At 36.8% G+C, this 68,945-nt stretch overlaps 3 protein-coding genes across 3 annotated transcripts; 1 reads left to right on the top strand and 2 right to left on the bottom strand.

Annotated features, from left to right (window-relative positions):
* Positions 1-15,742: 15,742 nt before the first annotated feature.
* Positions 15,743-20,186, top strand: LOC133323424 (uncharacterized). Its single transcript, XM_061532349.1, has 3 exons — positions 15,743-15,844; positions 19,878-20,001; positions 20,075-20,186. Exons 1-3 carry the CDS (start codon positions 15,757-15,759, stop codon positions 20,184-20,186), a joined length of 324 nt encoding a protein of 107 aa, XP_061388333.1. The 5' UTR covers positions 15,743-15,756.
* A 714-nt stretch (positions 20,187-20,900) lies between these two features.
* On the bottom strand, positions 20,901-29,515 carry LOC133323423 (putative GPI-anchor transamidase). The gene is made up of 7 exons (XM_061532348.1): positions 29,467-29,515; positions 27,393-27,478; positions 26,823-27,331; positions 26,464-26,581; positions 25,723-25,833; positions 25,500-25,660; positions 20,901-21,006 (listed from the first exon to the last, which is right to left on the bottom strand). The coding sequence occupies exons 1-7, from the start codon at positions 29,513-29,515 to the stop codon at positions 20,904-20,906; spliced, it is 1,137 nt and encodes a 378-aa protein (XP_061388332.1). The 3' UTR covers positions 20,901-20,903.
* A 2,356-nt stretch (positions 29,516-31,871) lies between these two features.
* On the bottom strand, positions 31,872-37,155 carry LOC133323421 (neuronal membrane glycoprotein M6-a). Its single transcript, XM_061532347.1, has 5 exons — positions 36,948-37,155; positions 36,540-36,699; positions 36,307-36,466; positions 32,237-32,381; positions 31,872-32,149 (listed from the first exon to the last, which is right to left on the bottom strand). Exons 1-5 carry the CDS (start codon positions 37,153-37,155, stop codon positions 31,872-31,874), a joined length of 951 nt encoding a protein of 316 aa, XP_061388331.1.
* Positions 37,156-68,945: the final 31,790 nt, after the last annotated feature.

Genomic DNA, 68,945 nt, shown 5'->3' with positions numbered 1-68,945 from the left:
AAAAAAATAATTCCCAAAAGGATATATAGATGGTGCTCGTTATAATATAAAATGTCGAATATTCTCCTGCAATTTTTGAAACCATCGATGAAAAATCTTCACTAAAATTTTATCACATCAAGTGTGTATAATAATACTCATTGGGCATCACGGAGGTTCTGATTATTTGGTCACATTTTTAAGATCTCTATTCCAATTACAGTTCCAGTATATCTTTTATTTGTTATCGAGGAATTATCCTGGCGAAGTATAGGTGGCGTTGGTATACAGTGATTAAATTCTACTGACGAAGTAGAGATGTGGAAAAGTACGTCAAAGAATTTATATACCTCGATACCGTCATAAATAAAACTAATGACATCTGTTTTGAAATCCGGAGATGAATAGTGTTGGTCAACAGATGCTACTATGATCTGAGAAAAAAAATTCAAAAACAAGGCCACCTCTCAGCCAGACCAAACTCATACTCTACAAGACGCTGATACTACCCGTGCTGGTATATGGATCTAAAGCATGGGTACTTGCGCAAGCTCTTGGAGTGTTTGAGAGAAAAATTATCCGAAAGACCTACGGACCGATCTGCGTCGACATTGAATATCGACGTCGATTGAACCACCATCTATTCTCGGACATCGAGCTGCAGCGCCTATGGTGGCTAAAACATGTTATGAGAATGGATAGGAACCTATAGTTAGTTCCTATAGTTCATTTTTGAATCTCGTTCCTTTATTCCAATGTTCTTCATTCGTCCTCGTTCGTTTTCGTGCTGTCACATTGTTAAAAATATATAAAAAGATGTGCTCCTTTATTTATTATTGCGTAAAAAATATGAAAAATATTCGTACTTATTGTCCTGCAGTGGAATTCTGTAGCTTCTGAATATTTTACTAAACAGAAATTAATTAAAATCAAATCAATGAAAATAATAACGACTGCACACCCTCTCTTTAGCTTTAGAACGCCAGTAGAGTTATTTGTTCCGCCTGGTTGGCGCGTTTGACGGCCACATGTTTTGTGATGTCTAAGCAAAGTTCTTGATAGTGTCGATGATGCTGATCATCATCAGAGTAATAATAATTATTATGCTGGTGTTGGTGTGCTCCCCCAATTCTTTCTCCCTCGTTCACTGTCTCCGTGGGCATTACGAAATTGATCAATCCTTAGGAATCTTTTCCCAGTTAATCTTGGATTTGTTTAGGAAGAAAATATGTTTAGGCGGTGGCCGTAAGATTTAATATCTAATATATTTAAGACCAGAGAAGGTGTAATATTGTGAGACTCTCCGTTCTGGAATCTCGTCTATTAAGTTTGCTGAACATATAGTAATATCTAATAACTCCTCTTCATTTCTATTAACGAAAATTGGTTTATTGCCTATGTTGAGGGTTATTAAATCGTTAGTATTAATGAAGTCTAAAAGGGTCTGGCCATTTTTCTTAGTATTAATACTACCCGACAAATTGTTCGTTTCCTGTTTCCTTTGCTTTTAACTGTCCAAGGTTCCTGTATTAACCCGATGTGTATATTACCTTTAATTATTCCTTCCATCAGAGCCATTGTTGCCGTCAATTGCACTCCATAAACGGTCCACTTGAGAGTCGGTTATCTTCTCCTCACCTTCATGGCTGTTTGTGTATGATACGATGGCCTGTGTTTTTTTCCATAAATTACTTACTTAGCTGGTTCGAAATCGAGCATTTTTTCTATAAGCCGAACTTAAATAAATATTTCCAGGCGCGTCGATCTTGTGCGCAATATTTCCAATTTAAAAGGCCGTTCTATAATATGTCATTCTCCACTTGATCTTTCCATCGAATTCGTGGCTTTCCCCTTCTGCGTGAACCATCAGTAGACTCGCTTTTATATGACTTTCGAGCTGGGGTATCCGTCATCCATTCGCACAACATAGCCTAGCTACCGTATTCGCTGCAGTTAGATACGTATAGCTCTTGGTTCATTCAACCTCCATATTTACCATAAACGTAGATCCGCCCGTAGATCTTTCGGTCAATTTTTCTCTCAAACACTCCAAGTGCTGCCTCATATACTTGCACAAGTACCCATGCTTCAGATCCATGCACCAGTACAGGTAGTATCAGCGTCTTGTATAATGCGAGTTTGGTGTGACGAGAGGTGGCCTTGTTTCTAAATTGCGTACTTAGACCATAGTAGCATCTGTTGCTTCTCCGAATTTCAAAAGTTTATTTATGGTGGTACCAAGGTATATTCAATTTCCACAGTTTATCTGGGTCTACTGGACGTCTTGCGCGTTGTTACCATAAACTTGATCTTGTCTCCATTTACAGCTAGACCCACTTTGGCAGACTCCTTCTGATAGCTGTTACTGCTCGCAATGTTCGACCCATTATGTCGATGTCTTCGGCACAGGGGAGTAACATGTGTTGTTTGGTTAAAGAGTACCATTTCTGTTCACCTTTGCCTCTCATATGACCTTTTCCAGCAGAATGTTAAAAAGGTCACACGACAAAAGGGCTCCGAGAGGTCCTTTCTGACTTTAACTGCCAGTCAATGTTTTTCGTGGGTCTTTTCCAGGATCTAGTCTATGGTGAATTTGTCAGGTCTGAAGCCGCATTGATAAGATCCAATAATCTCATTGACCATTGGCTTCAGTCGTTCACACAGCACGCTGGACACCACTTTATATGCAATGGGAAGGAGAATTATTCCTCAATAGTTGCCACATATCGTCTTGTCTCCTTTTTTGTGCACGGGACACAGGATGCTGAGTTTCCAATCATTGGTCATGCATTCCTCTAGCCAAATTGAACTAATCAGCTGGTGCATGCTCCTGACAAGCATCTGACCATAAATGGTTCGGCTGGTAATCCATCTGCACCTGTTACTTTATTTTTCTTCAGCCGATTAATTGCTACTCTGACCACATCTTGGCTAGGTAGTATACACTTTATACCGTTATATTGGTTCTTCACTGCCACTTTTTGATACCAGAAGCTTTCCAAAATGCTCCTTTCAGATCCCCACAACGTTATCTGTATTTGTCACTAGGTTTCCATGTTAATTGCGTTGATATTTACAGGAGGATGTGCAGCTTTCCAAAGGTAGCTGATACTACTCGCCATGTTCGACCTTTCGGACTTGAACTGCTGACCTTGTGCCAGTTAAAGTTATCCTGCATAGTCGTAATAATTTTGCAGGAATGCCGAACACAGACATGGTTTTAAATACCTCTTAGCGCATAGGAGTGGCGAATGCAGGTTTATAGTCGACGAATAGGTGAAATATGTCGATGTGTTTTTTTTTAGTTTTCTTCTCTAGTGTATGATTGGTAGGGGCTAAGGTATGTAGTATTAAGAAAGGGTAGATGTTTCTTTTCCATTAAATCGATATTCTTCATATTAATAAAAATAATATAAAACAAAATATTTGTAATAAACAAACGCGTCCTAACCTGCTTAGCTGTCACTTGAATCGCTAGAACTACTATCGCTTGAGCTGGACGAGGAGGAATCGCTCGAACTAGAGCTGGATGATGGGCGATTTGCAGGTTGAACAGCTTCCACTTTATTCGATGATTCGTCTTTTTTGGCTGTCTTCTTGCTGGTACCTAATTGACCGGTGACATCTTGTAAACGTTTCTCCAATTCCTGTTTCTTTTCGGCCATTTGTTCATCTTTTGATTTACCAGAGGGTTTTTTATGGGTTTTTTTGCGTAGACAAGACGCGACATAGCTCTCCAGCTCTCGCAATGTAGAGGGCTTCAACGTCTCAAAATCGATTTCTATTTCATCTGGATTTGAGTCGCGCAGCGATGGTTCTCGGTTCTGGATTATGTGCACAACACGTCCTAGTTTATCACCCGGCAGTTTATTAATATCCAAGGACAGTTGACTTTTCTCGTCGTATGACATAGGTTTGGCGGTATCTTCTTCCTCCGAATCGAATACCATTGCCTGAGTAGTTGGTTTCTTTTTATTTGGACCTCTCGCTCCAGTTCCAGAGCCAGCACCACCACCTGCCGCAGCCGCTGCACTTCCTTTGGTACGTTTGGAAGCACCTCCGGCCGCAACGCTGGAACTTCCGGCTCCTGCATTTGCCGCCTTAGGACCACGTTGCCCTTTACTCTTAGCACCTTTTCCTGTGGATGCTGCAACTGACCCCGCCATCCCCGGTGTCATAGCGGATCCCTTACCGCCTGTAGCCATTTGACCCATAGCCATCGCGGTGGACATGTCGTGGCCGTGTATGGCACCAGTTACACCAGAGGCGGCGCCGGCGCCGCCAGTTGCTAATGCACCAGCACCCGTCGCCGGCACCATGGGTCTATGGTAGTTCTGCCAGGTCCAATAATGTCATTGACCAGTCGTTCACACAGCACGCTAGATACCACTTTATATGCGATAGGAAGGAGACTAATTCCTCTATAGTTGGTACACATCGTCTTGTCTCCGTTTTTGTGCACGGGACACAGATAAATCTCGAACTCCATTTCTAATATTTCTATAACAAACAAAACAAAAACAACATGTGTCAAATTTTATGGTGTCATAGCCCTAATTTCAATTAAATATCTCAACATTTCATATTTTTGTTTCAATCGAAAATAAATACGTTATTATTATTGATTCTTTAAATTAAAAAAAAAATCAAAACAAGATCATAGATTAATGACATTCCAATAAGCGCATCGACTTGGCGCCTCAATAATTTTTATTCTCACCTGAATCACGCACCGAACAAAAAACCAAACTCACATTTTATTTCGGTTATTTTTCGTGCAACCGGTTATTTTTTATTGTTAAGAATTCTGTCTTCGTTATTCGTTATTATGAATTGCAATTCTTATTAAAATGGAAATTTTGTGGACTATGTGAGGCGACGACACGCGTCATCATTCCGCCAATAGTCGTAAATTATACACGGGTCAGAGTCAGTGTAAATAATATCGTTAATAACAAATTACAGCAGATCTTTTACATTGCATCCTTTTTTCTTGGCTGAATGAAGAGAACAAAGGAAGGGAAAGTGAAAAGTGTTACAAGATCCGGCTGAGGATAACAATGGAAATAAATAAATCGGAATTCCGACTGGAGAATTTATGTATGTTTAAGCTGTCACATACTGAAATAATTAATTTTATTTCAGATAGCTATGTGAATGCATGCACGAAATTTTATTTTTTCATTTAGTTAAATATTTATTTTATTTTCCAAAACAATATTGAATTATATTCAAATCAATGAGCCAAAATATTCAAATAATGTCGAACTTTGTGGAATATATTGTAAGTTTTTTTAATTTGCATTGTTTCCAAGCGGTAAAAGTTGATTGAACACACATCTGCCTGTCGCCACCTACATACATGCATTCATTAATATAATTAAATTAACAACAATTGGTGTTGTTAAAATTTTTCAAACAGGAAATAAATTTTGAATAAAATTCCAGAAAATACCTCCAAGTGGTTGTGAAATAATTTATTGATTTATTAATTAAACAGAAGCATTTTTATCGATGAAGAAAACAGTAAGAATTTTAATTAAGTATAATTTTTCATTGGACATTCTTAAGAAAATTTCGGAAACAATGAATATTTTCAAATATAGCGATTCTCCAATCACGTGAATTGGAATTACAAGTAGGGGAGACTGGGGCACCTTCGGCATCGGGGCACCTTCGGCAATCGCGTTTTCGATATGAAGTTTTCGATATGAATATCGAAGTAAATAACTGACTCAAAGTTTGAAATTTCTAGCTAATAAGCTTATTTAGATACATGGGTTTTTGTATTTATACCCTACACAACTATGTTGTCAGGGTATTATAGCTTTGTGCAGCCCCAAAAGTTTGTAACGCCGCGAAATATTGGTCCTAGACCCACCTTTAAGTATACCGATCGTCATATCTCGTCTAGCTGAGTCGATCTAGATATGTGTGTTCGTCCGTCCGTCTGTCTGTCCATTATAATTTGTAAACACGATACAGGCCACAGTTATGGGCCAATCTTCACTAAATTTTGCATGTAGGATGGGTTCTGGCCAATGAAGACCCCTATTGTTTTTGGAAAAGATCAGTTAATATTTAGGGGATGAAATGGACCAAAAGCTTTATTTTTGTCTGATTTTCTGGTCGCTCCAGAGACCGCAAATATGGTCCAAACATCGCAAATTTTTGCATGGAGAAGGGGATCAGGCCAAAGAACAAGCATGCCTGCTTCGATAAAGGTCGGCCAATATTTAGCGGGTCAAATGGACCCATACTTTTGTGTGAAAAATGACAAAATTTGTACTCTATAGCGTATATATTTACCTCTGAAGGACATAGACCCGAGAAATTGATAGTATATCCAAGAGGAGTTTTTGGCCTTTAAATTGATACCAACTATTTTGTCGTATGTGCTCGGATATGAGAGTTACACTTAAATATTTACAGGCGCTTAGCTATTAAGATATTATTTAGTAACCCATTACCACACTGTGGGGTGGATCGATTTTGATCGATTCTGATCGATTTTAAAAGTTCCAGGAGGTTCCGGTTATGGTCAAGGACAACGCCTATAATTTGCGGTGAAGATCTGATAATAATTTTGGGATGAAGTGGATCGAAACATATTTTTATTGTGTTTTTTTTTTCAAGTCGATCTATATGCCACAATTATAAGCCGAATATTATACTGAATCTGGCCAATTAATTTGATGGGTTGTTATAGTGATCTCTCACTATTCAGCGGGTCAAGTCAACCAAGACCTTTCTGTGTAAAATGAAAAATATTTAATATTATGATATAAAACATAATTGTCATGGCAAGAAGTAGGAGTTATTGACCTCTAATCGGTTAAGAGGGTACAAATATCGCGAAATATTGTCCATTCTTGGATTATAGATCTGCAGAAAGTTAGAGTTCCCTGGTAGTTGTGTAGGGTATCGTATGGTCGGCCCCGTCCGACTATACTGCTCCGCTCACTGGTTTTATAGATGTTTTTTGTAATATTTAAATTCCATTTCGTAAGTATTTCGTGTATAAAACTTTTTAAATTTTTAAATTTTTAAGACAATATTATTAAAAAGTGGTTAACTACGATGTGTATTATTATAGAAATATTTAAAAATATAATTTTTTTACAAAACTGATCGAAACAATTCAAAAAAAAAAAAAAAACTATAAAAAGTACATTCGTGGTACATTCGGCATTTTAAAGTGGGGCACATTCGGCCATACACAGATTGTGCAATATTATTTCCTTAAAATGTTTTTGAGTTTGTCTTTAAAACTAATCCTTTAATATGATTCGAAATTGCATATATAAGATCAAACGTTCTTATATTGACGAAAATGCGATAGAAAACCTCTATTTCTGATGTTGTGTGCGACCTTGAGATGTAAACGTCCGCCGCTAGAAAACATAGCCCTAAAATTCAAAGCCTTTAGAGGATCTGAATTTCAACCAGACTGATAGCGATGATAATTACCAGGCTATGACTATGGTGCCGAATGTGCCCCATCAAATGCCGAAGCTACCCCGGGTTGGGGCACATTCGGCGAATTTGACTTTTTTTACAAAAATGTAAATTTTTTTAACTAATACTATTTATACCCTACACAACTATGTTGTCAGCTTTGTGCAGCCCCAAATGTTTGTAACGCCGCGAAATATTGGTCCTAGACCCACCTTTAAGTATACCGATCGTCATATCTCGACTAGCTGAGTCGATCTAGACATGTGTGTCCGTCCGTTCGTCCGTCCGTTCGTCCGTCCGTCTGTCCATTATAATTTGTAAACACGATACAGACCACAGTTATGGACCAATCTTCACGAAATTTTGCATGTAGGATGGGTTCTGGTCAATGAAGACCCCTATTGTTTTTGGAAAAGATCGGTTAATATTTAGGGGATGAAATGGACCAAATACTAAATTTTTGTCGGTTTTTCTGGTCGCTCCAGAGGCCGCAATTATGGCCCAAACACCGCGAATTTTTGCATGGAGAAGGAGATCGGGCCAGAGAATAAGCATGCATGTTTTGATAAAGATCGGTCAATATTTAGCGGGTCAAATGGACCCTGACTTTTGTGTGAAAAATTACAAAATTTGTATTCTATGGCATATATATTTACTCCTGGAGGATGTTGACCCCAGGAGTTGATAGCATATCCAAGAGGAGTGGTTGGCCTTTAAATTGATACCAAATATAGTGATGTATCTACTCAGATGTGGGAGTTACAGTCAAATATTTACAGGTGCTTACGTATTCAGATATTATTTTGTAACCCATTACCACATTAGAGGGAGAAATATCGCGCTGATGGTTTTGAAGTTTTTCATGAAGTTCCAGTTATAGTCAAGAACAACGCCTACAATTTTCGGTGATGATCAGGATAAAATTTTGGGATGAAATGGACGGAAAACATAATTTTTTTGTGTGTTTTCGAGTAGAGTATAATCCGAAAATCACAACACAACCCACCGTGAAGGTAATCTGGACAAGTAATTAGAAGGACTGTACTGAATATTCGAAAAAAGTAAGAAAGAGGTGTTGTTGACCTCTAATCGGACAAGAGGGGGCAAATATCACGAAATACTACTCAGACTCGGAATAAATATCCTCAGAAAGTTAGAGTTCGTGGTAGTTGTGTAGGGTATCGTATGGTCGGCCCCGTCCGACTATACTTCTCCGCTCACTGGTTTTTATATCTTTTTGGTACTATTTTTTATAATTAAGTGTCAGAGGACAATAATCAGCCATAAAGTTGTTATATATGTTGAATAAGTACTGAGATATAGAGCTCTAAAAAAAAGTGCTGAAGGTGCCCCAGTCTCCCCTACTAATCGCCATAAATTATAAAAAATGCAACTTAGTGGCCACAGATTAAGGATCCGTTACGTATTTCTAAGAAATTTATTTACTTTTTAATGGGCCGATTATGGAAAGCAACCAAACTCCAGTTGCGAGTTAAACTGGCAACGCAATTGAAATAAAACTTAACATTATGAATATCAACTTTTCTCAGTTGCTGTCGATAATACTGTTTTGACATTTCTACGACTAGAAATATTGTAAACAAACAATGAATAAAATATTTCAGAAAAACTAATTATCGGGTATGTTCTGGAACTCACGGTGTGTTCTTTTCTCTTTACACATACACTTCACCTCAGAAGCTACCTCCTGTTCTGCTTCTCATGTGAATTGAAATTTTGAACTGCGGCAAAAATAAACGTCGACATGGTACTTTGCAGAAATAATGTTGCCATACAATACAAACTGTATTCGTTTTTAACATTGTTTCCGTAATTTTTTAGTAATTTCGTTAATTCTATCGACAATTATATTATAATTTTTTTATATTTTATTATTCGCAACATAAAATATATGTATGAAACCTCTGTAATATCATTAATTTGTTGATTGATTTAAGGGAAACATTTGGTAACCCTATCTTTTTCGGCCTTACTTCAAATCAGCTGTTTGTGTCAAGCAAGAATTTCAGTTGAAGAAAATTCAAGACAAACCTTAGTATTTATTTAAAATTTGTTTTTAATGGTGTTTCATGTCCTTTTTGTGACTTTAAACAATATATTCGCAATAATAACATATCAATCTATCATCATGTGCGTTTTTTATTTCAAAAAAGATTTTCTTTTATACGAAAAAACATGAATACACTCTCACTATGGAAATGTAAGTGTAAAGAATACACCTCAAATGTGTGTAAAGTGTGTTACAGAACACCTCGGCGTGTGTTCGATACACTTCTGCCATTAAAGTGAATGCCAGAACATGCCCGTATATGTGATGATAAGCTCAGTGGAATTATTTTTTGATGATGAAAATTATGTTCATAGTGTGTCATTTATAAAAAGGCATTTAAGAGATAAATCTATTAGAACTACATATCATGGACCCAAAAGAAGATGTTCGTCACTTTCTGCCATTCATTTGGAATGCGTGTTGGTGGGCCATTGCAGTTAAGGTCTTCTGAAATGGCCTTCCACACATCATCGATAGTGGATTTGGTTTGACCAAAAGTCCGCACGCCGCGTGCTACATTTGGGTGAGCTTCCATCCGGGCAATAAGGACCTCAAATTGTTCTTTTGTAGTTATATTAACCATTATGGGAAGCCTACAAAGTTCAGTTATTATAAACAGCAAGCAGAAATAAATGGTTGCCGAAAAATTCTATTTGAAGCAACTGAAGTTGGCTTCTAACGAAGTCCATTCTAAATGCATGAATGTGATTGAGAGGACAAATTGAGCCTTCACAAATCGGTGGCGCTGCTTCCTAGACCCAGATAAGACAGCTAGAACAGTTAATGTGTGTTGTGCTCTACACAATAAATGCATCCATTAAAATCTTGAGAAATAATATGCTTTAATAAATGCGGACTTATAAGAAGAGGCGGTCCAGCATCAGTAACTGACCAATACCTTTTTTCTGCAGCTCAAAGAATACTAACAAATATAGGACGAAATTTATATAATATCTAACAATTATAGTTAAAAATACTGCATATAAAATATCAAGACCCTTGATCAGTTATTAGCACTAAATTAATAATTGATTTTCTCCAATTGCAAGTTTGTTTTAGCTAATTTATATTTGACCTCTTTAATTTCTGAATCTTTGGTAGTGTTTTTAAGAAGTTATGCTATTTTTTAGATAATTTATATTCGACCTCTCTTAATCTTAAGTTTCTCTGCTAAGTTGTTGTGGTGCATTACTTCTTCCAAATCCTTTATTTTTAATTCATTTATTTTAATTTAATCTCTTGGTAGTATTTTTATACCTTTCACCACACTGTGGTACAGGGTATTATGTCTTTGTGCATATGTTTGAAACAGGCAAAAGAAATCGATATAGACCCATGGTTCCTTTTGAGAATATGCATAGAATCACTTTCTGAGTCTATTTATGCATGTCCGTTCATCTGTTGATGTTAAATTGTAAACAAAGTACAGGTCGCATTTATAGTCCGATTTGGATGAAATTTGGCCCAAGGACGAACCCTATTGAAATTGGAGTATTTTTATTTCGTCCGATTTTAGGTAAATGGTGCACCAAAGTCCCTAAATATGTTTCGGTATCTTTCGATAGGCACGAAATTTGGCATAGCGTACTGAATTGGGTGTAGAATGGTGTGTGCTATTGCACGGCATACTGAATTAAGCCTAGAATGGTGTGTGCTAAGTTTCGTGAAAATCGGTTCAGATTTAGATATAGCTCCCATATATATTTTCGTCCGATTTAAGGTAAATGGTGCATCAAAGTTCCTAAATATATTTCAATATGCGAAATTTCGCTCAGCGTACTAAAATAAGAGTAGAATGATGTGTGTTTAGTTTCGTGAAAATCGGTTCAGATTTAGATACAGCTCTCAGTCCGACTTTACTACTTTCCTTACTGGTTTTTCTTGTTCTTAGCATAAATACTAATTTAAAGACTATAAATGCAGACACTGCAGAAATAAAAACTGCAAAATTAATCAAATGAGTTACGTCGCCTGAGTGACCGAGAAAAAACCTTCGCAAATAAGGGATATGCTATATTTTGAAAGTGCAATAATAATGCTTGATATCTCTAATTCGTGTAAAGAATATAAAAAGTTCAAAATATTCGCACAATTCGCAGAGTTTTCCCATTATTAGCAATGGTGTCTAAAGTCATGTATATTTGAAGTCGCGTGAGTGACCGCTCTTTTATGACCTTTATCTCGAAAGATAAAAACCGAAGGCCCTCAAATTGTTTATCACTGATAGTACTCCTAAAGTTCTACAAAAAATTATTAAGGGAGATTGTGAAAAATGTTACTGTTTTTGATTTATTTAACATTTAAAGTTAGATTTTGTCTCTGAAAGTCGTGTAAGTGACTGCGGAAGTGCCCATATATAAATTCGTTCAATTTCATGTTAATGTTCCTTCGAAAAGGCGGCGTCTGTTAGGTGGTGAAGGGTATCATATAGTCGGCCTATTCCGACTTTACTACTTTCCTTACTGTTTTTTTTTTTAAGAAGTTCTCCAAAATCTGTCTAAAGATCTGTAGATTCGTTTGTGAATATCTTTTTGGTTCATTTGATTTTCATAAATCTGTTTTATTGATTATAAAACATATTTAATTTCTTCATTGGTTTTACTTTCTTCGAATGCAGCATTTAAATATTGTGCACAAATTCGTTGATCTGCTCTAAAACCAATGGATTTCACCGCTACACCCTCGACGGAAGAATCCAGATGATTGATATTGCTTGTTCCGTTGGGGATAATGTTTGTTCCTTGTTTGAACCGCATCCTGTTATCTTTTTATATTAAAGGTTGTTCTCAGCATTTTGCATTTCGTATATTTTTCGAAACCCAAACCTATCAAGTTTCAGAAGTAATGCATTATCTTATGACAAATAAAATTGTTATTAATATAGCCATACGTTTTTCCATTTGGCATCATCATCATCAGTCATCTTCAGTTTTTTTTAAACTCCCTAAAATTTTATTGCTTATTTTTAATTATTATTACTATTTTTTTGTGGGGGAAAACCCCAAATCAAATTTTTTATGATGCCTACTTTATTTTTTTTTTCCCCCATTTTACTCCTCTTTTACACAAGTGAAAAAATTCGGATTTTTATCCATTATTGGGATGGATATTCAATATATATTTTTCTTAGGCAATTATTTTTAATTTTAAAATATTTCGAATCATACATTTAGGAGAATTAGTAATTTTATGTGAAAAAAACAGGGCTGTATTTGAAACTATCTCGATGTAGTATAGGATTTGGAGCAATTCGAGATATTGAGGGGATTTAATGTTGTATGGTAAATGAAGTTAATTGTGTTCGATTTATAATATAAAACGAGATAATGCACTTCATCGCGATAAACGCGCCTTAAGTAGATGATTGAGAGATAGAGCTGTCATCTATCGTCGCCTAGAAACAACGCATCTTTGAATTTTGTACACTGGTTGAAGTCCTCACTTAGTGTTGGAATTTTCCGCTGAGTAGCGTTTTATTCTTATTTGGTGTTATCCTCATGTATTGATACCGATGTTAGTTATTAGAATGCCAGGGAAGTTCGGATACATTTAAAAGTACACAAGTTCCAAAAATAGATCTATATAGGAAATGTTTTATAGACAAGCATTTTTAACCTTCAAAAACCTGGGATGCGAAATTAAATCTACTTCAAAGTGAGATTGCGGCTCAACCATTGTAAATACCTAAAACATATCGAAACTTCAAATACTCTCACTTTACTGATATGTAAACTATGTCAGCCTCCAAAAAGCTTCGAGCAATGCGAAATTACAATTAGTTTGGTGGGAAAGTGTGGCTAAAACCTTTAATATACCAAAGAGTTCGTGGTAGTGTTATACAAAAACGTGGACCAAACTTTTAAATTACGGTCTATTCTATTAAGTACCTAAAGTCGCCAAAATACCGGCCAAATACCGGAACCGAAATATCAAAATACAGTCAATACAGTTAAAAATGTTGCTCAAGTCGCCAAAAACCGAATACCTCTCCATGGAGACTACTCCGAAAATTGGACCAAAATTTATATTTTTAAAGAGAGATTTACTTCTGTGCCTAACTCCCCAAAATACCGTTTTGTGGGGATTTTTTATGATATCGAACAAAATAGTAAAAATTAGGGTCTTCTTCATCCACACATAGACGGCTTTATTCAACTTCATAAATTTCCCACCATGAAAAGAGAGACCTGAATCGCCACTGACCGGTAACGATCCCTACAATTATCATTAACATATTATTATCCAGAAAAATTAATCTGTTAGATATACACTTGGAGATTATCGACCAAATAAATTTTGAGGTTCTCTATCCAGGTTTATCAAGCTCTCCTTAGAATCTTACCAAAATTGTAGCTAAGAAATTTGTCAGTATCATCACTTGATTGTCTGCGAACCACATCGAGTAAACTCGTCAGGTCCTTCATATTTCCTTTATGTCGCATGACCCGGAACCCAAAACTGTCTATCAAACTAACGTTTATCCCGCAGAACTCATTTACAGTCATGGAAAAGTATGAGTAAATTTCTTAATCGAAAGTTCATCACAGGAAACCGCTGAAACTACTGAGTATTATTAGTTTGGTATTTCATTTTCTCCTGGCAGTACCGATCGATTTTAAATATTTCTAATGTACACCTCATGGTAAAGGTTACAAAATGTTCGGCCCGGCAAAACTTTTGCTTGTTACTCTTACGGTCAATATTTAACTTAAGGGAAAGAGTACCAAGGAAGATATTAACCGATTGGATTTATCCTAGTTTATACGATAGCTATACACTCACAGAGAAAAGTGCCAAAATTTGGAACCGATCCATAGTTTTTGAGTTATCGAGAAAAACGCGTTTAAAGTTTGAGAAGCACTTTAGCCGTCGTTTGATGATTGTGTCATCATCAAACCGGCTATATCTTCAAAAGTTGTTGAGATTTTCACCTGGAATTTTATAGGCACATTCTTGAAGATTCGAATCATTAAAAAAATATTTTTTTTTTTTTTTAAACTTGACCTTATGAAAATAATCTTATATTCACTTCTAGGAAAATTTTATTGTTTTAATAAAATTTAAATGTTAAAACATCCTGTAGCATGTATAAGTAAATATGACATAATAAGACACCAATTACAGAGTTGTATTTTTCGTATTTCCCTCAACATTCGCCACTGCTGACATAGGCCACTGCTTCTATTTTCACCTATTTAGAACTACTTATATATTATTTATCACCAAATTCCTTCTGTGGGGCCTAATTTTTTCAACATTTTGTTTCTTAAAATTTAACAACAGCAACTAATGGCAATGACATCAAAAAACAAAATTCAAATGACACATTTTTCTTAAATTCGAATACTCTTACTTTACTGATAAGATTGAACTTTTCACATTTACATTTTAGAGATAAGTAATCGCTGCAAGAAGTGAACAAAATAAAATGTTTGAATTCTGAAAATTATTAGACAGTAATAAAATCGGAGAGTAATTACGAATAAATACAGACTACAAAATTACTTGTAACTCCCTCAATTTATTATGTATTCAAATATAACCTATTCCCAATAAATATCCGTTTCGCCAAATGACCTCGAAATAGGAAAAAAAACCACGTTTTATGAAAATATGTCGTTTTTCTGACAAATATTTAATGATATTGTCATTCAAATTAATAAAAACTAATTTCGTTTATTCCTTGGATCCCAAGTTTCGATTTCCATATCCTTGGTTCTTCTAGTTTTTTTCCCTTTATTCCGTAGAAGCCACCAGAATCTTTAAAAAACAGTCCCATCATTATAAAATCACATTCTTCCTATTGATATGAAATGCGATATGCTTCCACCATATCCAAAAAACATCTACGCAGAAAAAAATATTGATGGTGTGGCGCATTTTTTTTTTTTTTTTTTTTTTGTTCCTGAACTTGAACTTGTACGTCACCAACGCTACAACAAAAGAACAACAACCTTCCCCCGAAATCGAAATCACAAACAACAAACATATCTGCAACAATACAAGTGTTTAATATTTTTTTGGTTTTTAATTCGAAATTCAATTATTCCATCTTCTCTGCTGCTGCTGAAGATGATGGTGGCGACGATGACGATTAACCGATCCAACCGATAACAATTAACATATAAAACTTGAAGCTTCACCGCTGAAATATAACAGTTGTTCCAAAGACATTCAAGTGTTTACACACAGCATCAAAAGAGTTGAATATTTATTGTAATTTTTAAAATTTAAATCCTTGTGCCAAAATGAAATTCGTTGTATTCGTGTGTGTTTTATTGGGAATGTTGGCCTGGAGTGAAGCAGCCATAGCCACAGCACGTTTCCACAATCCAAGTGAGTGTGTTTATGATCATAATTTGAAAAAGGATTATTTCATAAAATAATTCAAGAATTGCAAAAAACAAACAAAATATCGAAAATTTTAAGAAAAATAATACGATATTCCTAAAAAGTGTAATCGCGAAGGCCAAATTGTTGTGTGGAATTGTTCTAAAAAATCTGTTTGTTTTTTCGTTCAAATTCAATGAGGTTCCTGAAAATAGGCCAATTCGAAATTGTGAAGCCGACCCTTCGTTTAGAAGGATTTTGTAATAACTAAGGTAACTATAGTTACTTCAAAATCCCTCTAAGAGAAGGGACCGTAAAGCTCACAAAGCCCCCAAGGAAAATCCAAACCAAAATTAAAGGATTCAGCTCCATTAGAATTCTTGATCTGATATGTAGCTCTAGTAAACATGAGCATGGGAGCTGAGTCTGTACAGAACCCCAATCATGACAGAGTAAACCGAATTTATTTTAGTCTGTTCCCCTACTTGGTCTGTTCCCCAACTGCAAGAACCTACTACTTTTTACTACGATAACGATCTAGTAGATTCTTGCAGTACGGAAACAGACCATTTGTAAAGGCAAAAGTCGGAGTCCGATTATAAGATACCCTACACCACTATGGGTATATACTAGAGTGACTCCTAAGATTCTTTCATTGAATTGCAATTTTGGCAACATACAAAAAAATACAATAGTTCCAATATAGTACTCTGTTCCAAATCCCGTCTATAGCCTATGGGAGTTATATCTTCGAATTTTGAACAAAATTTAACCGACCTTATCTATACTCAATTCGGAACAATATGACCAATAAAGAGTTTGGTGCAGTTTAGGTTTAAAAGATGTACAACCGTTTCATTTGGAGACATTTTTCCATTATGCTCATCCTGGGTACCTGAAAAAAGAGGAAAATAAGAAAGCGGAAAATGGGATAAAGGAAGTTTAAAAAGTGTAAAAATGTTGGTTATTTTAGCCATGTCAGGATTTTAACAAAGCTAAGGTTCTCTTTGGGGTATATTCCAGAGAAGAAGGCTAGAGTATAGAGATGTCTTCTGCTGCATAACGATGAACATCTACAAAGTGTATGTTAAATTGTTTCCAGCTCTTCCTCATCCTCACATAAACGACAATAATCCACTCCGTTTATGTCCCATTTGGAAGTGACAGATCTAATCCTGCAGTGACATGTTATGGTCCCCACAATGATTTTTTATTCCTCTTATTATGAGACAGCATCGAAGTAGTTCTTCGACGTGAGAACTTAGGCCAGATAATCCAGGTTCCGCTAACCATCTGCTGTCAACATTCTCGCACTAGCTCATTCGGATTTTGCCAATTAAATAGCGAATGGAGGTGGTATTTCTGTCTGAAAAACACTGCAAAGATCGATAAGTTTATATGAGTTGTATATGGCTAGTTCCTTGCAGTAAACGCCAGCACCAGTACCTTCCTGCATTTTCGACCCGTCTGTTAATATCGACAGACCGGCCAAAGGTAAGGAGCCACTTGCCCAGAATTCCCTACTAGGAGACTATATGTCGTTAAAGTCGTTATGAGAGGGAGTGACTATGACTATGAATTCTCCTCTCTAAAAAGTCACGAACTGACGTCGTGTTAAGGATACTAGCGTGGCCAAAGTGCAGCGACTTTGAAGCATCCGTTTCCTGTTTGAGCTTTGAACTTATCCCAGTTTGTATTCCGTGGGTTTCTATAAGGTTCCTGTTTTTTCTGTAGAGGTAGGAATCTGGGAAATTATCATCCTATGATCCGAATAGGAGCATTTCTCAGATACTTTCTTGTTCGTAACCATGTTTTTGAGGGTTATGTCAATGACTTCGCTCTCACTCTATTTACGAACGTTGCTGTGTTGCACCTATTACATATCCTAAGATGATATCTAAGTATAAAATCGAATAATGGACTCATCTCTTGGATTGGTGTCACTGCTAATCCTGTGGAATTGGTATCATAGCCAATTACTAGATCACCAATTCTGCTCATAGCCTGCATCAGGTTACATACATCCGGTCCGGGTGGGTCGGGAGCCTCATACGGCAGATAGACGGCAGAGACTATTAGGGGTCTCGAACTACCCCTATATAGTCTGACTATCGTCATATCACTATTGCTGAAATTCGAAAGGAGCATTAAATTTAGTTATTTTTAGCAAGTATACAGGATCATACCTTCTCTCCCGTGGAGGCAGACAAAATCGTATATTTTTTGTCACTCAAACCAGTCACTTTATCTTTGTAGATATATGGTTCCTGGATGAGAAGCAGTTCAGCAGATGATGCTCTACAGTGATGCACATTTAGCGCTTGCTGCTGTCTGCTTATTGTTTTAATGGCGGGAGATGGAAATGGAGTTTCCCATCCCATAAAACAACTCCCCCTTGTTCTTCCTCAAGTACTGCTCACCAGCAGAGTCGTTAGCGAACTTTGCGACTACACCGCCGTTACCTTCAAATGAGGCAAGGATTCTCCACCTCCTCATCTAAAGGCCGTCGTTCTGCTTTTCCACTAATCGTACTAATCGTTCTCCAGTCCCTTAAAAGGTGGTGGGATCCACACCGAAGTTACCATTCCGCTTGATATCTCTTGGACTGCTACGGCTGCCAGTCTATTACCTTCCCAAAGAGGATCGCAGCTGTTAATTGTCTTCTTAAGGAAGTCCGCAGACTCCATAGTTCGACAATTAATGACCTTGAGCTCTTTGTATAAGGTGATCTGGCCAAACCGTAGGTTTTGTCAATCAACTTCGTCGGATAGGAAGAGGTCTTTCAAATAGCTGTCGACTAGCAACCATTTATCTTCAGTGATAATCCCGTCAGGATCAGCTCGATCCATGATTGCTACTCGCAAATCATCCAGTACCTCTTGTGGTGCAGCAGATTCGCTAGGCGCCGTTGTAGGTTTCTGGGCTACCTGCTTCGAGACAGCGGGTTTTGCTTTCTTTGTGCAACTGACGACTACCTGGGTCTCTTAGTAGCAGATGTCCGTCCGAGGACCTAATTCTCTTCACAGCTGTGAGTTGTGATCGTGTTTCGGCTCCCGGGGTCACAACTGACTTTGGAGCATACACCAACAACTGCCCAATTGTCACAACCTTGGATATCGGTTTAGACATTTCGGCAGAGGTTGTGCCTTATCAGCCTTCTTGGAGACCTTTTTACGGGCTCTCCGTCGGCTGACTTTGACAGTCCCTTATCCTCCGTCTTCGTAGATGCTGGTGTCTGAGACGTCTTAGTACTCAGTTTACCTTTGCGGTACTGAGGGCTTAGACGTTTCAGCCAGTGAGAAAAACTTTCTATGCCCCTGCTCACAGTAACTCACATCATTTTCCTTGTAGGAAGTAAAATCTTCTTGAAGGGGCAATTGAGCAATTTTCGAAATAGGACGTTTATAGATTTTTCCATTAGATTTAAGAGATACAACTCTAACTCTGCCATCAGTGCCAGGATGAACTTCCGTAATTCGTGCCAGAGGCCACTGGCCAGGAGGAAGGCGTTCAGCGAATACAAGGACCAAATCATCAACTTCAATATTCTTTTGTGGTTTCAACCATTTTGGGCGATATTGAAGTCAATCGTTTCCAGAATTATTGTTTAAGCAGTTGAACTACTTTCCACCAGTAAAACTCTGTCTATGGAGCAATCCAACAAATCTTTGTCTGAGACAGATAGTATATCGTTAGCTAAAATGCAAAAAGGCGTAACTAACAAAAATCACACACACAATATAAAGGGTCAGGTGACATTGGGCAAAGCGGTCTTGATTTGAGACATCCTTCAATTAGAGCCAGTAAAATAGACCGGTCTTCATAAGTCAGAATTCGATGATCCATTATTCGTTTTGCACCAGCTTCCCACAGTCCTCCGAGATTTGGTGATGCTGGTGGCATAAAATGTACATTAACTTTATGACCTTGAGGCATTTTCCCCACTTCCCCTTTCAAAGTTTATTATTTTTAAATATCCTCATTTTGAATGTATTTTAATTATTAACTAATAAACTAATTAAAAATGTTCCCCTTACAGCTTATCCCGGCAAATGTACATTCGATTCAAACACCATTCTATCGCCTGGACAAAAGAGTAAAGCACCCAATCATCCCTGTGCTGGTGTCACATGTATGGAAAATAGCATGGTGGAATTCAGAACGTAAGTTTTCAAAATACTTTACAACATTTACTAGATTTATAACAAAAATAATAATTATAATATTCATTTACAGATGCCCTCCAGTACCACCACCAAAAGGCTGTAAAATGCGTGATTTTGTCAATGTAAATCGCAGTTATCCAGAATGTTGTGAACGTCATTACGATTGTACCAAATATATTTAAACAAAAACCCGCATAAACTAAGCAACTAACGGAATTAGCAAAAAGAGTTACGATTTTTTATTATATTAAAAAAAAAACAAAGCTAATCTTCTTGATCTATAAATAGACTGTAAACAAAATATCAAAACAAAACTGCATGTCACTGAACCCACACCTGGTTATGTGAGACGAAATTAAAAGTTCGGGGTGTGTCTAGCTAGCTTGCCGTCGTAGTCGTCATAAGTTAATCAATTGTGTCTGCAAACATAAATCAACCACATCAATTATAACTTCATGCATCATCATGTTTCCAAAAATTGATATAGAAGATTAGCTGTTTATGTTTTTTTTTCCTTCTTCCTTTCTTTTGTCTCAATGTAGGAAGCTGTTATTTTAATTGTTAAACGATTGTATTTCGTTCTTCTTTTTTAATTAATTAATAATATTAATTTCATTATATGTATAAAAAAAGTAATTTATTTCATCTACATACATTCATTTGTTTATAAACAAAGAATAAATAAAATCATACATAAAAAACAAAACTTGTTCCTTTTCATTTGTTATTTCGTTGCATTCCTTTACTGAAAAAAATAAAAAAAAATTACGAAAAATACTTTGAATGATTCACAGTTCAAACATAACGCTGATCGTTCATCTGCTTTTGATTTAAAATGCGCTGCTGTCGTTCGGTCGGTGTTGTTACACATGGCGTTTAATTACACACAAAAAAGGTTATTAATTAAATAAATCTTTGGGAAATTGCTGCTCGAATTGTACATTGAAATTGGAATGTTGGGAATTTGTTTCTTCCTGCTGCCGTAGGGCCTCGATAAAGTCTCTGAAAGTAAAGGAAATTAAAATATGAACATAATTTACACAGTGTAAAGATCATAAAATATTTAAGTGCCTATCATAAATATATTTAGATGGACAAGTGGCGTAAAAGAAGAAACTCATGCGGTGGAATAAAAAGGAATAGAGATTCCAACTTTTAATGGAAATGTGGAGGAATGAAGTTCCTTCCACGATATGTTTAAAAAAAATGATAGATGGTAATATTCAACTGTCGGACGTGCAAAAGTTGTATTATCTGAAAACCAACTTGAAAGGAGAAGCCTTACGATTAGTGCAGCATCTATAAGTAACTGGCGCAAACTATAAGGCAGCGTGGGAGTTGCTGGAAAGGCGATACAGTAACAAAAGCATTTTATTCACGAAACTAGTGGATAAGATTTTGGATCAGCCGAATATAAATAGTCAATCGGCATATAGCTTAAGAAAATTACTCGACACCGTGAATGAGAGTGTTCACGCATTGATGGTGATAGAGATACCGTTAGACCATGCTGATCCGATTTTTGCTAGGATTATTATTAGAAACCTGGACAAAGAGGGACTAATTCAGTACGAGCAAAATGTGAAAAAGTCTAAAGAAATTCAAAAACTTGCAGACGTGCTGAACTTCCTGGAACAGCAATATCAAGCATTGGAAGCTGCAGAAGACAAAACAGAATCCGTTCAAGAAATATTCAAACAGCAAGACATATCAAGAAAAGGCGGAAAAGAAGCAATGCAGATTTTGCATGTTGGTTGGTCACGATATTGTGGCGTGTAGGAAATTTGCGGCTCAATCATCGAACGAGCGATATAATTGTGTGAAGTCAGCCCAATAATGCCTAAAGTGTCTGAAGCACGGAAAAGAGAAGAGGTGTCTAGGCGATGACAAATGTCAGAAGTGTGGATTGAGTCATAACACGCTGATCCATTTGGAAAAAGGAAGCAACTCTAAGGTAATAACAAACAACACAGCAGCAAATGTTCTCCTACCTACAGCCCAAATCCGAGTAAGGTCTTTACATGGCGAGTACATAACATTAGGGGCTTTAATGGACCAAGGGTCACAAACAACGTCGATATTGGAGGATACAGCGCAGCTACTACAACTACCAAAGAGGAAGGCCGATGTGAAGCTAAGACGTCTAGGAGAGACTATGGTGGGAGTGGCAAAATCAAAAGTATTGCTCGAAATAAGATCGAGATTTTTAAGCAGCACTAAAATCAATGTCGAAGCCCAATCCTGACGAAATTAGCGTCAGCTTATCCTGACACTCCTCATTGTCAAAATGTTGGGTGTTGTTCGAGAAAAATAAATGAAGTTTCCTCAAACGAGAAAAAACTTAATTTGAAACAATTTCGATGTCTTCTACTACATAGCGAAGGACATCAACAGCTCTTCATCTTCACATAAACGGCAATAGTTAATGTCCCATTTGGAAATTTGTACCTCCCTCTTACTATTTTTACCTTCCCCTGGCCAGATGTTTCTTGAAATCCCGTGTCCAAGTTCTGGTGACCATCAGGAGGTTTTACACATCCCTTAATCTGTAGATTGGAAGCCTGCGAACCCCCTCGAGTAAGCTCATCGGCTATCTCATTCCCTTCTATGTTACTATGTCCTGGAACCCAACATAATTTTACTATCTGTTGTATATCATGAGGAACACCCTTGCAGTCACGAACCGCTTTTGTGTTAATAATACACGACTTGAGTGTCTTAAGGGTCGCCCGACTATCGACATATATAGTCACCGGTCCTATGTTGTCGGCCGTCAGTGTTTTGACTATTTCAGCAGCTTTCGTGATTCCTAGGATTTCTGCCTGAAAAACGGTAAGTTTATGTGAGTTGTGTATGGCTAGTTCCTTGCAGTAAACGCCTGCACCAGTACCTTCCTCCATCTTCGACCCGACTGTACATATCGACAGACCGGCCAGAGGTAAGGAGCCACTTGCTCAGGAATCCCCACTAGGAAATTCTACTCTAATGTCGTTAAAGTCGTTATGAGAGAGAGCATAGTCACTAATGTTAGTACTCCTCTCCAAAAAGTTATGGACTGACGTCGTGTTAAGGATACAAGCTTGGCCAAAGTGCAGCGATTTCCAATCAACCGTTTCCCGGAGCCTCAGGGCACATCTTGCAGGCTAGAATTTAACCAGAGAATCCAGTGGTTGGAGGTTCAAGATTGTATTTAAGACTGCCAGTGGTGTGCTTATTTGAGCTCCGGTAGTCAGGATCGATGCCGATCGCTGTACAGTACTCATTTTAGCCAGCAGTGTATGATTTTTGACCCCTTGCTTCCATACAAGGCAAACATATGTAAGAATGGGGAGTACAACAAGCATATGATTTCTCATTTTAGTCCCCAGCTCTGTCCTATAGAGTTCTTGCAAAATAAGAGTGCTATTAGACTTTTCTTAGAGGGTTCCTCAATATTCCTTTTCCACGTTAGCATGTGGTCAAGGACTGTACCAAGGTATTTTGCTTCCGAAGACAGAGCTAAGGTAACTCCACCCAAGGATGGCAATCGGAAATTACGGATCTTTTGTTTCCATTGGCATGCGCCCAGTTGGCCAGAGTTAATATAGTCGGCAGAAATTTTCTACTGATTAGCAAGACTACATTATCGGCATAGAATTTCTGCAATATTTCATTTATCACCAGAAGTCTTAGTAAAGGGGAACGGAACACTCTCCAATAGGCGAATTTATGATTCTGCTTTCCAGCATTCTATCAATTCAATCTGTAAAAAGGGAGGGGTACCTGAACTATCGAAAGCAGAATGGTTAGCTGCCAGCTTCACATTGTTGAATGCTCCTTCAATGTCGAGGAACGCAACCAAAGTATAACCGGAGTTCTCCATATTCTTCTCAATATGTCCAACCACCTCATGTAAAGCAGTGTCCACTAATTTGTCTTTGATGTAGGCATGCTGGGATTTTTTTTAATTTTATTTTGTGTTCCTAATTTCGGAGTCTAGTAACCTTTCTAAAGGCTTAACTGAATATATATGTATGTCGATAGTCCAGCGATTCTAAAATCAATCGAACTGTGGACTGTAAACATCAGTGTGTTACACTTTCTTGAGTTATGTGTCACAGCGCCATAAAGGTAGATCATGTAGCTGACGGGCTTCTCGATGTCAATCATTATATCAATTGATGAAATGGAATACTGTGTCTATGTAAGCATGAAGAATATACGGAAACAAACTAAGATCTACTGTGTGTATGCCCCATACTTCGAAACAGAACGATCTTGGCTGAGTTACTAATCCTAACCCCTACATTTTCCTTCTTAATTTTTCTTTTCTATCATTCTCTCTTTAAAATGTTTGCCACTTGGGAAGATTCGAATAAAATCTTAACCAAAGAGTCCTCATAATTTCGGGTGTGTTTTCAGCGAATATATTAATTTTTAATTTGTATCTCTGCCCACAGACTCTTCCTAAGTAATGGTGGTTTGAAACCAAATCGGAAAGATAAGCCATCCAGCGAAGTGTGCGGGCCTGCACCACAAGATGACCAGACATTATCATCAATCCGTGTCCTTTCCTTTCTTTCGTCGAAAAATGCAAATCTTTTATTTTATTTCTTTTCGTTTTTTCTTGAATATACCGAGGAGAAATTATTTCGCTTTTTTGTTCATTCTGGCAACAGTTGGCGTGTTAATTCTGGTTTGTCTAGGCAACTGACGTTATTCAGCTGCGATGGGTAGAGAGTGCGTGGAGCCCAACGCTCGGATATCATTTGCAACATCACCCACTGTAAGCTGTAACTTCTCGACGGGAGACGATCTTCTACGATGTAGCACTCTTCGCTTCGTCCTTTTACTGTCGTGATGCTCAACAAAATATGGGTTAATATGGCCAGCGTATCTCTTCGGATCAGTCGTTAAATGCAGCTTAGATCCTATCATAATTTTTCCCAGTGTTCGAGAACGACTTAACCGTTGCCCACCGTTTACTCACAACCGCTCCAATTTTGCAACACCTCAGATACTCTAACAATTTATTCCACTTATGATCCGCGAAAAAACTGCTGATCTACAACGTAAGTTCCCTGACCCTGAGATCTACGGGCGAAGACGTAGCACATCACGCTCATTTGCTAGTCCAACTGCGTCTGCTGGCAAATTAGGTATGATCTCGGGTATTCAGCAATCGCGAATTCCTGAAGCGATAGTGAACTATTTATATGGCAGAAAATCTTCAATATAAATTAATATTTAGACATAGCCCCTATAAATGTCCAGTCGGTATTTTTATGATTTGAGTCGCATGTTCCAACCGATAGTACTGTAATTTTGCAATCCGGATTTATAGACATCTATTTCTTTTTCGGTATGTTTTCTCGAGGTAATTCGTGTCAGTAACAACCAATACCTTGCCCATGGAAAAATATTTTGATTTATTAAAAACAATTGGTTTGGTAGTGAGGAACTTAAATATGTTCTTTTCAAATTTTGCAGAAAATGAAATTTAAAAATTTACTTACTCTTCTTCAGTCAGTGTAATATTAACACGACCTGTTGTTATTTCCGTTGGCCGTATCGAACCAAAGAAATCAGTAATAGGAACTTTATTTGGATCACGTCGATATAAATCTTTGCGTACACCCACTGTTGAAATACATAGACGTTTTGGACAGACTTTCAACTGAAAAAAGAGAAATAGAAAATAACTAATCGCTTCATTAGGACATCAAAAATTATACTTACAAATTCTCCCATTGTTTTATCGCTATTCGGTTGAACCTTTTCCAAAAATTCCAATGCATAATAGGTATAACGATCAATCATATATACACCAATGGAGGAGTCAACGTGATGCTATAAAAAAAGAAGGAAATGTATTAATAAATTTATAAGAAATAATAAGAAATTTTGAATAAAAATCTGTTATTAAGGAATTTTTAGTTTAAGAACTTAGGGTTGGTAACTCCCGTCTATAGATTCTATATATTAAATAAGACTGCATATTGCCTTCACTCGATATACGAAATTTAATTAATATCCATTGGACCCTTGGATATATCAATATTAAAGGAAATTAATATACTAACAAAGTGACTCACAACTGATTAATATACCGATCGAAGAATTTGTTACACAAAAGTTGACCTACTACAAGGAAGGAGTAGGAGCATACACCACCACATGCTCATAGTACAAGAAAACACTCTTTCGGTGGATATAAAATATATACTCCAACCTTCCCCGAATAGATTCGATCACTAGACCGCGGATATAAGAACATCTTATATAAGAAAACGTTTCACTCATATAAGAAAACAGTTTACTATATAAAATACATTCATATAAGAAAAACCCGCTTATAAGAACCAATTTCTCGATTTTTTCGATGTTCTTATATCCGTGGTCTACTGTAGCAACCTGTGAATTAATTCTATACTTTTGAACTCTCATATAATTAATATAATATTAATTTATATTGCTTACCGATAGTGAATCTTCTCCCACTAAACTGCTAGCAACAGCTAATATATTGGGAGAAGTGAATTTTTCATACAAGGATGCAGCTTGGCATGTATCCACCATTAAGAATAGTTCATTATACCTTAAAAGATAAAAATAAGGAAGTTATCAGGAAATTATTGTAATAGGAAATCGTACAATAGAGGTTTTATAATTAAATTTGGGCAGAAATAAGACAGTTTGTAGTTTAGTTTGTTAAATAATACCTATAACAAACTCTTATGAACCTATTTTAATTTGAAACCTTTAATAGTACTTCTAAACTTTTGTAACCCCTTGTAATCCATTAAGTGTTATCTAAATTCCTTGTATATTCCTCCTACCTCTTCTTCTCCCACATTTGTTCTACGGCATCGGCCAACTCTTGACTTGTAATTTCTTCGGAATCTTGGAATTTAAGAAATCCGTCACCACCGTGGCCAGTTAAATAAATCAGCACATTACTACCAGCATCGGTAAGTAATTTCTTAGAGCGTGCTGTGCCATTTTGTGTCCTCCCAGTCAGTAGACGTACAAAATTCTCCACTGTCACCTCATAACCACGATAATCTACCTCTACATCATCACCATAAACATTAATATGTTGATTGGCATTATTATAGACCTGACCAGGACGTGGATTGCGTGGATTACATGCCATATCATCGGCAATCATAAGTATAATTTGTGAATCGGGTATACCCAAACGTTTCACCGAACGATAAATGGACAAAACATTGGCCACATGACGATAATTAAACCAAAATCGTGAGGCATCTACGAGCACAGCCCAATTGTTGGTGTGCGTTGATCTTTGTACGGCATCAATGTATTGGTTAAGTTGATTGTTGAGCTGGAAAAAATTAGGATGAGGATTTGAGTTTGTTTTACATACAATGAGAAATATATTTTACCTCTTGACAAACTGCTATGGAGGCATTAAATGCCAGTAATACTGCAATTATTAGTAATTTCATAGTGCTTCCGTTTTTGATGAAACCTGGAAAAAATTCGAAACAAAATATAGAATGATATATATAAAGAATATTTTCAAAATATTAGGAAATTATTTTTTAACTGGAAATTTTTATTGTGTTATGGGAGTTTTAGCAGTTCGCATTTCAGCATATCGTCGATTGCATTCATCTTCATATATGTACACAATGGAAAAGAGGTGGCCGAATGGAATAAATTGGGAATTGTTGTCTTAGCAGCAAACTGTCGTGAAAACGACTGTTGTTAAATATTGGAATGAGTTAAAAGGGTATGGTCGAGTGAGATTCGAGACAATATTTTTTCAGAAACCAAATAATGACAAGAATAAGTGGTCCATTTGAATCAAGTAGTTGCTCATGATTAGTCATATCTTTCGAAACACCCTTATAGACCCTACAGCTGATCGAGAGAATTTATTTCTGTTGTATTTTCTGCTCCCTTGTTATTATAGCCTACATTAAACTATCTGTCCTTATATATTCAGATTCGTGATGTCGAAAATTTGGTGTGTGTTTAAATTATTTTCCTGTTACTACACTTGGGAGCAAAGTGCTTCCACAAAACATGACCATCTTTCTCTATTGGTTGTAGTTGTTTTTGCATCTTCAAATGTACGGTAATGTTGCCATAGTACTTAGGATTCTGTTCGTCCCAGGTGTTTCTGAGTCGTCTTCAATTTCCACAAAGCATCTCCATTAGTTGCCGATGTTCTTGCATCTTCACAGGTACGGTAATTTTGCCTTATTTATTGGGACGCTCCTACTCCCATGAATTTCTTGGTCGTCTTCAATTTCGTGATCCTTGTTTGAATTTTTAATTCGTAAGGTTCCAGAGCCCTACGTTATTTGTGGCATTGGGCAAGTGTCTCGACACCGGCATTTGTCCGCATAATGGTCTGAGGTGACAGACGTTGTTCGAGAAAGACTCGGGTCGTTTCGGATTGTAGACCCGTAGCAGAAAGTCTTATACACTTCAATGTTCCACTAATTTTATCTTTAATATAATTTTTCATAAACAAAATAGCAAATTTCACGTACCGAAAACCACCTCTTCCAAGATATGACTACCGGTGAACTAACAAAGTCCACCCTAAAACTGAAAACCAACGTACAAGGAATAAAGAAATCAAAGACTGATAAAGCATTAGAATCAAAACAGAATGCAAAACAGCAATAATAGGTTTCTACAGATCGAAAATGTAACGATGTTTTTTTTAAACAACTCCCAAGAATGTTTATTTAATTATAATAATTATTTATGCCTAAATATCTTAATAAATACATACAACTAGAAAAAATAACCATTGTGCCACCAGGTTTTATAAATGATGTCAACTGTCAGCCCGTCATTTCTCTTGGCACAGACCAGGAGTCGTCATTTAGGCGATAGTCACATACGTCGTTCCCGATGTCTGGACAATGGGCAGGCCCGCTACTGAGGCCAAGCAAAGCTAAATCTTACAAGCCGATTTGTAATACTTTTGTCACCAGTAGCATTAGGGAAAGCTATCCAGTTGCTAATCATCAACGTGGCAACGTAAGCAAAACAGCGTTTTATCTCAACACATATAATTCGAGGACTAAACGAGAACCGGTTGTGGCATAAAACAATGTTGGTAGCGCGTGCCCTATTAAAAGCATCTGATACAGTCAATTATGCCACAGTGTTCGAGGACACCGAGAACACTTCCCTCCGGCCAAGTTTGAACGTTGGATAATCAACTACATGTGTGGAAGTCAGTCGTACGTGGAGTTTCGGTATTCCACGCCCTGTGTACGATTATGGCATCGGGTCCTATAGTTGAGGACATATGTGTAAACTTGAATGCGTATCTCGCCGAGTAAACAGCATTCATTTACGTGGGGAATATGATAATATGAGCCACTAAATCTTCGACCACATTGTTCACCACATGGACTGCGGAGATGAGAATGACATTGAATGTGCAGGTCGAGGGACACCCAATTACGACTACCAACTACTCCAAAATACTCGGTGGCATATTCGACGGCATGTTCAAATCGTGCGGCTTAAACGGCATGTTCAACGTCAGTCTGTGGCTAGCCATGCGGTACGAGTGTTATCTGCGAATACTAGTGTTACGCATTGGAGTAGTAGCCAATCCTGTCAGACCGCCGCGCTGATAACTCCAAAAATGTGCCTCCTTATGACACCAGTGGACCATCTTCATGAGATGAAGACCTTTCTCTTAAATCAGCATAGGATTATGCTTTCGTGTGCTTCAGAGACAATCATCATAACCATCATGCGGTGGATAAGACGCCCCTACTTAGGCGTATCAGGAAGAACATGATCTTGAGAGATCTTGATCTTGAGAGAGAGAGGTCCAACGTTATGAAAGGAAGCCTTAATGTCAATTTGACTATCGAGCAGGTCTAAATTGCCTGAATCTGCACATACAAACCAGAGTAGTTTTAGTCCAATTACGTTCAGGAATGTGCAGTCGTCTTAATTCATATTGGGCAAGAATTGTTGACCAGGTGCAGAATGTCTGCCCAGCATGTGGCACGGGCCCTCATACCACACTCTTACTCCTGAAGATTTGTAGTTACAGCCAGTGGAAGAACAATGTTCTTATAAAACTGCTACAACAACAATCACGGCGAACCGATAATTGTGTCAACCTTAGATCTGTGTAATACTCGATCATTCCCTTCTCATATATAACCATAATCTGCGTATAAACTTCGTATAGTTTTGTGTCCATAAAAAATTTAAGAGGTAATCCTGAAAATTCTTGCGGTGAATTTTGATAACCTCTTTCATTTTTCCTTGCACTCCAATTACAATCAGAAGATGAAAGCTAGGTAACGACATACAAGGACATTAGTTGTTACATCATATATTATGTAGAACCAGTCTGGATTTAGCGACACATGAATATCCTTGCAAATAATTCTCCTGGAATTGCAAAGGATAATGTCCAGTTGATGAGCGTAGATCACCTCCGTGAGTCCTGCTGGCATTCTATCTGCTGTGTCTACCTAACTGTCACAATGTGATGGCTGATTCAACTACGCGATATACCCTTCAGGACTTCAGGTTCTATCGTGAAGACATCCAAGAAGTCATTCCATGTGATGTCTATAGCGAACCTTATTAACACCATCGGATAGTGAGGGGCTTTTTCCTAGGACAATTCGTTCCATCCTGTCACAACTAATGTCCGAGAATAGTAATGCTCTTAATTCTTATCGAGAGCGCATTGTTCCCGGAATCCCTACAACAAATGGTTCAATTGTCCATCTGAGCAAACAAATCTTCCCATAGACTTATAGCTAAAGCCAATAGAGATTGCACATTCCTTTCGGCGTACCTCTTTCAATCCTAAATTCCATAACTACTATATTTTCGGGAAAGAACTTTTGACTACAGCCGAACTATTACAACAACCCAAAGGTTCCAGAATTTTCCATAGCATCCTACAAATAAAACACAATTTTGTTTTAATATATATTTTATATATTTTACAAAATAAGTAGTAATTTTATTAAAAAATAAACTTTTTACACAGAGAATAGCTCTGAATAACTCTAATAGTTAAATTTCAACTTAAGCGAATTAATGAATTAAAAAACATGAAAGAAAAACTACGAATGAATCGAAAAGTGTAAATAAAAGAACTTGGGAATTTGTACTATGGAGGAAAGGTACTTATACTATAAAAAATTGTGGCGTTTTCGCGGGTCACTATCGGTCGTCAAATGTAAATTGTCAATTCATGTTTGCGCATTATGGTGTATGATCTAGGTTGGATGTATTATATATAAAAACAGCACGGATATTAGCTTTGCAGTTATCTTTTTAGTTCCGGAATCGTTCGGTCACGAATAAAATCTGATAGTATGGAAGTTTTCAATAGTTGTTAATCCTCTCGTAGCCATAAACTACGGAATTTGAAATCCTCTTGTTTTCCTTAAATATATTGATGTACTTCCAAAACAATTGACTTGAGCGACATTTACATTCATTTTTGCAGCAACCGATAAATTGTGCAGTTCGGGAAAAATATGACTTTAAGAAGCCATTGGAATGGACGGAATATTCGTTGTTTAAAATATCACTTTTTCAAATTGGCTGTAGAGCTTGAAATGCAATCTATTTTTAAAGCTCCTAAACAAATTTAAAAATTTTCACTTCGTATTTGTTCGTTTTATTGTATTCTTATTTTTTGTATCCAATGTCCTTTGCGAACATGTTTCATTCGAAGTTCGTGATGACGAAAATGCCGAAAATTATCAACAATTGTTCTACAATTTTGTTGTGGTTGGGAAAGTGGGTTAGAGTTGAAATTCCAATAACTATGTTTAATACTTTCATGTTTTTCTGTTTTTGTTGTTTTTTGAATTGGAATATTTTTATTTTTTTTTCTCCCTCTAGAAACGTTCCTTAGATGTTGCACTGTATTCCAGTTCGTTGAGATGTTGTATTTCTTGCAGTTCTTGGAATTTTTCATGATCACGAATGTGACTATAATTTGCCGACAAACACATCAAATAATGAACCAAACTCAATATGACCAATAATGTTGCCAACGTGGCCAATATAAACATGACTTCTGCATTTTCAACACCATCTTTACAAAAGGCTTTAATTTCCCACGGTTCACATATTTTCATATCTTCTTGTTTGGTAGTCGAGGGGAACATGAAATCTGTGAAAATTTAAAGGTAGAAAATTTGTAATTAGGTTACGATACATTATTATCACTATTATTTTTATTATTATATTTTGTACTTACGAAATTGTGTTAAATCTATACAAGTATTTGAGCGTTCAACGCTTGAACACATATTCCAGAACATGGTGTAGATGAAGGTACACACAACCAAAAAACATAATATCAGTGTCCAGACAAAATTGAGCAAATATGTTAGACCCATGAGCTGAAATGTATAGAATTTAAATCGAAAAATTAAAAACAAAAAATCCGTACTAATTTTTCTAAACAAATAAAGAGCAAAAAAAAATCGCTGTATGCCTAAAAGAAAAAACTGTTCTCTTCAAAACAAAATTATAATTTAAAGCCCCAACTACAGGTGTCGAATTGCTTTGGTTTTAGGACAGCTACTATCTTAGGTCTCTCGTAGATGAATTTGATTTTTATGGAATATAGGGAAAGTATTCGAAAAACGGTGTTCCTCTTATTAGAGGATCAAAGTGAATTCCATGAACTCGATGTGCTAGAATGATCAACAAACTGGGAAGTATAAATAAGAACAGTTAAAAATCGTAGGTAGAGGCAAGTAAGATTTTTAGTCAGTTCGTGCAACAAATTAAAGAGTTTTTAGGCCAACCAGATATATAATTGAAAAAGTTTGATGTTTTAGCAACTATCCATATATTTTTTTGTTGTTCAAGCACCTGTTCCTCAGGAAGAAGAATACCAGCACCTCTTCCTCAGGAAGAAGAATACCTGCAGCTCTGCTATAGGATGAAGAATATCTCCAGCTTTTCTATAGGAAGGAGAATACCTGCAGCTCTTTCAAAGGAAGACGAATACCTGCAGCTCTTTCACAGGAAGAAGAAGATCTACAGTTCTCTAGAATAAAACCAGTAAGTAGTAAAGTCGGACTGGGTCGACTATATGATACCCTTCACCACTTTGGGTATATTCTACATAGTCTCCTAACAGACGTCGCTTTTTTGAATAATAACATTGACATGTAATTGCACGAAAAATATATAAGAACTTTGGTGCACCATTTCTATTAAACGAAAATATATATGGGAGCTATATCTAAATCTGAACCCATTTTCACGAAACATAGCACACATCATTACAGACTCAATTCAGTAGGCTGTGCCAAATTTCGTGGTGGGCCTTTGGCGCAACATTTCCCTTTTTTTTAAACCTTAAATCGGACGAAAATATATATGGGAGCCATATCTAAATCGGATCCGATATTCTCGAAACTAAACACACATCATTCCAGGCTTAATTCAATACGCTGTGCCAAGTCTCGTGCATATCGAAAGATTAGTAGGGACTTTGGTGTACATTAAATCGGACGAAAATATATATGGGAGCTATATCTAAATCTGAACCGATTTTCACGAAACTTAGCACACAACATTCTAGGCCCAATTCAGTACGCTATGCCAAATTTCGTGCAAATCGAATGATATATTGGGACTTTGGTGCACCATTTACCTTGAATCGGACGAAATTATATATGGAAGCTATATCTAAATTTGAACCGACTTTTCCCAATTTCTATAGGGTTGGTCCTTGGGCCAAATAAATCAGCTGTGCCAAATTAGATCCAAATCGGATGATAAATGCGACTTGTTCTTTGTTTACAATTTTACATCAACAGACGGACGGAGATGCATAAATCGACTCAGAAAGTGATTCTATGCTCTCGTCCTTGGGCCAAATAAATCAGCTGTGCCAAATTAAATCCAAATCGGATGATAAATGCGACTTGTTCTTTGTTTACAATTTTACATCAACATACGGACATGGATAAATCGATTCAGAAAGTGATTCTATGCATATTCTTAAAAGGAACTATGGGTCTATCTCGTTTCCTTTTGCCTGTTACAAACATATGTACATAATACCCTGTATCACAATGAGTTGAAGGGTATAAAAAGTGATTCCGGAAACAGGGCTCAGCTGTGCGGTTGAAAATATGTCCACAAGTCCAAGTCCACATGCAGGATATGTGTCGGAATTCGTGATATTAATTCGGGCACAATACGTATTGAGGCGGCTGTACCATTCCGATCTTAATTGAGCTAAAACCAATCTCGTGTGTCTAGGCAGCTGTCGTTTTCTGCTGCTATATGTGGTGGGTGGATTCTAAGACCTCCATTCACATGGTATGGGTTCATCCTCGATCATTGCTCTCTCTCTAGATCTTGTAGGCCTCTTCTTACATGTCTGGGTCTTAGAATCCTATTTATAGCATGAAAGCATGAATGATTCCGGCGATTGACAACATCCTGTTGTGAAGATGTACGGGAGGAAAATACAATGGCTCGGAAGGACAATAAAAAAATATGAGTGTCGTGAGGGTTATATTACCAGTAAGGACATCTATTTAGGATTCCGGAAACAATGCACTCTTGATAAGAATTAAAAACATTTTTATATCCGGAACTTAGTTGTGCCAGAATGGTACGAATTTGCCTAAGATTAAGCGTCTCAATGCCCGAAATTATGGGAGGATGTTGGTTTAGGACCTTATACCATCTCTAGCCTTTTGTATGGCTTCGGAGACCACCTGTTGCTACACGGATTTCATGGAGTTCGCTATCGACGATCTGTTGACGTCCGACGGAATGACTGATGTGAATTAGCCATCACTGTAAGATTAAGGTTTTGATGACACGACAAATAGCATGCCAGCTGGGTCTGTCTGGTTAAAAACTGGCAGCATTCTGGCAGCCAGAGATTTTGTTCCCACCTTTTAACTCCTGATCATGTAACAGGTGTGCGAGGGAAAATGAAGATGGATATCGTCCAGGAAGTAAATAGAATCACGATTGTACATAGTAATTGAATATTTCGCTCCCGGAAAATCTGAAAATAGTGTCGATGTTTGGTTGCAAAAGAATTCGTGCTCTATACGTTCCAGAACAGATATTTCAGAATACAAAGGTTGTAATTCCGAGCGCTTTATTTTGCAAGGATCTCTACGGTGTGTCGCTAAGGAAGTTCAGACTGGGCCTGCATAATTAAGAATGAAACGACCGATAGCCTTATATGTCGGTATATTTGTCCCAGAAGGTGTCACCCAAGGCTTTTCAAATTTTGTTTCTACCTTCCACTGGTTATGAAATAACCATGAGTGCGAGGAGAAATGAAGAAGGATATCGAAAACCAACTCAAGAATTTTTGGATTATAGACAGTTCTGAATTGACTACTCGCGTCCAGGAAGTGAAAAGTAACACGATTGATTTAGGGGTGAATTGAAGATTGTAAATTTTCTGATAAATAGTAAATCTTAGAACAGAGACGATGCCCTGTCTAGAACTATAGGTGATCATGGATGTTGTCAGGGTACGAATGTTACAGGAAATTGAAAAGGAACCCAAACTCACAGCTGACATATTTGACGTCCCCTGTCGATTCGAGGGGACAGTTCTGATGACAGTGACATCAGCATCGTCCTCCTCATCTGATATTAGGGTATAATCCTATATGTCAGCTGGGATGCTCTCCTGGCTTAGATGGAAGCTGGCGTATTCCTCAATGAGGCTGAAGAGGGATTCACTTTGTCGGGTCAAATTTTAATTTAAAGATCAATACAAAGTCGTCCCTTCCCGCAATTGGCATCCGTTACGACATGCGTTAACACACACTCATTAGTTTGTGAGAATTTCAGGTATTCCTTCATATCAGACATATCAAGGAGAAAAAACAGGCTGAAGAGCTTGTTTGAACTGATGAGTTCGATCTACATGCTCTCGGCAAATTAGAGATGCAATTCATTGTTGGTATTATTACAGGACCCTTAAAGATCCGATATCTTATTTATACTTGTTATGATAGTGGAGTTTGGCTTCAGCCCTCGAGTGAAGATGTGGAAGAAATAATGACGATCGAACATCTATTTTGTAGATCAAGACCTTGACTGTTCGACAGATGTTAACTATATAATGTATAAACTTCTTATAATCTATTAAGAGAAACAGTGTTTTTACAAATGACGAGCACGATAACTCAAAATATGTTAATTCAATTGTTTCCAAATTTTAACACGTTGTAGCTATCTTCTGAACTAGTATAAATCCAATCGGTGAAGATCTTCCTATTTTTCTAACATAAATACAATTTTGTATGATTTCGAAATACATACCACTGCACAGGATATACGACCACCAACACGCGTACCCCAGGCTCGATAAACTTTATAGCGTGTAGCGCCAGTTGCCAGAAATCCAACGAATAATATCATGAATCCCAAGGTAGCCATTGTACCGCCAATTATAATAAAAATCATGCGAACTGTTTCAATCCTGAAAAACAAAATACGAAAGAAATTATTTTTAAAGAGAGATTTCTAATCAAATAAAGGACAAAAATACATACCATATCAGTCTTAAATGGAATACTTGATCCATCATAATTACAGTTAATGAAGCTCCTCTGTACATGGTGCCGCAGAATATGCCAACGCCCAATAGACACATAAGAGTGGCTATTAGGGTGGCATAGGGTATTCTGGCCATACATGATTGGCAGCAATCACCTGGAAATGAAAAAAATGAAATATGAATATAAAATATTGAAAAGTAAATGATCAAGGTAAGTAAATCTAATTATGATTTCAGAAACACAACTACTACAAAAGAAAAAGTAACAAAATTTAAAAATTCAAATAATAAAGAAATTGCTTTTTCCAACGAAAAATCGGCGAATTACTGGAAATTGAAAAGTGCTAGTGCTAAGTGGAGGGCGATGATGTGAAGAAAAAAATTCCATTATAATTCATCCTACCTTCACCACCATCACGTTCTGTATAACGATCAATGGATAATTCGGAACGATGTGCTCTACGCCGATTACAGCTTCCAATGAGTGGTCTAGCATTGTAGGCACGCGTTAGTACACCATCATCTTCGAAATTTGTTTCCAATAGAATTTCTTCGCGTGGATCAGGCACGCGATTCGGATTATTACCACCACCAGCAGCAGGGGAAAACATTTTATTTATGTTATGTTATTGTGTTTAATTTTTACAAGAAGATCATATGAATGGGAAGGGCACACACACGCGACTTTAATTTATAACATGTCTATCTATTGGTAAACAGAATAAATTTTATAATTAATTACTATGTGGAGATGCGTCAAGTTCACTGAGGTCCGAATTTCATGAAATTTAAATTCATTTTAATTCGCTTTCTTTTTTGTTTTTTACATTTTGAGTGGGTGACACATTCTGCTATCGCAATTAAACCAAGTGTACAGTGGGCCAAAAGTGAGTATCTAACACTAATTATAAAAAATTACTAAAAAAATAAATAAATAAAATATTACGAGAATTTTTAGGGGGATTGACAATTTTCTGGTAGAACAAAACCCTTAGATATAAATATTCTGGAAGGTGTAAAAACTATATCGATTTTCTAAACTATTCTTTATTATCGAATATAGTTTGTATTGCTTCCCACCTTTTTTAACCCACTGTAATTATAATCTCCCATTTTATCTTATCAGTAACTGGAACGATTTGCTTTCATACTCAAATGAGTATAGATAGGGAGTTGCATTAGTGAGTGAAATAACAAGAGCACTTTTTTTCTCGAAAAGTAGGTGACTGAATATCAGCTATGTCGCAATGTTATTGTGAATTACGATGAATCATAAAAGTAATGAGTGACTACTCTTTGAAGTTCTCTCAGTCACCTGTTTGCGGAAAATAGATAACACCGTTAAACTATTATTTAGACGTTAATTTGAAATTCAATTTAAATATGAAAATAATATTTTGGGTGTTCAGTTTTCAATCAACTTAAATAAAGATATTCCTCATGGTTCCCATAAGAGATTACTATCATTTACAATGAACAGCCAGTGTCTTGCTGCTAGTTTTCCCCAAAGATGGGCAAATAAATCGTCAGGCTTAAACGAGCACTTGTATGAAATCTCAAACGAGACTAGCAGCCAAAAACCATTCACATCCCGTGAGGTCAAAAAGTTTATCTTCAAAACAAAACTATCAAAATCACTGATCCAGTCGCCGGTATTAGGTTATCTATCTAAATTTCAGAAACGATTAGTTTCTCAACTGGTAGTTTCAAATATATATACATATGTATAATATAATATGGACGCGATTTTATAACTTCACATTTATGTCGAAGATAGGTGTATCTCCACCGTACATAATACAAAAACTCCTGGGGGTTTTTCATAACCTCTTTCACACCCTCCAATAACATCAGCCAAAAGCTAGGAAACGTTGGTAAATAGTACAAGCCGATAAGTCGTTCCGTCCTAAATTTGGACATAATTGTATATCCCAATAAATATCGCAAAATTATGCACTCCAATTACAAACGGTTTTTTCCAGATAACGACCGTCGACCACCTCCAAGTGAAGACCTGGATACTGTCAATCAAACAACATAATGAGTTGTTGTTTCTGGCATGGTATCTGCTGTGTAATCCCAACCATTTCATAGAGATGGATGATCGACGTCCATGACACATCCGTGAGTACTTGAGGTGATATCGTGCTATATATCGTCGATAGCGAACTCTATTAAATTTGTACAAGAACAGACGGCCTCCGACGCTAACTAACAGTCTCCTGCAATTTCGGACAGTAAGATTCTTCTTCCTAGGAAAACTTGTTGCATTCTGGCAGAAGTAAGGTCCGAATATAGTAATGTTCGTAATTTCTATCGACAGTAAGTTGTTCCCGAAATCCTAAATAGGTCTCAATCCTTCCTGCCAGTATGACACATATCACTTATTCAATTGTCCATCTGAGCCAACAAATGTACCCCAACAATCAGCGGCAATTAAAAAAAAATCGACACCATACAGAGGTTCAACAATAAGAGACCTCAGCGTTCCAACAACACCCCTAAGCGGTCCAACAACGTTCGGACCGTCAACACAACAAATCTCGGTTCAACAACATCCATTTTCTAAATCTGGGGAAGTGATTAAAACGTCAATCGCCACTTCTTTCTTGACTTCCACACCCATGGGGACAACATCACCATTTTCTTCTACCTTGGTTGGTTTCTTCTGCAATTTTTCCATCATAATTCTGTTCTGCATTCAGGAGATCAACTTATTGTTCCTATTTTCCAAGATTCGTTCCGTCATCTTTCTTTTTCTTCAGCTGGCCCATAGATCCTGCCTCACTAAACTGTAGGGTTTCTTATGGTTATAATTCGGAACGGATTTTCGAACCATTCTCCAGTGGTCCTCCTACTGCTGAACTTTTACTGACCAGCACCATACTTGCCAAATATTGCACCAAATATTGGAAAGTATCCACTACTTCCTTCAGCTCCTTTCTTATATCGAAGTATATTTGTAGCATTCTATTTAATTTGAAGAATGTATATCAAAAGAGTGAGCTCCATATACGACGTCTTCAAAGACTCCATTTTAATTAACGCTGTGTTTTTAGCCATGCAAATCATGTCTAGCGTCCTCACATTGGCTAATTACAAAGTCGGCTTAATTGTAAATTTTCCCCAATGCAAAATCAGTTTTTGGCGAAGATTTGAAAATAAAATTCCAGATAATCGCGCTTTGTGCCAATCACTTCCTTTATAATAGTTTCACACCTTCAGTTCCGAATTTATTTCTTCATCCCTAATCTCAATTCTTCCAATTTGTCTTTAATAATATTTAAACATTCTTTTAGTCTGAAGAGTATTTTTTTCCGTTAAATATCATATCATTTTTCCATCTTATTTTGTTAAATTATAAAAAAACATCCTAGGAGTAGTAGCTATGTGTGTGCAAAGCTCGGAACAACTCTATTTAAGAAAAAACGATCAGATTTTTTCAAATTTTTTTCCAGAGGTAGGTATTTTTACCCTAATTATGGGGATATCTTTTTTCTCGGGGGACGTACCCGGTTATTTGACCCGGATATTTCGGATATTTCCTTTGTTTTTTTTTGCGAACACTACTGTTCGTTAAATTTTGAAATTCCGAAAAATTCAGTATGCTTCCCTAGCCAAGCATGCGAATGCGTTCGTTTGCACTTTACTACATTTATATATCAAAACAAGTCATGCAAAAAAAGAAATGTTTCGTGAATTCGCAAAGCCAATTGTTTTCAAAAAACAAATCATCAAAATGTAATAATGCGTTAAAAGAAACATTAAACAAAGCTAGATAATTATTTATTTACAACTCCATACCATCTTAAGACAGACGGACATTTCATTGCAGTCGTTTACTTTGTTTACATGGCAAAACAAAGACAAGACTCGACAAGCATTAATTAATGCTTGGTGGTGGCTTCATTGAGAGATATTTACAAATACAGATGCACTTGTTTTACTATTTGTCGTAATCTTTTGAACTGGGAGTGGTCCCTCTCCAATTCAACCAATTCTTTATTTATTACTAAATGAAACCCCATGTGTAATAGAATGCACATTTTTAATAATTTTAAACCTAATACACAATTTTAGAACTCACCCATTGTTTCAGAACGTCTTTAATTAATCCAAATGTATAACGAAAGAGTTTCAAGAAAAGAAACTTGTTTTTGGTGGTTCACTGACAGTTGTGTCTGTTTGGCTTAAAAACGTTGAGTTGTCCAATTGTGGTTGTTGCTGTTGTTGTTGTATGTATTCATGACAAGCTTGGCTTAAACACAATTTTGTTTTGTTTACATTATTTTTTAAGATTCTTTTTCACTGCATTTAAAATGTATATTTTCTTTTCTTTTTTTGTAATATTTTTTTATAAAAATTCGGTGGTATTTAGCTTTATATGAAGATTGTATTGAAATAAACAAAAAAGTGTATTGAAAACAATTAAAACTCTAAACTCCAACTAGAAGATAGGGATATGTAAGTCGACTATCTCTCCATTTGCCAGTGTTTTCACTTTGACGGCGTCGTTATGATGTACAACCCAACATCGCCGTCAAACATGTGCTTAGTAAGTGTTTACACTTACTAATTGTACGTAGATTGATATGTGTTTATAAATTATTTGACAGATTAATTTAAGCAAATCTTAATATATAAAAGAGGTTAAGTGAGTGAGTAACTGACTGACAGAACATCGCCCAGACGAAAAGGCTTATGTGTATAAAAATTATAAAATGGTACTAAATTTGGTACTATTTTCATTCAGTTGAGTGTGTAGAGATGGATAATCCTGATACTATTGGAGTACAGAATTAAGGTAGCTTTAAAAAATCGTACTTTTTGTATGAAAAGTACTAAATGGTACTAAATTTGGTGCAAGTTGGATTTAGGTGAACAGATAGAGCTGGAGTCTTTAAATTGGGAATTAAAATGACTGTTGGAGTGTAGGACTGAGGTAGATTATGAAATTCGCACTTATTGGTACGATAGCTACTATATGGTACTAAATTTAGTACAATTTGGGGTTTGCTTGAAAGGATAGAACTGGAAACCTGAAACTTGGAATTATGATTTCTGTAGAAGATTGAGCTATAGAGACATCTTTGGGAATTCGTATTTATGTGTACGAAAAGAACTAAACGCCACTAGATTTGGTACAATTTGGATTTGGGTGAACGGAGAGAGCTGGAAACCTAAAATGTGTACTAATTGTTGATGTTGGAATACAGAATTGAGATATGGAAGCGTAGTACTTATGTGTACTAAATGGTACTATATTTGTTACAACTTGATTACGTGTGAACGGATAGGGCTGGACTCCAGAATTTTGGTACTAAAATTACTGTTGGAGTGTAGGATTGATATAGTTTAGGAAATGCAGAATTGATATATGTCGGTAGTTTTGTAAATTCGTCATTATATGTACTAAATGGTACACAATTTGGTACAATTTTGATTAGAATTAACGGATAGAGATGGTAAACTTAAATTTGCAATGAAAATTACAGAATTAAGGAAGTATTGGAATTTCGGACTTATGGATACGAGAAGCACTAAATGGTACTCTTATAGCTAAGGATTGAAACAGTGTTGGAAATTCAAACTCATAAGTACGAAAATTACTAAATGGTACTAAATATGGTACAATTTGGATCTATGTGAACGGTTAGTGCTGTTATCCTGAAATTAATGAATAAAATTACTGTTTCAGGTTGGAATAGAGGCAGTTTTAGAAACTCGTACTTACGTCTACGAAAATTAATAAATGGCACTAAATTTGTACAATTTGGATGTTGGTGAACGGATAGAGCTGGAATCTTTAAATGTTGATTTAAGGTTATTATTGGAGTCCATGTCTGAGGTATTTTTGGAAATTCGTTCTTTGGGTACGACAAGCTCAAAAATTGGTACAATTTGGACTTTGTTGAACGGGTAGAACTCGAATCCGGAAAGTTGCAATTTAGGTTACTCAGGGATACCAAATATGGTGCAATTCAGTGAACAGATAGAGATGAAATTCTTTAATTTGGACTTACGATTGGAAGCAGGTTTGGAATATTGAGATGGTACGAAAGGTACAAATTGGTACAAATCGGGTATAATTTGGTTTTTAATGAACAGACAGAGCTGGAATTCTTAAATTTGGACTATTTGAAAGATGGATTGAGTAACATTGGGAAATTTGTACTCATGAGTACGAAAAGTACTAAATTTGGTACAATTTGGATTTTGGTGGAAGTAAGATTACATTTAGAGTGTAGGATTGATGTAGTTTTAGAAATTCTTATTTATGAGTATGAACATTTGAAACAATTTGGTTGAATCCTGAGATTTAGAATTTAGATTACTGTTGAAGTGTAGTATTGAGCTATGGAGTCAATTATGGAAACTCGGAGTTTTGTGTACCAATAGACTAGAAAATTCACTGAATTTGGAACAATTTGGATTTGGGTAACGGAGAAACCTAAAATTTAGAATGTTGATCACTGACAGAGAGTTAGAAAGAAGGGCTAAAGGGGTTTTGGTACTAATTGGTACTAAATTTAGTGGTATAGAGGTAGTCTTTATATTTATGTGTTCGAAAAGTTTTTAGCCGTTAGAAGCGTTTAAAGGCCTTAAAGTGCCTTTTTTGACCACAGAAAATTAAAATGCGGTTTTTAGGCGTTAGAAACGTTTAAAGGCCTTTAAATGCCTTTTTGGATCACAGAAAATTAAAATGCGTTTTTTAGGCGTTAGAAGCGTTTAAAGGCCTTAAAATGCCTTTTTAGACCACAGAAAATTAAAATGCGTTTTTTAGACCACAGAAAATTAAAATGCGTTTTTTATGCGTTAGAAGCGTTTAAAGGTCTTAAAATGCCTTTTTAGACCACAGAAAATTAAAATGCGTTTTTTAGGCGTTAGAAGCGTTTAAAGGCCTTAAAATGCCTTTTTAGATCACAGAAAATTAAAATGCGTTTTTAGGCGTTAGAAGCGTTTAAAGGCCTTAAAATGCCTTTTTAGGCCACAGAAAATTAAAATGCGTTTTTTAGGCGTTAGAAGCGTTTAAAGGCCATAAAATGCCTTTTTAGACCACAGAAAATTAAAATGTGTTTTTAGGCGTTAGAAGCGTTTAAAGGCCGTAAAATGCCTTTTTAGACCACAGAAAATTAAAATGCGTTTTCTAGGCGTTAGAAGCGTTTAAAGACCTTAAAATGCCTTTTTAGACCACAGAAAATTAAAATGCATTTTTTAGGCGTTAGAACCGTTTAAAGGCCTTAAAATGCCTTTTTAGACCACAGATAATTAAAATGCGTTTTTTAGGCGTTAGAAGCGTTTAAAGGTTTTAAAATGCCTTTTTGGACCACAGAAAATTATAATGCATTTTTTAGGCGTTAGAAGCGTTTAAAGGCCTTAAAATGTCTTTTTAGGCATTAGGGTTCCACCCACAATAGTTATTCAAATAAAAGGTAGCGCATAAAAGGAAAAATAACTTTTGCAACAGCAAATTCTTTGCATGTTTATAGCATGATGACAACAGCTATTTTGTTGTTAGCAAATATCTTTCAGTTCTCCAACCAACACTCTCCTCCAACTCCTCTACTTCAAGGGCCATACAATTGTCAAAATACATCATTTCAAGTTGTCGATGTTGTCGTCCTTGTACGACTAAAACATCGAACGACGATATGGACTAATTAATTGTTTTGGCACTTCATAGTTCAAGTGAAGTGTAACGAAACGGAACGACACGGGCCGCCCTGCTCTTCGTTCGGCATGAAAACAACAAAAAGGGAAAATATTAAATTTGTCTTCAAAATAAATGAACATTCCGAACAAACTAACAGAAACTCTTTCACTTGGCAAAGTTTCTGTTGTTCTTGATGGTTCGGTTTATTATGAATGTCTGTCTGTCAGAGTTATGCTTCGTCCTTTTTGCGCTCGTACGGTCGTTCGCTCGATTGGTGTGTCTTCTTGAACAGGATGTGGCAGCAAATGCTTTAGTAAATATTTAATATTAACGTCCTTCCAGCCACTTTCCTTCCTGCACCTTGAAGGTCCTTATGCCATAACTAAAGTTAATCAAACTGAGAAGAACTAGCAGCGCTACCAATAATGTTCGACGTAGGTAACTTTCAAGAATTTTTGCCATTTTGACTGTGAGTACACACACCGGGACAAACTTTTTAATTGGCATTACCGGGGAAAACAAACGTGAAGAAGGTGTCATGTCATGGCACCACGTACGGATAGTAACATTTCCTGTGGTTTATTACCAATCAAAAACTTCGCCTTGTTCCACTTCGTCTTCAGTGGTGCACATAGTTCCATAACTAGATTAGAGTTCCAATGATCGGTACGTGGTTGGGCAATGCAATGGCATCTATTTATTCTTCTGTTCTAGTTATTGGGAACTAAATTAAATTTTTGCGAAATAATTAGTGCGGTAATGAAATTAATTAAGAAAAATTTCACCAATCGAAACATATTGAATTAATTGAGGATGTATTTGTAAATAATAACATGTGGCAAATACGAATACATTCTCACGGAATTTATGAAGTCCTTCATAGAATGTTCTGGTCTATTAAAGAAGGGTGACGTAGGGGAAGATAGATACCAAACAATGGCTCTGATTGGATTTAACATGGCAAAGCCCAGGCTTATCTTGGTCCCTCTTTCATCTCAATTGTGGACACTGACCTCCCCGCTGTGTCACCTGGGGTAGCTACTTTCATCACCCGTTGAAATAGTGAACTGATATGTGCTGCGAGTTCACCCATAAGAGCTATAACAAATTGGTAGAGGCGTCGGGTTAGTTGCTCACACTCGGAAACCCCCTCCTACTATGAAAAGGCAACGGAAAAGAAAACCAAACGATCACGATCTGCGAATCTGCACTTTGACTGTGCGCACGTTGTATAGAGCAGGCGCAGTGTTCGCTTTGGCGGATGTACTCAAGAAGTACAAAGCCGATATTATTGCCTTACTGGAAATGCGATGGAAAGGAACAGGCGTAAGTAAATCTGATGATTACGCACTGTATTATAGCTGCCATGAAACGAGACATGAATTTGGCTGTGGATTTATGGTGAACAGGAGAATAAAAGACCTTGTCTCCAGATTCACACCATTAGATGAGTGAATTGCTATAATCCATATAAAAACGACGTTCTTCAACAAAAATGAACAGACCAAAGACATGTTTTACGAGCGCCTAGAAACATCATATGACCACTGCTCTGGCCATGACATTAAAATTCTGCTGGGAGATTATAATGCAAAAATCGGAAGGGAAAATATTTTTGGCCCCGCCATCGGAAAATTCAGTCTCCATGAAGAAATATCAGGCAACGGCATGAGGTTGATTGACTTCACGGCAGCAAAAACATGGCAACAGATTCACAGATCTCGATATACACAAGGCCAGGTGCATTTCTCCTGATCAAGCAACGGGAAATCGAATTGACCATGTTGTGGTAGACGGAAGACATTCGTCCAGTGTTCTAGACGTTCGATCGATACGAGGAGCGAATATCGATTCGGACCATCACCTTGTGGCAGCTAAGGTTCGCACCCGTCTTAATGTAGCAGCAAAGGTGCGATCTAACACAACACGTAAACTTGACGTCGAAAAGCTGCAAACACAACAGGTAGCCGAGGCCTACTCCGTTCAACTTACCCATCTGCTTGAAGAGAGCACTTCTTGTCCCGATAATAGTATAGAAGCACAATGACAAAGAATTCCCACTCCATATAAACTGCAGCAAAAGCAACACTTGGGTACCAAAAACCACCACCCAGAAACCCATGGTACGATCAGGAGTGTCTTAATGCTACTGATGTGAAAAACGCAGCGTACAGGTCAGCCCTGCAGACAGTAGCAACAGGTAACGTGATGAAGGATTATCGGGAGAAAGGGAGAGAGGAGAAACGTGTTTTCAGAAAAAAGAAGGAAGAAAAAGAAAAACATGAGCGTGAGCAAATCGAGATGTACAGTAGTCAGAATGAAGTCCTGAAATTTTACCAACGAGTAAAACACCAAACGGAAGGCCTTGGTGCTGGCACATCCTCTGAAGGAAAGTTGGTGGCATATACAGACAGCGTGTTGAGGATCTGGAAGGAGCATTTTGAAAAGCTTCGGGTATCAAATAGTGGCGGTGAAGAGATGGTGGTATACCACCTATCCAAGATGTGGTCAGAATAGCAATCAATCGGCTGAAGAATAATAAAGCAGCAGGTACCGATGGATTACCAGCCGAACTATTCAAGACTGGTGTTCAGATGCATGCACCAGCTGATTAGTGCAGTTTGGTTAGAAGAATACATGCCAATGATTGGAACCTCAGCATCCTGTGTTCCGTGTACGAAAAAGAAGACAATACGATATGTGCCAACTATAGAGGAATTAGTCTCCTTCCCATAGCATATAAAGTGCTATCAGTGTGCTGTGTGAATGGTTAATAATATTATTGGATCTAATCAATGCGGCTTCAGATCTGACAAATCCACCATAGACCAGATTTCCGCACGGCGCCAAATCCTGTAAAAGACCCACGAAAAACACATCGACACATTCCACCTATTCGTCGAATACAAAGCTGTATTCGACAACATAACCCGCTCCGAGGTGTTTAAAGCATTCGGCATCCCTGCTCTTCAATATCTAAATAGGGTTCAGACAAGGCTACAGCCTATTTAACATCCTGCTAGAAAGGTTCATACGCCAAACAGCATATGTTACTCGCCAACCCCGATGACATTGACATAATGGGTCGAATATTGCGAGCTTATGGAAAACATGTTAAGTAAAAAAGTAGAGGCTCTTTGTCAAGGGCAATGTCGATATTTGTCTTCATTGAAATTCTATAAAGCTTCTGTTTAACTCGGACGTTGAAAATTTGATCCATTTCATTTATCTTGGATTTGCTCATATGTTTAAGGATAATATCAACTAATTCCTCCTCGTTTTAAAATGTTACACATATTCCAAGACTATAATTTAAAATAATGATATTGCATGTGGACTTACTTCGGTTGTTTCTTCTAGCATATAGAGTCGTCTCCAAGAATACAAAGAATACAAGAATCCTATGTTATACATCCTATGTTATATATTTTGAAAGATCATTCTGTGATCTGTGGTCTCAGAGGCTTTTTATGGAATTTACCTAAAGGTTCAGGTCCATAATTTAGTACTTCGAGTTTTCAGATAATAAAATACCTTCTTATATCTTCGAAGGGGAGTGACTTGAATTTGTTATTTCAATATTCTAGCTGTATTTTCAGACCGAAGCAGATATAATTTGACATTTTGGGGTTTCAGAAGGTAAAAAATCTTTCTAGAAGATCGTTTTCTTTATAGGTCCAAATAGGTTACATAGTAATCATATTAGTATTTTGAAGATCCTACTCACATGGTATTTGGAATAAAGAACTATCGAAGGATAAACGATTTCATCGTAAAGATATTCAGAATAAGTATAAACGTCCTCCCAGAATTATGAGGAAGGATGCCATTTATATAGGTCCACACCCTTTATAGATATTTTTATGGTCCTAGACTCATTTTACAATGGAGGGAATTTGTCAGTCTCCTACCGGACGCGTCCCCAGGTGACGGATAGGTGAATGATCACACTAATCTATTTCAGTCAGTAATATCTGTTCCTTTATGGCCTTGTCCGCGCGGACTAAAACTGACAATCGGAGTGTTTCCCTAAAACAAACCTCGAAAGTACGAAGAAGAATAAAGTTATGATACAATGTCAAAATAACTCAGTACTGGTGGGTGTCGTTGATCGGCCCATGCGCCGTAGACTTCTTGGCATCAGTAGTCGAGGGTACCACTACAACCACGCAGCTAACGACCAAAAATGGATTTGAGTTTAAGGAAAGAGCAATATCGATCTAACCTTCTGAGACATGGGGACTCATACTCAAATTCCGAGTCTGAACATGATGATGTCTCAGGAAGAGCAGACAAATGCCAAACCAGCAAAAAGGAAAAGGAGTTACCTGTTGGCTGATAGTAAGAAATTGCACAGCCTACCCGAAGTTAAAGGAGACTGTCACGAGAATTCACCGACTGAAGACGGCAATGCCGGCTCTAATACCAAGAATACGAGCATTGCATGCGAATCTTCCGTGAATACCGGGAATTCCAAAACGGACTAACCGAGAATGCCTCAGCATATATGCTGAGGTCTACGGAATTACTCGTACTGTGCAGTGTCGGAGCGGAGTTTCTTATCTTATATTACCATTTACCAAGTTTGAATCAAATCGGATTAACAAATTTGTGGAGGGTGTTCAAGAAGGAGTGAACCGATAACTCCCAACCTTCCAAATTATAGAGGATTGGTTAAAATATTAGTCTGTACAAAGTTTGGTTCAAATCGGCAAAAATGTTGACCTTTTTTGCCGTTGCAAAGTGTATATACCCTCATTAGCCATAAGACTTAGGATATAAAAAGTCCACCCATAAGAAAGTGAGGGATGCGGTCAACAACAAAATCGGGGAAACTTGTTGCATGTGGGAGGACACCTTTGATCTGGGTAGCTGCGAATTCAAAGGGGACAATGTAATGCTAGAGTTTGAGTCATCAAATAGACCATTAAATTTTAGTTTGTGGGGAAAAGAGGCATTGCTCAATAAAAAAAGGCAGCGGTCTTCTCCCGATGGATTTTAGGTATTTAAAATATCCCCCATCATGTGGAGGATATATGAAAATTCGGTCCGGTCTGGGACCTTTTATATGGGGTCTATGTCATAGGAAATTGTTGCCAGGAGAAAAAACAAGAACTACAGATACTTAGGTTGAAAATGGACAAGAACATTGAACATACTAAAAATGAGGCTTGACCTTTGTGCAAACATGTACTTACTATACTGAGCATGGTTCTAAGAACTCTCGACTGACTTTGGTATTTATACCCTTCACCACACTGTGGTACAGGGTATTATGTCTTTGTGCATATGTTTGTAACAGGCAAAAATAATCGAGATAGACCCATGGTTCCTTTTGAGAATATGCATAGAATCACTTTCTAAGTCGATTTATGCATGTCCGTCCGTCCGTCCGTCTGTCTGTCTGTCTGTCCATGTTAAATTGTAAACAAAGTACAGGTCGCATTTATGATCCGAATTGGATGAAATTTGGCATAGGTCACTTATTCGGCCCAAGGACGAACCCTATTGAAATTGGGAAAAATCGGTTCAGATTTAGATATAGCTCCCATATATATATTTAACCGATTTAATGTAAACGGTCCCTATATTTCTTTCGATTTGCACGAAATTTGGCACAGGCTAATCATTTAGGCCTATAATGATGTCTGCCAAGTTTCGTGAAAATCGGTCCAGATTTAGATATAGCTCCCATATATAATTTCGTCCGATTTCAGGTAAATGGTGCCCCAAAGTCCCTATATATCTTTTGATTTGCACGAAATTTGGCATAACGTACTGAATTAAGCCTAAAGTGATGTCTGCAAAGTTTCGAGAAAATCGGTCCAGATTTAGATATAGCTCCCATATATAGTTTCGTCCGATTTCATGTAAATGGTGCCCCAAAGTCCCTATATATCTTTCGATTTTCACGAAATTTGGCATAACGTATTGAATTGAGTCTAGAATGATGTCTGCCAAGTTTCATGAAAATCGGTCCTGATTTAGATATATCTCCCATATATAGTTTCGTCCGATTTCATGTAAATGGTGCCCCAAAGCCCCTATATATCTTTCGATTTGCACGAAATTTGGTACAGCGTATTCATTTAGGTCTAGGATGATGTATGTAAAGTTTCGTGGAAATCGGTCCAGATTTAGATATAGCTCCCATATATAGTTTCGTCCGATTTCATGTAAATGGTACCCCAAAGTCCCGATATATCTTTCGATTGGCACGAAATTTTGCATAACGTACTTAATTGAGCCTAGAAGGATGTGTGCCAAGTTTTATGAGAATCAGTCCAGATTTCTATATAGCTCCCACTTATATATAGCTCCCACTTATTGTTTCGTCCGATTTCATGTAAATGGTGCCCCAAAGCCCCTATATATCTTTCGATTTGCACGAAATTTGGCATAACGTACTGAATTGAGCCTAGATTGATGTCTGGCAATTTTCGTGAAAATCGGTCCAGATTTAGATATAGCTCCCATATATAGTTTCGTCCGATTTCATGTAAATTGTACCCCAAAGTCCCTATATATCTTTCGATTTGCACGAAATTTGGCATAACGTACTGAATTGAGCCTAGATTGATGTCTGCGTTGTTTCGTGAAAATCGGTCCACATTTAGATATAGTTCCCTTTTATTATAGATTGATTTTAAGTACTTGACGCACCAAGGAACCAATAGGAACAAAACGTTCTGAAATTAGTATAACGTATCCTGTGACAATTTTGTTGGAAATCGCTTAATATTTGGCCCGATTTCAAGTAAATTGGTCATCAAACTCCTCATGTTAGTCAGTTTGACATCAAATTTTGCACAACTTACAAAATTTAGCATAGACTTACGTAGTTGCGTTTTCTAGAAGTACAGACATAGCCCAACGGATGACCTATTTATATTTGTTTGAAGTCGATTTACATATTTTATGGATAGATCTACGTAGATTCACATTTAGATAAATATCACATATTTTATTTCATTCAAGTTCATGCTAATAGTCCTGTTTAATATACCTATAGTGGTGAAGGGTATCATATAGTCGGCCCCGTCCGACTTTACTACTTTCCTTACTGGTTTTATTTGAGGACGATATAGCAACAAAGACTGCCGTAAAAGAATAAGGGGGATTGGATATTATGTTTTTTTTTTTGATTATATATGTTTTTTATAAAAAATTATATTTAGCAAAATGGCGCCCAACATTGAGCTACAACCTCGAATATACCGAAAATGAAGCGTGACCTTTGTATGCGGGCTATTTGGAATCATTAACTTACTATATTGAAAATATTTTGAACTTGTTTGCCCACCAAGGTCTTGGAGTAACAAATTCACTTAGGTTGAAATATACCCTAGGAATTCAGTAGCCGCATTAGTTATTTAAATGTCGAGATTCTGACTTTGGTATTTTTATTTGGAGGAAGAGATAGGAGGTGTTCACAGGTCGTATTTTTGTCCGTAGAAGTCTTTCTGTTCCTGAGGGATGTAAACTTAAACCAGTAAGGAGAGTAGTAAAGTCGTACGGACCGACTATATGATATCCTTCGCCACTATGTGTATATTAAACCGGAGTTAGATCAAGCCATAAACATGTCATTCGTTTTTTACCATGAGGCAAACGTATTTAAATCGACTTCAAACAAATATCAATAGGACATCCAATGGGCTATGTCTATACTTCCAGAAAACGCAACTACGTTATTCTAAACTCAATTCTGTATGTTGTGCAAAATTCTATATCAATCTGACAAACATGAGGAGTTTGATGCACCATTTACTTAACATCGGATTTTAACTCGATAATATATAAGGGACTCAATTTTCCAGATTCAATTCAGTACGCTATGACAAATTTCGTGCAAATCGAAAGATATATATGCACTTTGATGCACCTTTTACTTTAAGTGGGACGAAAATATATATGGGAGCTATATCTACATCTGGACCGATTTTCACGAAACTTCGCAGACATCACTCTAGACTCAATTCAGTACGTTATGTCAAGTTTCGTGCAAATCGAAAGATATATAGGGACTTTGATGCACCATTTACATAAAATCGGAGCGCCGTAGACTTCTTGGCATCAGTAGTCGAGGGTACCACTACAACCACGCAGCTAACGACCAAAAATGGATTTGAGTTTAAGGAAAGAGCAATATCGATCTAACCTTCTGAGACATGGGGACTCATACTCAAATTCCGAGTCTGAACATGATGATGTCTCAGGAAGAGCAGACAAATGCCAAACCAGCAAAAAGGAAAAGGAGTTACCTGTTGGCTGATAGTAAGAAATTGCACAGCCTACCCGAAGTTAAAGGAGACTGTCACGAGAATTCACCGACTGAAGACGGCAATGCCGGCTCTAATACCAAGAATACGAGCATTGCATGCGAATCTTCCGTGAATACCGGGAATTCCAAAACGGACTAACCGAGAATGCCTCAGCATATATGCTGAGGTCTACGGAATTACTCGTACTGTGCAGTGTCGGAGCGGAGTTTCTTATCTTATATTACCATTTACCAAGTTTGAATCAAATCGGATTAACAAATTTGTGGAGGGTGTTCAAGAAGGAGTGAACCGATAACTCCCAACCTTCCAAATTATAGAGGATTGGTTAAAATATTAGTCTGTACAAAGTTTGGTTCAAATCGGCAAAAATGTTGACCTTTTTTGCCGTTGCAAAGTGTATATACCCTCATTAGCCATAAGACTTAGGATATAAAAAGTCCACCCATAAGAAAGTGAGGGATGCGGTCAACAACAAAATCGGGGAAACTTGTTGCATGTGGGAGGACACCTTTGATCTGGGTAGCTGCGAATTCAAAGGGGACAATGTAATGCTAGAGTTTGAGTCATCAAATAGACCATTAAATTTTAGTTTGTGGGGAAAAGAGGCATTGCTCAATAAAAAAAGGCAGCGGTCTTCTCCCGATGGATTTTAGGTATTTAAAATATCCCCCATCATGTGGAGGATATATGAAAATTCGGTCCGGTCTGGGACCTTTTATATGGGGTCTATGTCATAGGAAATTGTTGCCAGGAGAAAAAACAAGAACTACAGATACTTAGGTTGAAAATGGACAAGAACATTGAACATACTAAAAATGAGGCTTGACCTTTGTGCAAACATGTACTTACTATACTGAGCATGGTTCTAAGAACTCTCGACTGACTTTGGTATTTATACCCTTCACCACACTGTGGTACAGGGTATTATGTCTTTGTGCATATGTTTGTAACAGGCAAAAATAATCGAGATAGACCCATGGTTCCTTTTGAGAATATGCATAGAATCACTTTCTAAGTCGATTTATGCATGTCCGTCCGTCCGTCCGTCTGTCTGTCTGTCTGTCCATGTTAAATTGTAAACAAAGTACAGGTCGCATTTATGATCCGAATTGGATGAAATTTGGCATAGGTCACTTATTCGGCCCAAGGACGAACCCTATTGAAATTGGGAAAAATCGGTTCAGATTTAGATATAGCTCCCATATATATATTTAACCGATTTAATGTAAACGGTCCCTATATTTCTTTCGATTTGCACGAAATTTGGCACAGGCTAATCATTTAGGCCTATAATGATGTCTGCCAAGTTTCGTGAAAATCGGTCCAGATTTAGATATAGCTCCCATATATAATTTCGTCCGATTTCAGGTAAATGGTGCCCCAAAGTCCCTATATATCTTTTGATTTGCACGAAATTTGGCATAACGTACTGAATTAAGCCTAAAGTGATGTCTGCAAAGTTTCGAGAAAATCGGTCCAGATTTAGATATAGCTCCCATATATAGTTTCGTCCGATTTCATGTAAATGGTGCCCCAAAGTCCCTATATATCTTTCGATTTTCACGAAATTTGGCATAACGTATTGAATTGAGTCTAGAATGATGTCTGCCAAGTTTCATGAAAATCGGTCCTGATTTAGATATATCTCCCATATATAGTTTCGTCCGATTTCATGTAAATGGTGCCCCAAAGCCCCTATATATCTTTCGATTTGCACGAAATTTGGTACAGCGTATTCATTTAGGTCTAGGATGATGTATGTAAAGTTTCGTGGAAATCGGTCCAGATTTAGATATAGCTCCCATATATAGTTTCGTCCGATTTCATGTAAATGGTACCCCAAAGTCCCGATATATCTTTCGATTGGCACGAAATTTTGCATAACGTACTTAATTGAGCCTAGAAGGATGTGTGCCAAGTTTTATGAGAATCAGTCCAGATTTCTATATAGCTCCCACTTATATATAGCTCCCACTTATTGTTTCGTCCGATTTCATGTAAATGGTGCCCCAAAGCCCCTATATATCTTTCGATTTGCACGAAATTTGGCATAACGTACTGAATTGAGCCTAGATTGATGTCTGGCAATTTTCGTGAAAATCGGTCCAGATTTAGATATAGCTCCCATATATAGTTTCGTCCGATTTCATGTAAATTGTACCCCAAAGTCCCTATATATCTTTCGATTTGCACGAAATTTGGCATAACGTACTGAATTGAGCCTAGATTGATGTCTGCGTTGTTTCGTGAAAATCGGTCCACATTTAGATATAGTTCCCTTTTATTATAGATTGATTTTAAGTACTTGACGCACCAAGGAACCAATAGGAACAAAACGTTCTGAAATTAGTATAACGTATCCTGTGACAAGTTTGTTGGAAATCGCTTAATATTTGGCCCGATTTCAAGTAAATTGGTCATCAAACTCCTCATGTTAGTCAGTTTGACATCAAATTTTGCACAACTTACAAAATTTAGCATAGACTTACGTAGTTGCGTTTTCTAGAAGTACAGACATAGCCCAACGGATGACCTATTTATATTTGTTTGAAGTCGATTTACATATTTTATGGATAGATCTACGTAGATTCACATTTAGATAAATATCACATATTTTATTTCATTCAAGTTCATGCTAATAGTCCTGTTTAATATACCTATAGTGGTGAAGGGTATCATATAGTCGGCCCCGTCCGACTTTACTACTTTCCTTACTGGTTTTATTTGAGGACGATATAGCAACAAAGACTGCCGTAAAAGAATAAGGGGGATTGGATATTATGTTTTTTTTTTTTGATTATATATGTTTTTTATAAAAAATTATATTTAGCAAAATGGCGCCCAACATTGAGCTACAACCTCGAATATACCGAAAATGAAGCGTGACCTTTGTATGCGGGCTATTTGGAATCATTAACTTACTATATTGAAAATATTTTGAACTTGTTTGCCCACCAAGGTCTTGGAGTAACAAATTCACTTAGGTTGAAATATACCCTAGGAATTCAGTAGCCGCATTAGTTATTTAAATGTCGAGATTCTGACTTTGGTATTTTTATTTGGAGGAAGAGATAGGAGGTGTTCACAGGTCGTATTTTTGTCCGTAGAAGTCTTTCTGTTCCTGAGGGATGTAAACTTAAACCAGTAAGGAGAGTAGTAAAGTCGTACGGACCGACTATATGATATCCTTCGCCACTATGTGTATATTAAACCGGAGTTAGATCAAGCCATAAACATGTCATTCGTTTTTTACCATGAGGCAAACGTATTTAAATCGACTTCAAACAAATATCAATAGGACATCCAATGGGCTATGTCTATACTTCCAGAAAACGCAACTACGTTATTCTAAACTCAATTCTGTATGTTGTGCAAAATTCTATATCAATCTGACAAACATGAGGAGTTTGATGCACCATTTACTTAACATCGGATTTTAACTCGATAATATATAAGGGACTCAATTTTCCAGATTCAATTCAGTACGCTATGACAAATTTCGTGCAAATCGAAAGATATATATGCACTTTGATGCACCTTTTACTTTAAGTGGGACGAAAATATATATGGGAGCTATATCTACATCTGGACCGATTTTCACGAAACTTCGCAGACATCACTCTAGACTCAATTCAGTACGTTATGTCAAGTTTCGTGCAAATCGAAAGATATATAGGGACTTTGATGCACCATTTACATAAAATCGGACGAAACTATATATGGGAGCTATATCTAAATCTGGACCGATTTTCACTAAACTTGGCAGACATAACTCCAGGCTCAATTCAGTACGTTATGCCAAATTTCGTGCAAATCGAAAGATATATAGGGACTTTGGTACACCATTTACATAAAATCGGACGACAATATATATGGGAGATATATCTAAACCTGAACCGATTTTTCCCAATTTCAATAGGGTTCGTCCTTGGGCCAAATAAATGAGCTGTGACGAATTTCATCCAAATCGGATCATAAATGTGCTTTGTTTACAATTTAACATCTACAGACGAACGGACGGACGGACATGCATAAATCGACTCAGAAAGTAATTCTATGCATATTCTCAAAAGGAACCATGTGTCTATCTCGTTTCCTTTTGCCTGTTACAAAAATATGCACAAAGACATAATACCCTGTACCACAGTGTGGTGAGGGGTATAATGAAGCGTAACTACTGTATGAGGGCCATGCGAAAACATGAACATACTATACTACAGCAACGTACACAGGATTTCATTTCGGGGCAGTACAAAAAAAAAAAAAAAAAAAAATCGCTGTTGCAAACATAAATTTACTGTGAAAAAAATTCATTTCAGGGCCCGGGGCCCCCGGGCTCCCCCCCTTCGTACGTCCTTGCTATACTATATACTATGGAGAAAAGTTCGCTTAGGTTGAATATGTCCCTAAGAGATCAATATCTATATTAATTATTTAAATGAAGGAATTCTGCTTCTCGACTGATTTTGGTACTTTTTATTGGAGGAACAAATAGCAAACAGATGAAGGAGGGGATTACAAGAAGTTTTTTTGGACAGCAGTGCTCTTGTTGTTCCTTAGATATGTAAAAGAGAAAAACAACTAGGCGCTCAACTCCCTAATTTCCTGAGTACTATTTTTCTTCTCACGGATATTCTCACTTTAATATAGTTTCAATATAAGTAATTACACCGAATAAGGCCTATAGCTTCACATTCTTTTCCTAGAGAGCCCATAATTCCATTTCCATATAAAGGACGAATAAAATGTCCCGTCACCACAAAAATAACTTTCTGATTGCAAAGAGAACTTCGTTTTTTTAAATTATTATTATTGTCAACCTAAGTTGACTTTAAATTGCGCATTATATTCTTCTAAATGTATAAATTTCTCTATAAAATAGCTTATTTCCTGACACATTCATCTTCAACTTATTTATTGTTGTCACAAGAGTTCTTAGTTAAAAATTCTCATAAATCTTACTTAAATCAGTATAAGTCTGCGTATGTGTGTGTGTGTGAATGTGGAATTGTTTCAGAGACTGGCAAAAGGTTAAGAATAAAAAAACACATACACACAAAAACAAAACTATGAAATGCTTGTTTGAGTTGCATTTAAAAAATGTGGCTTTCGGATACGAGGGGTCTCAGCTCGAGGATTTTTTGATACCTTTTTAAAATGAAAAATTACCTTCAAAGGATTTTTAGTTTGTTAAAGAGGTCTAGAAAGGAATCAAGATGATTACAAATGTCTTTGATTTTTACGTGAGTGAGTTTTTTCGTGTTTCAAGACCCCTACCCCTCGCATCAAGGAATCCCCAAATGTTTTACACATAAGTAAATCCACATGCACTGTATATATCACAGTGTGACATCTCACGTAAATGTCCCCACTCATACACCGACATTCAAACAATCACACCATGTGGTAAAACAGGCACAACAATATGCAACACGAAACAAAAGAAAACAACAAGAACAACAGTCGTTTATCACGACACGGCTACACAAGTGAAATGTACGCGCCAAGAAGCTGTTTAATGCCATTTGGCGGTACAACACTCAGTGGCATTTACATGACTACTCAGCAGATATCTTGGTGACTAGTAAGTATGTGTGTGTGAGTGTGACTAAGTAACTGTGTGTGTAAATGCGATACAAATAAGAACAACTTAATACACTTTGGGTGGTGGTGGTGCTGTTCAAAAGAAAAAAGTCTTTCATTACACACACGCACACACACCCGCACAAATCACATTTGTAGTACGAAGTACAAAGCACAATGTGAGAACGAACTTTGTATTGTTATTGTCACAGCACAACTGTCATAATATCTTCACAGACATTTTTGACATTTTACAATGAATTGTGAAAAGGTAAATCAACTTGACATACGGCTTTAGACTCAGAGAGATATCAGCGAAACGAATCGAAATGAAAATTAAATTCAATATGTTGCCCGCCGATAGATATGTGGGCGTGAAAAATTGATTAATGATTCCTTGGTAATGGTTTTCAATTTCACAATTACATCAGTTTGCCAAATAAATTATAAATTACAAAAATCTGCCAACAAAGGGTAAGGGTATTTGGAAATGTTATTTTTTGTTGAAAATTTTATATTTTTTTATAACAAAATAGACTTTGAAGAGAATGGCGCCCAATAGTTTTATTTATATTAGAGCAAGTTTCATTTCAAAGGGGGGGGGGGGGGGGGGCGTAAGCCACGAATTCGATGGAAAATTAAGTGGAAGACAACATCTCGGAACATGGTCTTTCAAATTGGATGAGCTGCGCACAAGACCAACGCTCCTGGAAATATTTTTTAAGGTCGGGTTATGAAACAAATGTTTGGACACAAACCAGCTAAGTTAGTAAGTAATATTAGAAAAATGGCGCCCAAATGTGACATTCATATTAGAACAAGTTTCAGTTAAAAATATGACACAATGGAGTCCAATGTATTAAATCTGAATTTGCTATATATATAAGCCAGTAAGGAAAGTAGTAAAGTCGGACGGGGCCGACTATATGATACCCTTTACCACTATGGGTATATTAAACAGGACTATTAACATGAAATTGGATGAAATAAAATATGTGATATTTATCTAAATGTGAATCTACCTAGATCTATCTATAAAGTATGTAAATCGACTTCAAACAAATATAAATAGCTCATCCGTTGGGATATGTCTGTACTTCTAGAAAACGCAACTACGTAATTCTATGCTCAATTTTGTAAGTTGTGCAAAATTTGATGTCAATCTGACTAATCTGACTACATGAGGAGTTTAATGCCCAATTTACTTGAAATCGGACGAAAAATTTATATGGAAGCTCTATCCAAATATTAAGCGATTTCAAACAAACATGTAATTTCAGAACGTTTTGTTCCTATCAGCCTATTGGTTCCTTGGTGCGTCAATTACTTAAAATCAATCTATAATAAAAGGGAGCTATATCTAAATCTGGACCGATTATCACGAAACAAGGCAGACATCGCTCTAGGCTCAATTCAGTACGTTATGCCAAATTTCGTGCAAATCGAAGGATATATAGGGACATTGGTGCACCATTTACACGACGAAAGGACGAAACTATATATGGGAGCTCTATCTAAATCAGGACCGATTTTCATGAAACTTGGCAGACATCATTCTAGACTCAATTAAGTACGTTATGCCAAATTTCGTGCAAATCGAAGGATATATAGGGACTTTGGTGCACCATTTACATGAAATCGGAGGAAATTATATATGGGAGCTATATGTAAATCTTGACCTACTTTCACGAAACTTGGCAGACATCCTTCTAGACTCAATTTAGTACGTTATGCCAAATTTCGTGCAAATCGCAAGATATATGTGGTGCACCATTTACATGAAATCGAAGGAACTATATATGTGACCTATATCTAAATCTTTACCGATTTTCACGAAACTTAGCAGACATCATTTTTGACCCAAATGATTAGGCTGTACCAAATTTCGTGCAAATCAAAAGATATATAGGGACTTTGGGGCACCATTTACATGAAATCGGACGAAACTAAATATGGGAGATATATCTAAATCAGGACCGATTTCCATGAAACTTGGCAGACATCATTCTAGGCTCAATTAAAAACGTTATGCCAAATTTCGTGCAAATCGAAGGATATATAGGGACTTTGGTGCACCATTTACATGGAATCGGACGAAACTATATATGGACCGATTTTCTCGAAAGTTGGCAGACATCAATTATGTAAGTTATGCCAAATTTCGTGCAAATCGAAAGATATATAGGGACTTTAGTGCACCATTTACATGAAATCGGACAAAACTTTATATGGGAGCTATATCTAAATCTGAACCGATTTTTCCCAATTTCAATAGGGTTCGTCCTTGGGCCGAATAAGTGACCTATGCCAAATTTCATCCAATTCGGATCATAAATTCGACCTGTACTTTGTTCACAAAAATACATGGACGAACAGACGGACATGCATAAATCGACTCAGAAAGTGATTCTATGCATATTCTCAAAAGGAACAATGGGTCTATTTCGATTATTTTTGCCTGTTACAAACATATGCACAAAGACATAATACCCTGTACCACAGTGTGGTGAAGGGTATAAAAAGGTCGCTAAGTTCGGTCGGACAAAACTTTTTACGCCCGCCAACATAAGGTGTACATTCAAAATAAAAAAAATGTTTGTGGTTGCTTTTATATGGGTGTTATACCATTGTAAATTATTGCCAGGAGAAAAAGAAATTCCGAACTTTAGACACTAAAATATTTGGTCTAGGACCTTGAGACTACCGAAAAGGATAAGTGACCTTTGTATGGGTGCTATGTAGAAATATGGACTTTCAATATTTGAAAATAGTTTACAAACCAAAGTCTCGGAATGACGAATTACAGTCACATCGTAATACTAGGGATGATAGATACCGCAGGGGATGATAGATACCAAGCAACGGCTCTGATTGGCTTTAACTTGGCGAAGTCCAGACTTATCTTGGTCCCTCTTTCCCTGGTTTCCCTCTTTCAATTGTGGACACTGACCTCCCCGCGGTGTCACCTGGGGTTATGTGCCGCGAGTTCACCCATAAGAACTAAAAAAAAATGGGTTGAGGCGTCGGGTTAGTTGCCCACACTCGGAAAACCCCTATTTCTATGGAAAAGCAAGGAAAAAGAAAACCAACCACCCCAATGTTTGCGACCCCCGCAAACGTGTAAAGGACCACGATCTGCGAATCTGCACTTGGAATGTGCGCACGTTGTACAGGACAGGTGCAGTTTTCGCCTTGGCGGATGTACTCAAGAATTACAAAGCCGATATTATTGCCTTACAGGAAATGCGATTGAAAGGGACTGGCGTAAGTAAATCAGATGATTACGCCCTGTATTATAACTGCCTTGAAATGAGACGTGAATTTGGCTGCGGATTTATGGTTAACAGGAGAATAAAAGACCTCGTCTCCAGATTCACTCCAGTAGATGAGCGAATTGCTATAATTTTTATAAAAACGAAGTTCTTCTAAGATGAACATACCAAAGACATATTTTACGAGCGCCTAGAAACAGCATATGATCGCTGCCCTGGCCATGACATTAAAATCCTGCTAGGAGATTTTAATGCAAAAATCGGAAGGGAAAATATTTTTGGTCCCACCGTCGGAAAATTCAACCTCCATGAAGAAACATCCGAAAACGGCATGAGGAAACGGTTGGTAGTTAGCAGCAACAGATTCAAGCATCTCGATATACACAAGGCCACCTGGATTTCTCCTGATCAAGCAACGAGAATTCAAATTGACCATGTTGTGATAGACGGAAGGCATTCGTCCAGTGTTTTAGACGTTCGATTGATACGAGGAGCGAATATCGATTCGGACCATTACCTTGTGGCAGCTAAGGTTAGCATCCGTCTTAATGTAGCAGCAAAGGTGTGATCTAATATAACACGGAAACTCGACGTCGAAAAGCTGCAAACACAACAGGTAGCAGAGGCTTACTCCGCTCAACTTACCGACCTGCTTGACGATTCTTGCTTCTTGTCCCGATAATAGTATAGAAGCACAAGAATTGTCCACTTTCTACAAACTGCAGCAAAATCAACACTTGGGTACCAGATACCACCATCAAGAAAACCGTGGTACGATCAGGTGTGTCGTAATGCTACTGATGTGAAAAACGCAGCGTATAGGGCAACCCTGCGACAGTAGCAACACGTAATGCGATGGAGAATTATCGGAAGAAAAGGAGAGATGAGAAACACTTTTTCAGAAGAAAGAACAAGAAAAACGTGAGCGTGAGCAAATCGAGATGTACAGGTGTCAGAATGAAGTCCGAAAATGTTACCAACGAGTAGAACACGAAACCGAAGGCTTTGGTGAAGGCACATCCTCCTGTAGAGATGAAAAAGATAACCTGGTGACAGATACAGACAGCGTGCTGAGGATCTGGAAGGAGTATTTTGAAAAGCTTATGGTATCAAATAGTAGCGGTTAAGAAGATACCCCAGAACCAATAAGGGTTGACGGTGTATACCACCTATCTAAGATGAGGTCAGAATAGCAATCAATCGGCTGAAGAAGAATAATAAAGCAGCAGGTGCCGGTAAGGGGCATGCGCCAGCTGATTAGTACAATTTGGCTAGAGGAATACATGCCCAATTATTGGAAGTTCAGAATCCTGTGTCCCGTGCACAATAAAGGAGACAAGACGATATGTGCCAACTATAGAGGAATTAACCTTCTTCTCATCGCATATAAAGTGATATCCAGTGTGCTGTGTGGCATAATAGGACCATACCAATGCGGCTTCAGACCTGGCAAATTCACCATTGACCAGATTTTCACTCTGCGCCAAATCCTGGAAAAGACACACGAAAAACACATAGACACATACCACCTATTTGTCGACTATAAAGCTCAGATATGTTTAAAGCCATGTCTGCGTTCGCATTCCTGCAAAAATTAATACGGTTATGCAGGATAACATTAACTGGCACTAGGTCAGCAGTTAAAGTCGGAAAGGACCTTGCTCGCCTACACCGAAAACATCGACATAATGAGTCGAACATTGCGAGCGGTAACAGCCACCTTTGAACAAATTGAGAAGGAGTCTGCCAAAGTGGATCTGGCAGTAGACTCGGACCAACTGTGGAAATTGAGAACTACAGCTTCGAGGAGTGAAAGATTTTATATACCTTGTTACCGCCATAAATAAAACTAATGACATCAGTTTCGAAATTCGGAAGAATAGTGTTGGCTAACAGATGATACTAAGCAATTCTAAGTAAGCAATTCAGAAACATGGCCACTCGCGTGGGAAATTGTAAAAAAACTTTAATCTACTTTAATCTACTGCTGTTGGAACATTCATGTTTGGCGTTTTTAATCGGAGCAGAAAATAATTCCATGTACAATAGAAGACCTTCTTTAGACAATAGAGTCTTTAGACAATAGAAAATCAAAGAAAACTTTATATTCCATACACAATATAAAACCTCCAGGTCGTCTAGAGATCTTATATAGACTGCTCCTAGGTCCACCTAACAAGTTGTTTTCATTACAGCTTGGAAAAATTGTTAATTTTTGTTAAAAGATATCTACGTTGGACGCCAGTTTTATATTTGTTGCAAATACACATTTTGTTGTATAATTGAATACTCCTGCTGCTCCTAGAGTGTCTGGTGTTTGAAATGGGATTAATTGGTTCACGATTTGTTGTAGGATGTATTTTTGGATGTATTTTTATATTGTGGGTTTTAATTAGGTATAAAATCGTCCTACCAAAAATTATCAATGTTGGGTCAGGGTTGACCCCCCATAAAGATAGCCCCATTAATCCGTTTTTAGGATTTTTGGTCGGTGAAGTTTCTGTGGTATTTCGAAAATTTCGGTATGTTGAAGGTCCTAGCCTAGTCTATAATCTGATAATTCATTTTCTTCTGGCAACATAACACCCATATAAAAGTCAGGACTGATTTTTTGTATTTTAAATATACATTTCATGGTGGAGAGTATACGAAACGACCCGACCAAACTTAACGATTATTTTAGTTTTCAACTAAATAAGGAAAACATAGACACATCTACAACTGTGGAAATTATCTTTTTAATGAATTTGAAACCGACACTTGAAAGAAAGTCAAATGGCGCCCAACGCGTTTTTTCATTTATGCAATTTTGTTTTTTTTAGATTATTTCTATTTTTATAGATATATTATATTTATAGATTAAGCATCTTATAGATCTTTTGTACACACACAGTGAGGAACAAGATGTTCTTAAATGGCGCCCAACGATATTATCTACTTTGAGATTTGTTGCAATGCAAAAAGTAAAAACAACGACATACTACATTCCCATAATTATCACTATTTATCACTATCAGTATTTAGTTGAAATACAAATGTGACCGGAATAGCAGAAGTAAATCTTGAAAAGGTGTTCTGCTTGGATCCGTATTAATTTTATTTATTGTATACAAGCACTACTCTGTCTGGTTTAATGGTCTGAATTCTATGTCAATATTTATTTTAAAGTTGCAAAATCGTATTGTGAACACCCTTTCACATACTCCTTTCACACTCACGTGCATAAATAAAATCGAAATGCCAAATATATGTATGTACGTATTTATATAACTGTGTAACAATGAAATATTTTCCATGGTATCATGTATCTTCATTAATATTTAAGTCAGCGATACATCGATACATTCGGGATGGGATTTGTTGTACGCGTTTCCGCTAAATAGGCAAAGTAAGCAAAATAGGTTAAGTCGATTTTTAAATATTTAACTATGGAATCATTTAGCTTTGTTTTGAAAAAAAGAAAAATTGGGAATTTCAGGTCCTTATATAGTATCAAGTTTTGGCATAGCCACATTATTAAAATCTCACCCATTTTATATACATTTCATTTCATAGCAGGCCTACCAAAGGTGTTTCAGGCCTACAAAAGGTGTTTAAATTTGGTAGCTCGCTCATATGTCGGATCGCCATATTTTGCGGTATTTTAAAGGTTCCCAGAAAAAATATAATTTAATACTTTAGGTTCTCAGAGAATAAAATATAATTTGACACGATTGTTAAAATTACGATAGAAGTCGCAATATTTAAGATAGAGTCAAGTACATTTGGTACCAAAATGGGATATAAAGGTCCAAGTAATGTTGTAAAGCCCATAAAATGCTCCGACTTATTTTCTGCATTTGGAGGTTTCAGCCGCATTTTCTAACCAATCAATCTAGGATTTTGCATAGCCAAAAAAAAAAACTGAACCTATTTTTTTGGACTTAAGTCATTTTGATTTTTTATCGGTTTTATATGTTTGTCGCCCATCATATGCAAAGGCTCATTTGTCATATATAATTCCAATTAATTTAACCGATGTTATTACTAATTATACGAACATTTGTCATTAGTTAATGTATTACGTAGGCTGTTGGGAGAATACAACATATAGGGATTTACCGTTGAAATATTAGGGTGTAATGAAATTAAAGGAAAATTTGTGTTTCGATCGGTAAAAAATAGAATTTCATTAAAAATATCAGAATGGCGCCCAACGATATTGGTTTCTTTGTTATCAATAATTGATAACAAAGGACTAACACATAGAACATTAAACTGGCGCCCAACATAGTTATGTTAGTTATCTATTATATAAGAAAAAAAAAAAAAAAAACGCCAGGTAAATAAATACAGAGCAAAATGTTGACGGAGTAAACATTGATCTTAGAGCAAATTTTAACAAAGAACTATTTTTATTAAATACATTTTAATTGGGAAAATTATTATGGCGCCCAACGTAGTTGTCCGCTTGGCAGAGTTAAAATAAATTTTTCCGAGTCTCTAATATTTACCTGGAAGCCTTCAACTGGTATGTTAATAAAAAATATCATCATTAACTAATATTAGAATGGCGCCCAACGTTATATACTTCAACCGACAATCTAAAATCGTGAAACAAGGTTAAAGAAATGTTTTGGAGCACCGGGATTTTTTTATCGAACTATGTCTACAAAAGAACTATAAATCTTCTGGAATATTAAAATGACGGTTACTCCATCACCTCGTTCCCTTTTCTGTTGAAATTCCCCCACACTTTATCCCAACCTATTAAACCAACAACGGCAATAATCTCTCCTACACATATTTCGATTCCGCCATTCAGAAAATCCGACATTAGCGAAAATTGATTATAATCAGTTGGGTAGAGTAGCGGGTTTACCAAAATTCCATTGTGTGCCTGTCACCAAAAATATAATCAGTCAAAGGAAATTTACTTTCCGCGTACTCCACCCACACTTCTCTGCATTTTCCAATTGTTTCCTCCTTTATTCCCTATTCTCGCCCCCAATCATTTGTATCCGAAAATGTTGCGATTAAATAGATTATGGAAATTTTTGTGTTAATTAAACTTGAGCACATAATGACTTGTTATTGTTGTCGTTGTTACTGCTAGTGCCGCGATGCATGGGAGGACGAACGTATGGCTGGAGAATATTCGCCGCATAATCAAAAATTGTTGTTGGCTGTTTGGTGACTGTTACAAATCCGGGTTGACAGTTGAAAATTAAATTTGTGCGAACAGTAGCTTTGTGAACATGCAATTTGGATTCCGCCACATATTTGACTGCTTGGGGGGTAATTGCAAGTGATAATAATAATTTGCAAATGGGATTTTGAGGAAGCGGAATGGGTTTGAAACATAATGACAAAAATGGATTTATTTTGCAAAGAAGCCAAAACTGTTTAGGGTATTTGGAGTGAGGGAGAGCGCTATATTTTTCTCTTTTAAGATGGGATTTTGTAGCTAATTAAATAATATTTGTTTAATTTTTTGTTATTATTTTTATTTTATTTAGTTGTCAAAATTTTGCTGGTTTAAGGGATTTAGAAAAATTACAAGGACATATAGTATTAAGTGATAATTTTTTAATGTAATAGACAATTTTTTGCTAAAGGAGAACATTGTAAAATTGGAAAAAATGCTTAAAAAAGGCACTAAAATTGGCGCCCAACGTAATATGGAAACACGAAAAAACGTCGTTCCGGCCAAAAATAACGTCTTAGGCGCATTTTTAACCTAAGTGGTTCGAATTAAACCTTCCGAGTTCATATTAGGGGACCATGTTTTGACATAGCCCCAAGCAAATGATCCGCCCCATTTAAGATATTCTGATGGTCTAATCACATTTCCCAAACGAAGTTGCCGTAATTTGGTATTCCAAGTTGTTGGTGGGTAAAACACTTTTTCGCAGAATATTTTTAACCCTTTGTGGCCCAATGTTCCCCACAGGCAACAAAATGTTTTAGGTCTTAATTTTAGATATGTTGATGGCCCTAGACGCATTTTCCAAACGAAGTGGCTTTAGGTTGACCTTTCTTCCGAAAGAATTGTTATAGGTTCATGCTTTGACATAGGTAGGAAGGTTGCTAGGATGAAGTTTTTTATTCGTCAGGAATTCGATATGCCAATTTATAGATACTGTGGAGACAACTTTTGATTAGAAACTTAATAATACTGAGAATTGGGCTGTAACTTCATGTGGAAGGTATATTAAAAGTAGGACTTATTAAAAAAAATCTCAAAAATATGTTGTACACTCCAATATCCCGGAATATCAAAATTACTCCAACTACAATGAGGACACCCATTCTTTGTCCTTCAAATTATATTAGAGGTAAATCAATGCATGCCAGACTGTTTATCTCAAATTTTAGACAACTTGGTAGGAAAATGCAACTAAAGCCTCTAAAATACCAAAAATTGGTCGGTACCGTTATAAAGGAGATATACCAAAACGTAAACCAATATTCAGTAGTGTTGGCGGACTATTTGGGATAACATTTTGCAAAAAAAAAAAAAACAATATTGTTAATTTTTAGTAGGAAAATTTGACATCCATGAGAACCTGAAAAATCAAATTATAGCCAATTCCTTTGAAAAACGTGCACAAGCCCCAAAAATACCGAATAATGGGGCTACCATTAAATGGGAGCTACCCGTAAACTTATGCCAATACTGATAATATTGTTAGGATAATTTTGGTTTGGTTTGAGAACTCAAAATATCATATTGGAACAAAGCCTGTTGAAAAACGTGACCAAAATCACAAAATTCCTAATATTTGGGACATGCCGTCATATTGGGGGTTTCCTAAAAAAATATATCAAAATATCAAATCACAGTCAATTCGGTTGAGCATCGAGACGTAGTATCAAAAATCGCTAAAATACCGAATATTTGGGGGATACTGTTATAGAAGGATATCCAAAAACCTGGCTCAATATTGATCAAAGAAGATTTCCTACCTAGCAAGAATTTAAAAAACACAAAATTACAATTGTCCAAATTTTCAAAATACCAAATATTGAGGGTTACCGTTATATGGGAACAATCGTAAAAGTGGACCGATGTAAAAAAATTTCTATAGCAATCATCGTAAGAGTAATAACATGAACATTTCGACTCGACTTTGTGAGGAGTTAAAAAAAAACAATGAGCGGAACAGTGTAGTTGAGCGTGCGACCATTTGATACCTTGCACAACTACCAGTGAGGTCTAAATTTCTGCGGATATTTATTCAGAGTCTGTGTAGTTTTTCTCTTGACAAATAATTACATCATAATAATATTTTTATATTTTACACAAAAAAGTTATGGTTCCATTGAACCACTAAATATTGACCTTAAAGACAGCCATTCGAATTAGGTGTTCAGATCGCTTCCCCATGGAAATTTTTTTTATTTTCAACTAATAATTGTGGGGTCTAGAGCTACTAGAAAACTAAACAAAAATAAAATTTTTGGTCCATTTTATCTCCTGAATATTATCTGATCACAAACGAAAATTAAAGGAGTCGGAACTCATGCTATATATTTTCTCCCTCTAGTGTGGTAATGGTAATACTTAAAGTATAACTCCTACATCGGAGGATATGCACCAATATAATTGGTATCAATTTGAAGGC

The sequence above is a fragment of the Musca vetustissima genome, unplaced genomic scaffold, assembly GCF_032173495.1.
Source record: "Musca vetustissima isolate MV318-11 ecotype Yass unplaced genomic scaffold, APGP_CSIRO_Mvet_v1 utg32084, whole genome shotgun sequence".
Classification (NCBI taxonomy): Eukaryota; Metazoa; Arthropoda; class Insecta; order Diptera; family Muscidae; genus Musca; species Musca vetustissima.
This window is presented reverse-complemented; position numbering and strand designations above follow the sequence as displayed.

Coding starts and splice junctions, on each gene's coding strand:
- LOC133323423 (XM_061532348.1), bottom strand. CDS start 29,515: ATGCCGTTTAAGCCGCACGATTTGAACATGCCGTCGAATATGCCACCG. Junction 27,332..27,392: donor CCATAGCAGTTTGTCAAGAG/GTAAAATATATT, acceptor AATTTTTTCCAG/CTCAACAATCAACTTAACCA. Junction 26,582..26,822: donor CAAATGTGGGAGAAGAAGAG/GTAGGAGGAATA, acceptor TTATCTTTTAAG/GTATAATGAACTATTCTTAA.
- LOC133323421 (XM_061532347.1), bottom strand. CDS start 37,155: ATGTTTTCCCCTGCTGCTGGTGGTGGTAATAATCCGAATCGCGTGCCT. Junction 36,467..36,539: donor TTCCATTTAAGACTGATATG/GTATGTATTTTT, acceptor TTTGTTTTTCAG/GATTGAAACAGTTCGCATGA. Junction 32,150..32,236: donor TATAGATTTAACACAATTTC/GTAAGTACAAAA, acceptor AAATTTTCACAG/ATTTCATGTTCCCCTCGACT.
- LOC133323424 (XM_061532349.1), top strand. CDS start 15,757: ATGAAATTCGTTGTATTCGTGTGTGTTTTATTGGGAATGTTGGCCTGG. Junction 15,845..19,877: donor AGCACGTTTCCACAATCCAA/GTGAGTGTGTTT, acceptor TTCCCCTTACAG/CTTATCCCGGCAAATGTACA. Junction 20,002..20,074: donor AGCATGGTGGAATTCAGAAC/GTAAGTTTTCAA, acceptor ATTCATTTACAG/ATGCCCTCCAGTACCACCAC.